This window comes from Mobula hypostoma, chromosome 13 (genome assembly GCF_963921235.1).
Source record: "Mobula hypostoma chromosome 13, sMobHyp1.1, whole genome shotgun sequence".
NCBI lineage: Eukaryota > Metazoa > Chordata > Chondrichthyes > Myliobatiformes > Myliobatidae > Mobula > Mobula hypostoma.
The window spans coordinates 40,455,013-40,527,101 of record NC_086109.1 but is presented as its reverse complement, the minus strand read 5'-3'; positions in this window follow the sequence as shown (position 1 = coordinate 40,527,101).

Sequence of the window (72,089 nt, the reverse complement as noted above, 5' to 3'; positions counted from 1 at the left end):
AAATCCCCCAACTGATGAAGGCTAACACACTACAAGTCTTCTTATCATCTTATCAACATCATATTTTATATCTCTCTCATCACCCAGAGTACTGTTTTTAATTTCCAAGCTTACCCTCTGGTGAAAATATTCCTAGTCTTACTTGAATCACCATCTTCTTACTGATTATTACATTGCAATTTATAGCAAAAATTTTTAGTTTTATTTTACACTGGCTGAATTGCCTTTCACTCTACAAACAAATATCATACATCAACAAATGTTTGCAGGAAATTGAAGGGGGAAATGAGGAATTACATTGTACAATACGATCAAATGAAAAGGAGTAGCTAATCACTAAGTACTAATCATGGTTTTTGCTTTAAGCATGGCTCCAAAATAAGCTGAATCAGTGAAGTCATTAAACTTCACCTAAGTCACAAAATTTGATTTAGGACCTTATTTTAATAAATTGGGTTTTAAGTGCAAATTGTCTTCAGTACATTTTTTTTGCTCATTTCTTTCTACAATTAAAATTAGACTACACAAAACTAAGCACATTGTATGTCAGACTGTGTGTCTCCTTTATGTAAAATTATCACTCTGATGTTGTCTTCAAACATTTACAATGGCATATAACATGAACTAGAAACATGATGTTTTCTCATCCAGTAATACATCAAATTCAATATTAATTTATCCTTCTTACATTTGTTTCCTTTTTTTGTTATTTGTTTCCTTTCTCTTATGTATCATTTACTGGAAGTTCTGACTAGTGACTGAATTAATAGTCCACCTTCATTCAGCTTAATCATATTAGATCAACCTTTCACCTAGTGCTGCAAGCTAGATTATCCCAGAGCTCTAATCTATTTCAACTTCTATTTCTTCTCTGATAATTCTAATATCCCTGTCTAAATAATTCTCAAGAATGGAATTTTATTTTACTAGACTTTGCTTTGGTTTATGACTGTAATAATAACGAACTTAATCTAACAATTTAATCTATAATATAACATTTATCAAGGGGAACAGATTACTGTAAACATGCTAAGAAGTAACACAGATGAATTTCAGAATTTGCCTTGGATTTGTAAATCTTTGGCTGGTCTTTTTTAAATAAATTGATCAATGTTACTGATAGTAAGGCTAAATACAATATAGAATATTAATAGATCCAATGTGATAAAATATTTACAGTATAGTTGTGCAACACGGCCGGCTGGTGGTGTAGTGGCATCAGCGCCGGACTTCGGAGCGAAGGCTCCCGAGTACGAATCCAGCCGGCTCCCCAGGCACGCTCTCCATCTGTGCTGGGTTGAGCGTTGAGCTAGCAATTCGACCTTGTAAGAAAGAAATTGCCTGCTACAGAAACGTCAACAGCAAAAAGTTGATGGCCTATGCTCTCTCGTGAGTCTAAAAGGCAATTTCCTATTTTCCTTGGTGCAACATGGAAAGAGGTCTCTTAGCCCATTAAGTCTGTGTCACCAATCCAACACTAAGCCCAATTTATTTGCCCCACATTTCTAATATTAATAATTAGATTTATTTGTCACACCTGAACCAAAACATACAATGAAATCCATCATTGGTGTCAAATCAAATTAGCAAAGATTGTGCTGGGGAAGTCCACAAGTGTCGCCACACCTCCAGCGTCAACATAATGGGACTACAATTTAATAATCCTAACTGTACGCTTTTGGAATGTAGAAGGAAACTGGAGCATCAGGGGGAAACCCACATATGTTGTACTTCCCAAGCTTTGCTAGCTTCTGACTACCAACTCCCATCTGTAGGAGAACGTCGGAAATATTTTAGCAGTGGATACTTTATTAGGTATAGGAGGTACCTAACAGAGTGTATCTTCATGGTCATCTGCTGCTGTAGCCCATCTTCTTCAAGGTTTCACATGTTGTGTGTTCAGAGATGCTTGTCTGCACACCCCTGTCGTAATGCATTGATATCTAAGTTACTGTCACCCTTCCTTCAGCTTAAAAACAGTCTGGCCATTCTCTGAACTTCTCATTCACAAGGCATTTTCATCTGCAGACCTGCCACTGACTCGATGTTTTTCTCTGTAAACTCCAAAGATTGTTGTGCAGTAAAATCCCAGGAGATCAGCCGTTTCTGAAATACTCAAACCACCCGGTCTGGCACCAACACGCATTCCATACTCAAAGTCACTTAGATCACATTTCTTCCCCATTTTGAGGTTCAGTCTGAGCAACAACTGAATCTCTTGACCATGTCTGCATGCTTTTGTGCATTGAGTTGCTGCCACGTGATTGGATGAACCTGCATTAATAAGCAGGTGTACCTAATAAAGTGGACACTGAGTGTAGTTCTGTCATATTATTATATCAAAACTTTTGTTTTTTCATCTGCTGGACTGAATTAGCAGAACCTCAGTCTTTGCTGTCATCCCAGAGTTGCACTGCCCTCAATAACACACAAGGATGGTATGTGGATGTCTTTGTGTGCAATGAATATATGTGAAGTGATTAAGATCCAACACAAACTTTATTTAAAGAAACCCATAAAATTGTCTACAAAAGTCCCAACATCTATGACTGCAGATGGCAATGTAGCAACATGATACATAATCACAATTTTCTATATATTCCTTTGATATTTCTTCCATCTGTTAGAAGACAGATGTTCTTTTGTTTGATGATAAGGTTGCATGTAAAAGGTGGCGTATGCAAAATAGTCGTAGGTGTCATTTTTGTGAATGTGAGCTGAATTCACAAGAAACAGAACGGCTTCTACTCTATTGATTTCAAGCAACTGTACAAAAAAAATGAGCATCTGCAGTAATGAAATGCTTGTGTATTGAAGCATGATGATTAGCTGCTCCCTTCAGATGCTATCAATTTAAAAACCTGTTGCCAGATTCAACATTTACATCACTCGCTGCATTTATCTATCTTCCCAATTCAAGGTGGATTAAGGAACACGCTCAGAATTTGGTTAGATTTTTCAGATGAAAATCATGTCCCAACTGGATCTATTCAGGCCCCCAGTTTTTAAACTCTGCATTAGATTCAGTCAGTGATTTATTTGCATATAGTGCTCATTTTCAAAGGTCTTTTCAGCTCAAATTTCTTCCAACATTTATCAGCATAATATAAAATACAAAACCATCAGTGAATCCATCCCTGAGTTTTAGAAATCACTCTTCAGAATTTGCTTTAACGAACTTTAAGCACAAAAATTTGGTGAATACTGTTGAAGATATTTTTCAGCACTACCTATGAATGAATTAGAACAGCACATCAGTATCTGTAAAATACCGCCAAATGCTCTGTGGTCATGATAGTCTTCTTGAAGAGAATGTCCTCTCTGTTGACCTTGTGACCTTTCATCGTACAGGTCATGAAAATTACCGCAGCTCTTATTTGCTTAGCATTATCCTTTCAACCAGTCCAAAGTTGACAGCCAGACTAGCCATCATTGGGGCAGGGCTTATATGCTATAACTGGCTACAAAGCAAAGTCGGGCAGCATCACCAATGACAGCACATCCCTTCCTGATTAACTTAATACATTCTGTGCATGTTTCGAGCAGAAGGGGAGTGGAATGACACCACCTCCTCTGAGAGCCTTCAATGCACCTAAACCCAGAGCTTGTACCCTCAGAAAGTATCTGGCCCAACATTGTCCTTAGATTATGTTCATATCACTGTAAGGGTGGGGGGGGGGGAGATATTTGCATGATGTCATGCCAGCAACCTCTCTCTCAACTTCAGCACAACAAAGAGCTGGTATGTCATTGAAGAAACAATGGAGTCCAAAGAAGCACCTGCAGCCGACGCTAATGTCTGGAAATTCTACCCATTTTAAAGTTCCATTGATTATTGCTATAAAACGAATGTGACAATCCCACCTTACAACTAATCTTGTCCAATCCATCTCCTCCACTCAACCACATCAACAGTTGGAGCAGTACAGTAAGAATCCATCACACATTGTGCAGTGAGATGTAGGTGTCATCTACAAGAACAGCAATTAATGTTCATCTCTTACTGCCCTTTGTGAAGATGGTTGTACACAGTCTTCTGGAGCACTGAAGAAATGTCTGGGAAATGGGCTCCCACACTCCCAATGGGTGACTATCAATTTATTTCCACTCATCCATCAACAAGCAACTGAAGATGGTGAGTGCCTCCCTTGAAAATTTGGCAGAATAGTCATTCTGATGATTTTATGAATTTCATATAACTTTTCTCTCTTTGCATAAATCCCTGGAAAGGTTATAAAGCTTTACTCCATCTCTTCCACTTGTGTTGCAAACTTCAGAGAGGGAGAGAAAGGTTGTTCAAATCCTCAGTCTTATTCTTGAGGTAATTTTGGCTGGTGATCTCCAGTTATTGATCTCCACCTGCAGCTGTGGACTGAAGGCTAATGGAAAAAGAAAAATATATATGTTTTTCATGGAATTCCAACCTCCATGTCTCCTTTCTACTAACACTCTTCTCATAAGCCAACTGCACTTCACACCAGCCATAGTGTAGCTTGTTATGGAAAATGGTTGATGGGTATGACATTCTATTTAAATGCCAGAAATGATGACATCTGGGGTCTGCACAACTGTTGCCAAGACCTGCATGATCTTGTTTGTGTAGCATGATTGATGCTCCATGGAACTGGCTGCTTTAACTGTGGAAAAAATCATCTACACAATGGCCTGTGACTCAAGTCCGGAGCTTCATTCCTCCATCCTGTCTGCAGTCATAGACAGGGCATGTGAAAAGCTAAGATATCACGGATTTACTGTCAGCAACACAATGGTTATTTTTGCTATCAGTGCACCCCGGGGTACAACACTCCTATCCAGCTGAACAGAGCTTGAAGATGACTGTGACCTCTGATACAGACACTTAATAGTTCTCCATATCAGGACTTCCTCACTTAGAATATCATGTAACTCAGCAAAAATGCAACTATCTGTGTAATTGAACTCACTAAAGCACGAGTATCCAAAGTGATTTTTGATAAGTGTAAATTATTTACTATGAAAACACAGCATTTGAGACTAGTTGTCCAGGACTTACACCCTAAGCAGTCAAGAAAGTTCACCAAACCTCGACATTCAGAGGAGGCTGAAGAGAGCTGGACTTTGCACATCCATACTCACATCATTCTACAGATGTGCAGTAGAGAGCATCCTAACAGGCTGCATCACTGCCTGGTATGGAAACTGACAGTGGCAGAGAGGAGGGTTCTACAATGGGTAGTCAAAACTGCCCATGCATCACTGGCACCAGCCTACTCCCCATCAAGGACGTATATACAGAGAGGTGCTAGAAGGGGGCTAGTAACAACATGAAAGATCACACACACACACACACACACATACACACACACACACACACACAGATTGTTTGTCCCATTCCAATCAGGGGAAAGACTACACAGCATCCACATCAGGACCACCAGACTCAAGAAAGTTACTTTTCTCAAGCAGTAAGGCTGTTCAACAGCTCCACCCACTAACTCCACTCTGTATTATTTTCCGTCAGTCTCCTTATCTACAGCCTAGCATCATTTTAAGGGCATACAATCAATCTATAGATATAAGCTATCTTATGTTTTTATATTTATTGTTTTTCTTTTGTTACTATTGTGTTCTTTATATCTTGTGTTCTTTTGGTGCTGCATGGGAACCAGAGTAACAATTATTTCATTCTCCTTACACTTGTGTACAGAAAATGGCATTAAACAATCTTGAATCTTGACTATTGATGGGCCAATATAAAATGTCCCATTAGAATCTGTGGGAAGCTGATAGGAATGCAGAGAGCATCAATGAGGGATGAGTGCAGGACTGCAGTAAATAGGTGCTGGGCAGTCAGCATGGGTTCGTGCTTTCCCGGCGTATATGATGAATTAATACTTCTTGGGCTTCCAGCTAGGTTCAGATACTTGGTTTCCAACCCATTCTTCTGAATTTCCCCATGTCACCTCAGTGCTTAACCCATTTTGTGGCTGTCAGGTGGGACAAGAAAGTCTCGAGAAGTAATCCACTCTCTTAAAACAAGAATAAGCAGACAATTGATCTGCTGAGACAGTTATTTATATACTTTGTGGTGGAGGTAGACGTTGTTTGTGCATGTTTGTGAGAAGATATTGGAAGCTGCAAAGAGAAGATGTCCAGAAGAGCTGAACCCAGATCTGATCTTGGAAATCCAAATATGACATTCAGCATTGGTGTTTATTGCCACGAGGGAGTTGCAAAAAGATTCATGGTATTGTTTTAAAGCTGAACAGAACAGCTCTCACTGAATCGTATTTCTCAGCCAACATTAGATTATCTAAACATTATTCATATTGTCATTTAATGAACAATGTTCATGGCAAATTTGGAACCAAGTTTCCTACAATGGCAGTAGTGGCTACATTTCAAAAGTGTTCACTGAGTGAAAATTCCTTTGGATTTTGCTGAGATTCTGCAAAGAGCACAGTGACATAAACCTTTCATTATTTTCATCTGTCAAATCTCTTTTCAACTGGCAGAGCAAGAGAATAACTTCAACGTTTTAAACTAAATGCCAGGTAGGGAGTGCCATAGGTAAGATAGTGTTCCATAAAGGTGAGCAATTGTAATAAAGGCCTGCGCCTGGCTTCAGTTTTAGAATTCATAACACCTGAGTCATGAAAACAAAAATAACATGAGCACAGCTGAGCATATTCACTAAGGTTATTACCACAATAAATTTGCTGAATTCAGATGCCCATCTCCATAGAAGAATGAACATCCTGACACAAGATAAGGCATAGGCATCTCATGTATCAAAAAACACGTCCTATTACAAGGCCAATAGGATATATTTCAGTTCTATACAACAACAGGGAAAGTGAGTTAAATAAGATGCACACGACCAAAAAAAATCTGAACGAATGCAAATTCAAAAACTTTGGTCAAACTTTATTCACCACTTAATCCAATAAGTATTATTTTTTCCAATTATACTTCATACTAACAATGTGAGTAGTTAGTCTTCTTCTGTAGAAGTGTGTAGTTATTTTAGATAGACTAATACAAATTATGTTATTTAAATTAAACTTCAAAATGTAATTGGTTTTCATAATAGCTATGGCAGAGTAATATTTTCTAGCAGCACTTTCATTATAGATTTTCTAATCTATTACAAAATATACATAAAAAACGAAGTGTTGTAAGGTAGAATTTAGAATTGTTCTGGGCTGCATTTGACCTCTAAGAGGAATCCACATTGGATTCTGGATGCACTGGACTGGAATTCAAGGGTTATGTTTCTATTCCTAAGCGAGTTTTGCATTAAGGCATATTCTGATATAAATGGGGGAGGGAAGTGCTTTGAACAAGAAACAAAAGATTAGTTCTGTTGATTCTATATTGTCTTAATCACATAAAGAGACACTCCTCAAAATGTGAAAATTAGCTTTTGCTTTCCTCTTAGTGACACAGTTGGAATGGTCATGCATTTCAAAAGGTATAGTTGCATTTGTAACAACTTCTCTGACGAATGTTTACATTAACCATTTCATAATAGCTTATTTAAACTGCCTCCCTGCAAAGTTGGGCCATCAAATTAAACGTAGACGTCTGCACTTGTCATTCCCTGAAATGTTAACTTTTATAAGTTTTAAGAGCAGGTCCATCCTTCTGCAGTGCTGAAGTATCTTACATCTCAAACAGATCCCTAAGCTCTTTAGTAAAAACAAAACAAGACACGAGAAAAAATTCTATACGTAAAACAAACCCTGGTATATTGACCACAAAAAAGAGAAAATCTGCAGATGCTGGAAATCCAAGCAACACACTCAAGACGCTGGAGGTACTCAGCAGGCCAGGCAGCATCTATGGAAAGGAATACAGCTGTTGTTTCGGGCCAAGATCCTTCATTTTGTGTGTGTTGCCTGGTACACTGAGAATTATACTGATGATTTATTATCAACCTAAGTGAGAAATTGATAAAATAATATATAAATGAACCCTCATTTCTTTGCTTGGCTGCATGTTTTAATGATATCAATTGTGTAAAATCTAATTCTTATTGAGAACAATGGTGTTTCGAAGATAAGCAATGACAGCCATTTAAGAAAATACTTCATAATTTTCAACCAACGAAGAATAAATACTCTGTGGGATAGACAACCAATATTCAAAACAGAGAATGAAAGCAGAGGCAAAATGTAGGTCATTCCCTTGTTACAAATTCCATTTTTATAGATGTCCATAAGTTTGGAAGTACAAAAAAAAGCACACAGTATGGTAACCATACCTCGATAGTGTTGTAAGTGCCAACTCATATAAACATTTACTTATAGTCTTCCAGTGCCCATTTGCAGTGGTACATAATCAGAATACTACGCACTAAATGGCTGATCTTGATGCACATGAAGTGTCAGTGGCTATTACATTGTATAATACACTTCATTGTGCAAGTATCAATAGAAGCAATTGTTTTGCAAATTCCAAAACAACTTTCTTGAGTGGCCTCCTGACTAAACCTGGCAGCCTGTGTTCTTCAGAGACTATGGCATCTGCTTACTACAGGAAGGTTACATTCAAACAGGTTTCGTTTTACAAGACCAGTTCTCCTTCGTATTTAATAATATTTGTAGGAGCTTGTCCATTTGTCTGGGTGTACGTAAACTAGTATTTTTAACCTAGGAGGAGCATTTATATAATAATCAGAAAAATACTGGATGGAGTAACAGATACTTGGAAGACTTCAGATAAGTAGGTGGAGTTAACATAGTTTTATGAAAAAAACAAAAATAACTTACAGGCAAAGCAGCAATTAGGAAGGCAGATGAAATAGTGGCCTTTATTATGAGGGTTTTGGTAAGATCACTCCAAATATACTTGTTTTTTTTAAACTGCATTTGGAAGAAAATGTTTGGCTAGGGAAGTTACACAGAGAAGATTCGTTAGATTGGTTCCTGGTATGGAAGGCTGTCTTGAAGAAAGACTGAGTAGACTGGGATTTTACTTACTCTCTAGACCTTTGGAAAAAACAATTGCAAATTGTTTTTACGACAAAATACACAGTTCTGAAGAGGCTTGATGGAATATATGCTGAGAAGAGGTTTTACCTGGCAGGGGATTTAAAGACCAGGGTGCAAGATCTCAGAATAAGTCTGATATAAAGTTTTTTTTAACCTCTAAGTTAGTTGTTAACCTTTCAAGTACTCTATCCCAGGAAGATCGGGATGGTGGCTCTTTAGCTTCAGTCAAGACTGTGATGGACAGATTTCTATTCTTTGGGGAAATGATGAATTATAGCGATCAGACAGGCAAGTGGAGGTGAAGCCAATTACTGAATAACAAGACAGATCTAAAAACTTATGACCCTTTTCCATATGCTATGTTCTTAGCTGTAATTCTAAGGTTATGTTCCTAGCTGTAATTAGAACATAGAATAGTACAGCACAGTACAGGCCCTTCGGCCCACAATGTTGTGTCGACCCTCAGACCCTGCCTCCCATATAACCCCCCACCTTAAATTCCTCCATATACCTGTCTAGTAGTCTCTTAAATTTCACTAGTGTATCTGCCTCCACCACTGACTCAGGCAGTGCATTCCACGCACCAACCACTCTCTGAGTAAAAAACCTTCCTCTAATCTCCTCCTCGAATTTGCCACCCCTTACCTTAAAGCCATGTCCTCTTGTATTGAGCAGTGGTGCCCTGGGGAAGAGGTACTGGCTATCCACTCTATCTATTCCTCTTATTATCTTGTACACCTCTATCATGTCTCCTCTCATCTTCCTTCTCTCCAAAGAGTAAAGCCCTAGCTCCCTTAATCTCTGATCATAATGCATACTTTCTAAACCGGGCAGCACCCTGGTAAATCTCCTCTGTACCCTTTCCAATACTTCCACATTCTTCCTATAGTGAGGTGACCAGAACTGGACACAGTACTCCAAGTGTGTCCTAACCAGAGTTTTATAGAGCTGCATCATTACATCGCGACTCTTAAACTCTGTCCCTCGACTTATGAAATCTAACACCCCATAAGCTTTCTTAACTACCCTATCCACCTGTAAGGCAACTTTCAGGGATCTGTGGACATATACCCCGAGATCCCTCTGCTCCTCCACACTACCAAGTATCCTGCCATTTACTTTGTACTCTGCCTTAGAGTTTGTCCTTCCAAAGTGTACCTCCTCACACTTCTCCGGGTTGAACTCCATCTGCCACTTCTCTGCCCACTTCTGCATCCTATCAATGTCTCTCTGCAATCTTTGACAATCCTCTACACTATCTACAACACCACTAACCTTTGTGTTGTCTGCAAACTTGCCAACCCACCCTTCTACCCCCACATCCAGGTCGTTAATAAAAATCACAAAGTTCTCAGGTTAAAATATCATGACTAGATCATAATTCAAATTTTGTGCTCAGTATTTATACTGAGGGACTACTAAAGTAATTAGAGCAATAAAGTACTACAGAACATATACAGGCCCTTTGGCCCATCTAGTCCATGCCAGAGTATTACTCTGCCTAGTTCCATTGACCTGCATCCGAACAATAGCCCTCCATACCTATCCAAATTGCTCTTAAATGTTGAAACCAAATGCACATCGACCACTTCTGCTGGCAGCTTGTTCCACACTCTCACCACCCTCTGAGTGAAGAAGTTTCTCCTCATGTTTCCCTTAAACTTTTCACCTTTCACCCTTAGCCAATGACCTCTAGTTCTAGTCTCACTCAATCTCAGTGGAAAAATCCTACTTGCCTCTTATCCCTATATTTTCCCCTCATAATTTATTATACCTCTATCAAATCTCCCCTCACTCTCCTACACTCTAGGGAATAAAGTCCTAACCTAGTCAACCTTTCCCTCGAACTCAGGTCCTCAAGTCCTGGCAACATCCTTATCAAATTTCTCTGTACTCCTTCAGTCTTATTAATATCTTTCCTGTGCACACTATGCTCTAAATTAGGCCTCATCAATGTTTTAAACAACTTCAATATAACATCCTAACTCCTGTACTCAATACATTGATTTAGGAAGGTCAATGTTTTGAAAGCTCTTTTAAGAACTATGGATCTGTATTCACAGATACCTTTGTTCTATCACACTTCTAAGTGCCCTACCGCTCAATGTCTAAGTCCTATCATGGTTTGGCCTCCCAAATGCATAATCTCATACTTGTCTGCATTAAATTGCATCTACAATTTTTCAGCCCATTTTTCCAGCTAGTCCGCAACCCGCTGCAATCTTTGGTAGTCTTCTTCGCTGCCCACTATCCCTCCGATCTTGGTGTTATCCACAAATTTGCTGATCCAGTTTACTACATTGTCATAATCAGAATCAGGTTTAATATCACCAGCATATATCATGAAATATGTTAATTTGCAGCAGCAGTACAATGCAATACATAAGATAGGGGAAAAATGAATTACAGTATGTATATATGATAGTTAAATTAAATATGTAGTGTAAAAGCAGAAATAAAAATCCAGAAATGTCATCTAGATCATTGATATAGATGACAAATAGCAACGGACCCAGCACCGATTCCTGTGGCACACCACTAGTCACAAGCGACTGGACCATTTTGACCAACCTCCCAATTACTCTTTCAAGATAATAGGAAACGACTAAACTGACATGATGCTCATGAAATTTACAGGAAAAAAGTTTAATATCTATTTTGGATAGATACATACATACATACATATATGTATTTAGAGAACAATAATATGCATTACGAGAATAATTAAGGAATCAAGGAAATCTATTAATTGATGATATCCCTCCATTAGATGCTCAACATAACAAAATGCTATATATATGTCCTTTCTGGAGATCTGAGCCAGGACTTACCTGGAGCAATCTAGTGAAATAGTGAAAAATATATGGATTACAAAAGATATCAGTTAAAGCTATCAAGATCTATAATAGCCTCTTCTGAGGAGCAATTCACTTTGAAGTGTGGTGTCCATTATGAAAAAATTCCAGGAACATCACTGAAGATGTGTCCGGAAGCATCAGTAGATGTATGTACACAGCATGATACATACAAGTCAGGAGCATGAGTTGCCTGCTTGATTCCAGTCAGATAGCATTTGTTTATAAAGTACTGAGTTGGCTCTAACTCTGGTTCACTTCAATGTTTGATTTCCTCCCAGTACAGAACATATCACATTTTCACGTATGCTTAAATATTTTGGAAGAACAAGTAAGAAAACAAGTTTTTTCTCAACTATTCTCAACAACTTTAGATAGATTTAAAAACATATCTAGAGGGGAAAGTTATACAGTGTTTTTACTGACCTTCTTATGACACTGCTACATACCTGTTATACACCCAAGCAGAATGAAAATCTTTTTTCCATCGGCCTTGTGAAATGCTTTGCTCTAGAACTACATCAGATTTATTGTTGTAAAGCACATTAGATTTACCCTGCTGATGATCTATTGCTGCAGTGTTAATACTGATCAATTCAGCACCACTTAGAAATAGGAATTGTTTCATGGGTGCACTAATATTAACACTTAGCTTCTTCCTTAACCATGACAATGACCAAATCTATTTAATTTTCCAACAGAGGTAAATAATAAAGAGTGGAACCATAATGCAGAAAAGGTTCTCCAGAATAAGGTATCTTGAACTTCAGATTGGAGTATTGAGTTGATTTATGTTCTATTTTATGAAACACTCAAACATATTTAAAATACAGAAGGCAAATATAATAATTGGAAGCCAATGCTGTTCTATGATAATTATGATTTTTATTCTTTAAGTGATGAGAAAGTTTGAATGGAGATCTCAAAACAGGTCAACATAAAGGAAGGTAAAACTCTCGGATAATATGAATGGTGGTAATTCTACTTATTTGTTGGGTAATTGTGGAGCCAAGGGAAATAAAAAGAATAAAAGAAAATTGTTTTTTAAACTATTCTCATATAATCAGTTATCCTCAATTCAAAAGTTGACAAACAAAAGAGGAATCATAAATTAACTTATGCATTCACTGAGATTCAATTTGGACATCAACAATGACTGATTATGTTTGGCTTAGATAATCTAATATTTAATGTAGAACTCAGATTTCCTGAATTACACATTACTAATGTACAGTCATGTGTGTAAATCAGGGTCTGGTTCAGTTTAGATGATATAAGCTTACAAAGGGAATCATACATATTAAAACTGAAAAGTATTCCAAAAGTAACATGATTTTGGGGTTCATTGGAACTGGAATTGATTTATTATTATCACATGTACCAAGATACTTGAAAAGCTTGTCCTGCATACTGTGCATGCAGATTAATTAATTACATAAAACCATAAGATCATAGGACAAATGAACAAAGTTAGGCCATTTGGCCCATCGAGGCTATTCTGCCATTTCATCATGGCTGATCCATTTCCCTCTCAACCCCATTCTATAAAATCATAAGAACCATTGCACAATATATTGAGGTGGAACAAGGTAAAACAAAAACAGTGCAGAATAAATCATAACATCTAAAAAGTGCAGGTGAACAGTAAGGTGCAAGATCATAACAAGGTAGATTGTGATATTAAAAGTCAATCTTATTGTACTAGGGAACCATATAATTGTCTTATATAGCTGTCGTTGAGCCTGGCTGTGCTTGCTTTCATGCTTTTGGATCTTCTGCCCAATTGAACAAGGTATAAGGTTGGTTCTGGGGTGCACTGAATTGAGTCCAGAACACTCTGCAGTTTCTGGAGTTGGTGAACAGCATAGTTGAACTACTAAACACATAAGATTCTTCAGAAGCTAGCAATCCAGATTAACACACACAAAATGCTGCAAGAATTCAGCAGGTCCAACAGCATTTATAGAAAGGAATAAAAAGTCAATGTTTTGGCCCAAAACCTCTCATCGGGACTGGAAAGAAAATGGGAAGAAGGCAGAATAAGATGGGGAGAGTACAAGCAGGAAGGTGATAGGTGAAGCCAGGTGATAGGGGAAGAAAGAAAGAAGATAGCTGACGGAATATAAAGAAACTTCTATTTAAGATGGAGCAGAAGAATGCATCATGGGAGAAAGGGAAGGAGGAGGGGACCAGATGGAGGTGATAGGCAGGTGACGAAAAGTGAAGGTGGAAGAGGGGAGCCAGAATGGGGAATGAAAAAAGAGAGAAGGGGATGGCAGATAAATTAGCAGGAGTTAAAGAAATTGATGTTCATGCCCATGCCATAAGGTTGTAGGCTATCCAGATGGAATATGAGGTGTTGTTCCTCCAACCTGAGAGTGCCTCATTGTGAGTAGAGAAAGCCAGGGTCTGACATCTCAAATGAAATAGGGATTGGAATCCAGATTAAATGCTTTTTATGGTACATTAATAAAAATTGGTAAAGGTTGACAGGGACATGCCAAATGTCTTTATCCTCTTGAGAAAGTAGAGACGTGGCTGAGCTTTCTTGCCTGTGGTGTCTTTGTGGTTAGACCAGGGCAGTTTGTGGGTGACGTTCACTCTTAGGAACTTGAAGCTGAATTGAACTGAAATAGGAACTTGAATAGAAGATGATTATGGCCAATAACTAGTTTTCAACTCCGGGTTATATATGACTTTGACATTGATGTAACTTGGAATAATTCGTCAATGACTTTTTTAAGAATGATAGGAACCTATAAGCTGTAGCTCATTGCAGCTTCAGTATCAAGTGATTTTTTTGGCTTTAACTTTTGATACGATACTTTTATTGATGAAAAGAAAAAATAACAAAGTTTTTTAACTAGTTGAAATAAGCATTTGTTTTGATTGTCATGTATCATGTAAATGTCTAATTTCTTGTCATTTAAATGACAATCCTCTTTTAGATGTTCTGAAGAAGAATTTTAAAGATTCTTTAATTATTTTAATAAGGATTTAAGGGAACATCCTTATTCAATGTACGTGCTACCATACAGAACATTTATCTCCCAGGGACTTATTTCATATTGAATGTATTAAAGCCAAAGTTTAGTAACCATATTTGTAGCTAACATAAAAGTTAAATCAAATTACTTCAGAAGTGAATTGTATAATTGTATGTGGCCAATAAACCATGTTGGAGGTCTTCAGTGAAGTAATGTAGAGAGAGGAATGATCAAGATAGTGTAAAATAGCATGCCACATATAAAACACTACTGAAGTCAAACAGTTAAAAAATAACTTCTGTCTATGAACCGTATTTGTTTGCTATTAATGCAGCATCCCAATGTATTGTACTAATAAGTAGATATATTGTCAAAAAATTTTAAACAATATCTCAAGTAAGCTATTCTGCTACATCAAATTGACTAACTCAAAGCTTCTGAAGGTTAGTCCTGTAAGATTCTCCACATTAGGTTACAAATAAAAATATTGATAAAGTTATAATATTCTAAAATGAAATGCCTGTGGCAGAAGAGTTCCTGTTCCATTTCCCTCAGCTGTACAACCCATTACTATGTGCAGCATTCTGCAGTGCCTCTAACTCCGATGGGATTATCAGAAGTAGACGTGAACATATTGGCACAGCAAACAGAACTGCCAGTAGATTTCCAGGCTCCGTCCACTAGAAATGACCTCTCATTTGAGATGTACTGTGCAGAAAGCTTGTTAACCATCACATTAAAATCAGATTTACAGTATCATCCATCATTCTCTCAATCAGTCCTTTCATCTGTGCTGACTGCAGTCTGTAGTCATGCCAGTATTAGTCCCCAAGATGGCATTGTCTTTACTGTCAAGGAGTGGGTAAAAGATGATTTAGTTATAGCAGCCATTTTCAGTTCTGTTATTGGATAATGTGATGTAAGTTATCCCTTCTTGAGAGTGGTTCTTTACTCATCCACATTTACATCACGGTTCATACTTTACTTCATATTTATAACATGTTGCCACATAAATCATTGCCCACTTCAACATTTAAAATGCATAATAATTTCCACAGTTTTTATCTTTCTTTCAAACATCTTTAAGCACTATTACCATCATAGCAAACTTTTAGATTTTAATTTACATAACTAACAATTCGCATTGACCATCACTTCCAATACACAATCTACAATAATTATTCACTTGCAGGTTCATAGGATTCACAATCATTTTCTTTTATCAATAATTAATGTCTTATAGTGAACTCAATTTGAACATTTATAATCTAGCCCTCATCACTGTAAAGCTAGATGTAATTCTTCAATCTTATTATTGTATGATTTTGCATGTCACAGTATAGTTTCCAAAATCAGATATCATCATCACATATCTTAAGTTGACTGGTCTATGAAATTCCATTGGGGAACCCATTCCTAAAAGTATTCTGATTACCTTCATACATGTTACTTTACATGAGAGCTAGTGATATAACTAGGGAGTTCATAATAATACAGTATTACTGGAACATAAACATTGATGTGAGCTATTATTGAATAGAAGTAACAGTGATTTATATTTCTAAAACTTTCTTTGAATGGCTCACAGAATGGTAAATACAAAGGCAGTGCTAAACTTGGGAGAGACCTACAGCAGGAGGGTCAAGATGTCAGCGGAAGGGCAACCAAGGAGAGTCAGCTAAAGTGAGTGGTTTGATAACTTGACAGAGGCAAGGTTGCGGTGCCAAGAGAGGAAGAACATGAATGAGAGCATGACTGAAACAGAACCACAGATGATAGGGAATAATGAGAGACAGATCAAAATGGAAGGTGGAGGTCAAGTGAATTTACATTGGCCACGAGGTGATTGCAAATGTAGTGAGGATGAGTTGTGGCAGGTTACAAGGGGAAAGAGAGAAATGCAAAATCTCCACTTTTCCTGGGGGAAACAAAGGTACATGCAGCCCAAAGAACCATGGAGTGGTGATAAATGATGATACCCTGAAGGCCAGAACTGGTGGAGTGAAGAGATCCTGAAGCTGGGAAGGGATGAGACCTGAGAAATTTTGAATACAACCCCAAGAATTTTAAAATCAAGGTTTTGTCAGACAGTATGCATGGTAGGAGATAGGAAGGGAGCTGCACAGATAATGATGAAAAACCAGATCAGTTTTTCTTCCCATTTAAATTAACATACCATGACAGAATACTGGAGGTATAACACTATACATTTGTGCCTAAAAGGTAAGGTGATACCAAGCAATGTGCCTGGTTGCATAAGGCACAAAGATCCAAGTTTGAGAGAAAGCATATTAATAAAACTTGCTAACACAAGTCTACCAGCAGAAACGATTTGAATTATATCCAGAAGTTGCCAAGTTAGCTTATTGTCACTTACACCAATGAGAATGCCACTTTTCAAAGCATTTGGCCTTTACCTATAAACATGTAGACCATATATTCTATATTAGTCTGTAGTCTCTGGTGTTGTACAAGCAAATTAGTACAATACCAACTTCAATACTAATTAGTACAATATTGTGTTGAGTCGGAAAATATTACACGAGCAACTGAAATTTCTCTGGCTTTACAGGAGGGTGACTTTGCACCAAGGTACTTAAGAACAGCATATTGAAGTAAGTCCAACAACTGTTCTTTCCCTGGAACTTGATATTTTATGAGGATCCTTGAAAGATAAAAATAAAAAATGCTTTGTTTAAATATTTATAACTCATTCATCAATTTAAAAGTAGAAAATAAGCAGCAGCTTTTCTTCAGCTTTCTAATATTGCTGTTAAAGCTTTGGGTTCCACATTCCCTGGAACATAAATGAGACTATTTGGCCCATTGATAATAATTCCATCCATCTCATTTCCCATGTACCTTCCTGTAACCTACTATTTCTCATGTGTCCATTAACATCCTCCTGATCCTCTTGCCACTGATCTATCTGCAGCCAATTTATCTACCAAGCTGCATGTCTTTGGGATGTGGAAGAAAATCTGGGGTACCCACAGGAAGCCCATTCTCTATCCTATTTTAATTGTTTGGGTATGGTGCAATCTTCAGTTAGAAGTTTAAATAATTTTAAAATTTTAATTTAAACAAGTCTCTTGTCTGTAAGAGTGTCCTTAATGTGACTTGCCAGGCTGATGATATGGCAACTGATAAATTCCAAATATCTCTTTGAACATGCAAGTTAAAGAAATATGTTTTTTTAGCACAGAGGCTATTAGATTGTTGTGGGTAAATTATTTTCTGGTCAGTAGGGCATATGTCTCTTTGACATTGACCATAAATTCTAAGTCTTTGCAGCTCACTTTAAAGTCTCAACTCTGACTTGGGTGTTGTTAACATTAACTTATGATAGTTATTTGTGATTTTGTGATTTCTAATATTGTTAAGAAACATTGTGACTGTGTGACTGCACTGAATGCAGAGGAAATTTGCATCAATACACCATTTGATTCACCAGCACAATGAATGCTATTGTAGAACCTAAAGCATACAGTAGAACAGTACAGCACAGTACATGTCCTTCGGCTCCCAATGTTTTATTGACCTTTTAACCTACTCCAACATCAGCACAATTGTCCCTCCATATAGCCTTCTTTTTTTCATTCATCCATGTACTTATCTAAGAGTCTCTTAAATGTCCCTCATCTATCTGCCTCTACCATCAACTCTAGCAGTGCATTTCATGCAGACAGCATCCTCTATGTAAAAAAAACTTACCTCTGCCATCTGCCCTAAACTTTTCTCCAATTACCTTAAAATTCTGCCCCCTTGTATTAATCATCGCTGCTCTCAGAAAAATAAAACATGATGGCTGTCCACTCTATCTATGCCTCTTATCATCATTAGGCAAGTCACCTCTCATCCTCATTCCCTCCAAAGTGAAAAGCCCTAGCTCGCTCATCCTTCCCTCATAAGATATGCTCTCCAATCTAGCCAGCATCCTGGTAAATCTCCTCTGCGTCCTCTCTAAAGCTTTCATATATTTCCTGTAGTGCGGCAATCAAAACTGAACACAATACTCCAAGTATGGTCAAACTGGAGTTTTATAATTACCCCAGTCCCCCAGCCAACACACCATAGGCCTTCTCAACATACCATCAACTTGCATGGCAACTTTGAAAGATCTACGGATGTGGACCCCAAGGTCTCTCAGGTTCCTCCACATTGTTAACAATCCTGCCATTAACCTTGTACTCTTTCTTCAAGATTGACCTCCCATGTATCACTTCATACTTCTCTGGATTAATCTTCATCTGTCACTTCTCAGCCCAGCTCTGCATCCTAGCAATGTCCTGTTATAAGTCACACCAACCTTCTGCACTATCCACAGCACCACCAATCTTCATAACTTCTGCAAACTTACTAACCCATTTTCTTATCTAGGTCATTTATGAAAATCACGAAAAGCAGGGGTCACAGGACAAATCTCTGCAGAACACCACTGGTCACTGACCTCCAGACAAACTACACTTCATCTTCTCCCACACTCTGTCTTCCGTGGACAAGCCAATTCTGAATCCATACAACGTAGTTTCTCCAGCTCTCATGCCACCTGACTTTCTGAATCAACTACCGTACCTTGTTGAACTTTAATAAAATCCATATACCGCACATTCAGCACTCGATTTGCTTGATCCTACAAAATCAACTACCATGCCTGCATCATAGCTTTATTTTATTATCAGAATGGAGAGAGAAACATACTTAAAATAACATTTTAAATCAGGGTGCAAACTTAAAAGAGAAATTGATGGTTTCTGGAAGGAATTAATCTATATGTGCTTCAAAGAGGATTTGAGTCTTGAAAATCAATTTAAACTCCAACGAATTGGATTGGATTGGAACTAAACCATTAATTTCAGGATACTACCTGCCCATTTATTTTTATCTTCACCAGACCCTTGTACTAACTCTATGGAAGAGCACAACGTATCAGTTCCTAAATTGTCCAGCCCATCAGCTTTTCACTGCAGTTAGTATTTAAATAATTATATTCAAACCTGAAACCAATATAGCTTTGGCTAGGGCTGTCAAATTTCAGTAAAATATTGTGGCTGGTTAGGGAGACTTGGATAAAGTCTCATCAACTGAGTTAAGGATAAGTCAGAGGAGTGTACATCATATTATATCAGCTGACCATTGTGTAAGCAGAGCAATGTAAACACTTCACTTCAACCAAGTAAGCTTATATCAGGCATTAACAATAGTAATGAATTCTTTCACACCAACATATTGGTGTGAAACAATTTATTTCTTCTCCAGTTCCAGTTGTGTCAAGAGGAAAATACAATATGTTATAATTCATGATTCGATGCAAACCACTTCACCAAAACACAAGTGAAGATTTTTTTTTAACAAGTGTTTTTGGTCAAAAGATAAAATGCATAAAATCAGGTTCCATTCAAAGCTTTATTGATCAAAGTTTCGAAACACAACTCTCTCTCTAATGAAGAAGGTGACAGTGAGAGTAGATGATAGTAAATTATTAGCAATACAAAGGCTGACTGTACCAAATGTATCAGGATTTTTCATGCTAATTCATTTTAGAAAATGATCTCAGGACAAACATCCATAAAATATTTAAATCCTAATTCAATTATAGTTTGTCAAATATAATATTAAGATAGTATGCTTCATCTAGCTTATGTGCTATTAACTTATATTTTTCTGAAGTAATCAGCTTAAAAAAACATACTGAAGAAATGAATGACCTCAACAAACTTAACTCATTATTCTCTTTAATAACATTGTTCAGCTCATACTGTACTTAAATAAAGATTCATACACAATATTTAAAATATATCAAGCATGAAATGAACTTCGTGGTAAAATCTGAATTCATTTAATATTAAGCAACTAAACTTTTAATTGAGTCCAAGACATTCCAAAAATGCTGGAAAAAGTAGGAACTGACCAGCTGTCAATATGAATTCATGAGATCAACCCATGTTACTGTCAACAGCGAGGAATCAAGATGTTTATAGGGAAAATATTGTTCAAACACGAGAGTACTGAGTGCTTATTTCATCTAGTGTTTCAAAGCTAGTTGGATGATGCACTGTTAAACTTTGAAGTGAAACCTCTTACAGTTTTTATTTTACTTCAGTCCCACCATCCTTTCTACTTTTGCATGTGTTTGTCTTTTCTCACGTAACCAGGAATAATTGAGTAAGCAGCTTCTGTTCTGAACATGATCTACCCTCACATTACACCCAAAGCAATTGTAAAGATGCTTTAACTCTTGAAAAAGCTCTCTCAAGTTAACAAAAAGTCAAAAATTCTCTCAAGATTGGTTTAAAGTTGGAGTTGAGGTGGGGTCAACTTCAGGTTTGTCCATGGCATCTTCATATCATTTCTACAGGTCATTCATACTTACCCCTTATTTGGTTCATTTTCCACATTTGTGTAAGGGGAAGGAAAGTGTTGATCAAATAGTTAACTTTTCACTCATTTAATAAATTGACAATACAACAATCATTGGAATTAATGTAATTTATTTATTAAAACACAGTAAGGTTATAGTTTTACAGAATATAGATCTGAATCTAGTTTCAATGCAACCAAACATAGCAGTTAAGATTCTCCAAATTACATTGAACCTCATTTATAAAATGGAGAGCGCTATATTTTATTCAGTGGCAGGCAACTGTTTGATTTTCAAGACTGGGAAAAAAGTAATATAAATGCTGGCTGTGCAAATACATCAAACCTGATCTGCTAAACCTATGTAAAAAGAGACACAAATGATCTACAGCATAGCAGAGTCTGTTATCAGGAATCTACATGTTTAAATAAATACTACAGCACTATTTCATTTCCTCTTTCAAACGTTGTAGCATTGTTTCTCATGTATGTCATTCATCTCAGTTCATTACAAAGGCATCAAACTCTTACCAAATTACATTCAACAGCAGAAGGACGAGGACTGCAGCTTTATATAACACTGGGAAACCTCTGGCTGCAGTGCAGTGCGGGCTGAGGCAGCAGAAGCCTGACATTGATGCATGCAATTGAGAGAAGTACTTTCAATCATCTACTGCAGCTGGGCAGCCTTACCTTAGCCTGTGCTCCTTACGGAGAAGTTCTCATCAGAACGATTTTCAGGACATTCGTGCAGACAGAGTAAGGAAAGGAAACCTGGTTCCTAAAGACTTAAGCCAACTTTACTTTTTTAAAAAATAAGACCTGACTCACAACATAAGAAGAGGAAGCACAGAGAAAAGGAGAGAGAGAGAGAGAAAGAGAGAGAGAGAAGAAGTGCTGAAATGTTTAGGTCAGCATCATAGTAAGAGCACTGCAGTTTCCCAGAAATCCCTCTAGTGATATATTGCTGTATTTCACAGCTCTCACAGCTCATTGGCTGCTGTGTTGTTCGGTAATGTCGAATCTCAGCATTAATTGGGGATGGTCCCTTTAGTGGTGCACTCTCCACCCCTGCATCAAGTATTGCTGGATCAGCACAATGAGGGAAAATCAAATACAACTGAGCCGGCAACAGACTCCAGCACCTGCATACTGTATGAGGAGTCCACCTTTCAGTGGTAGTGTTGTATACGTAAATGGTTCAGCAGGACACACTAACAGAATTGATCAATAGATAATGCAATTTGAGCAGAACCAGCATCCTAATTTGAAAACAGACAACAAGGAAAAGATTCTGTTTCCTGTCGACCTTGCACAGTACAGTATTAATTGTAAAAATGATCGGATAGGCTGCTCTCCTATAAGTTTACATTTACTGACGTAAATTATACTGCGCAGATAAAGAAGGTAAATAGGCATCATTATCAGGCAAGATGCATGGATGAAGTAATGTTTCCTTATTTTAAATCAGTGTGCATTTTTAGACTATAATAGGGGTTTGAAGGTATTCATTTTTATTCAGCATGTAAACCATATTTTACTTGCAATAGGGAAAAGGAAAATAAATTAATTGGTCAACACTTGCTAGGTTATCTTATTAATATGAAAATTAAATCAAATCTCACATGTTACATTGCAAAGCATTAAATTAAGATCCTAAAACGAGAAAATAGGTGAGGAACATGACCGCCTCCTGGTTTTATGTGAAGCAGTCCAGATTGTTTTTGTCAGTAGTCACAGAGATGGACATCCATAAAGTAAAAAGCACTAATATCCTAGGCAAATATGGCTTTCTGTTTATTGAATGCAAAAAAGGCTGTCATCGTGGATCCATCTTTCACTATCAACCAAATGGACCAGACTACCACGTTCCTGGAGGAATCCAGAGATCCCATGGACCATGAAATTGCTATCTAGTTAATTATGAATTAATTAGATCTGCTAAATGTTGCAAATTTAATATATTGGTTCAAATTAAAGTTAAGACCACTCTTCCAGAAAGAAAAAAATGGGATATATAAATTGTTGTATTCAAAATATGAATATGCCCTGATATTTGTAAGTAAAATATTTCTTAAAATCATGTATTTCCAAGTCTGACTAGTAAATCAGCCATTCCGAGAAGTGTCAAGTTATTAAAAAGGAATTCTTAAATCCCTGGAAAGAAATTTAATTCATTGCCAGTATCAATGACCTTTCTTTTGTTGTCATTATTTTTCAAGATATGAGATTTCTGAGTACAATAACACAGCCTGTCAATGAGTGAGTGATCTAAAAGGAAAACAAAAGCAAAATATACAGATGCAAAAAATCTGATGAGCCTTTCATCAGGAGCTGATTGTTCAGGGACAGTGAAAGATGGGTCAAAACAATTAATTCCCATTTTAATAAATGTCATTGTTTAAATATGAACCATTGCTCTCCACTGTGGCCATCTGATCACTTGGTTATTCCAGTATTAGAAGGGTTAATCTGGGCTTCTAAAGTTCATTGAATAATCTCAACTTTCACAGTAACCTAAAAGCAGACGCTGCAGAAGCTGGGATTCTGTGATGAGCAGTCTGGCAGCATTTCCACGTTTTGGAAGAGAGCAGAAGTTTTCACTGACTTCACCTTCCGTCTCTCATTCTCACATGTTCCTGGGTATTTTCAGCATTTGTTGTTCTATGTTTTTCATTCCCTAGATTGTTATAGTGAGCTTTATTTGTGATTTTTAAGTAATATCATTATGTGTTGTTAATTAAAATACATTCTTGGGCTTTAGCACAAAATACAAATCCAGATGAAAAAAACTGAGCTTAGTTCCAAATGAAAGGGTACAGTCCTCAACCTACTTAATCCCACTCATTGTTGCAATGCAAACATAATTTAATATTGACTAGCCTTGGCAGAACTATAACCTCTTCAGGCCCAACAGAATATTTGCAAATAAAGCATATTTAGTTATGAAATTACTTCCCCCACTGATGCAAAACCTTTAAATATGCATATATACTGTAAATATGTTCAATGAAGACATTTTAATCAAATATTTCAAAAATATCTTTCATAAATCAGAGTATTGAGAACAGGAGTTGGGATGTTTTGTTGAAGTTGTGTAAGATGTTGGTGAGACATAATTTGGAGTATTGTATAGAGTTCTGGTCACCTACCTACACAAAAGAGAACAATAAGATTTAAAAACTACAGCGAAAGTTTACAAGGATGTTTCTGGGACTTGAGATCTAAGATATTGTGAAAGTTTGACTAGGTTAGGACTTTATTCTAACCCTTATTCTAGTCCTAAAGTTTCTGGGACTTTAGGACTTTATTCCCAGGAGCAAAAGAGAACGAGTGGAGATTTTATGGAGATATATAAAATTATGAGTGGTAGGCAGCAGATAGGGTAAATGCAAGCAGGCTTCTTCCACTGAGGTTGGGTGAGTCTAGAACTGGAGGTCATGGGTGAAGGGTGAAAGGTGAAAGGTGAAATCATTAAGGGGAACATGAGGGGAAGTTTCTTCACACGTAGTGGTGAGGGTGTGGAACAAGCTGCTTCTGGAAGTAAGGGATGTGGATTCGATTTCAACATGTAAGAGGTGTGTAGTTTGGATAACTACATGGATGGGAAGGATATGGAGGTCTTAGTCCGGGAACAGGTCAATGGGAGTAGGCAGAGTAATAGTTCAGCTTGGGTAGATGGACCAAAGGTTTCTGTGCTGTAATTCTCTATGATCTATAACAAAAATATACCCTACCACAAGCTTAAGGCTCAATCAGATAATTAAAGGCTTTAATTTGATTGGCCTTTCACTACCTTCTAAATACATTACAGTATACATGAAAATACATTTTAAACAATTACATTATGACACAGGTAAAGGATGGTCTTAATTTGTAAGAAGTGAATAATTAATTGATAGTCACCTTTATATTCAATTGTATAATCATTGCAAGACACTTTAAATACTATGGCTGAATGACTAAATTTTTAAAATAAAATCCTTGGAAAAAATTTGAACTGTCACTTTTGCTTCATCATCATTTTCCAATTTTACAATTCAGACAAAGCAATCAAACATGTTACTGTGATTGTCATTTCTGTTGGTGTATGTTTAGTGAAGAAAAGCAAAATTGAATATTGTTTCCTTCTTTTTCCAATACTAGATGTTTTTCTTTGGTAGGACAACTTGCCAAGGTTTATTAAGAACAGTGACTTGAATATGACTGGAGCACTGGATAACCAAGGCAACCTATAGATATAACAACAAAGAGAAATATATAGAAATTATTTAAATACATCATTGTCCAATCATGCACCATTTAGAAAAATTGGATGAAATAATTGTGTGATATTTTGCCAGAGATAGACTAAGGTTGAAGATTTTCCAGGAAGTACATCAATTTCATTTGGCAAAGTCTGTTTCTAAATTTTTGTGTCAACTTTTTCTTAGGCAATGTGTAGGAAGAGAAAGACAATTTAATATCTATTAACAACAACAGTACTGTGGATAGAAATAATAAAGATAGATTTCCTCTTGAAATTTGTCTTCCTTTCCACCAACTCAAACTGCAAGTTAATCTTTAGGGAATCCTGCACAAGGACTCACAAGTCCCATTGCACCTCTAATATTTGAATTTCTCCCCATTTAGAAAATAGTTTACATCTTTATTCCTTCTACCAAAGTGCATGACCATATACTTTTCTACACTATATTTCATCTGCCACCTCTTTGCCCATCCTCCTAATCAGTCCAAGTCCTTTTGCAGATTTCCTGCTTCCTTAACACTACTTGCCCCTCCACCTATTTTTGTATTATCCACAACCTCATGTGTGGCACCTTGTCAAAGGCCTTCTAAAAATCCAAGTAAGCAACATCTACTGACTCTCCTTTGTCTATCCTATTAGTTATTTCCTCAAAGAATTCCAACATTATGTTAGGCAAGATTTCCCCATCAGAAAATTATGCTGACCTTGGCCTATTTTATCATGTGTTTCCAAGTGCCCCTAATACCTCAACCTTAGTAACAGGTTCAAACAACTTCCCAACCACTGAGCCCACAACCAGCCTATAAACTCTTATTTTGGTCTTATGGTCTTCTGCCACCCTTCCTTCTTAAAAAGTGGGGTGACATTTCCTTCCAGTTAAGATTGCGCTGGCGAGTCACAATGATGCTTTACAGGCAGCAAACAAAACCACTAACTATTCTATTAATTACACTTTTTCTGGACAACGATCACTTCAACCCACAGACTGTAACTTCCCTTGAGAGATGTGTTTTTGAACCATCCGTACGACCTAACGTATTCTGAAGGATTCAACGAACCAGACTCTTAAGGATGCAGGTTTGGCCACAGCCATTGCTGGAGCAGGCCTGAGGCCAGATTGAAGCAGTGGGTCCTAGGCCTAAGATCAAAAAAATGAACCGATGTTTGGCTGATTTAAGCACTGAGCCAGATATAAAAAATCAAAGTGCCAAGGCCGAGGGTGAAGGATGAACCGGTGTTGAGCTCACTACTCCATGAGGTTTACTCGCCTCCGTGCTCCACACAAGGCCTTCCCTCAGTGCACAGTGTGGCCTGCACCATCAGGCTTCTGTACCAGCTTTGCTTACCTCAGAGCTGAATATGATTCCATGGCTGTGGACTTACTTTCAGGGTCTCATTGGTTCATGGTCTCTCTGTTATTTGTTGATTTTTTACAAATTTTTTGCACAATTTGTTCTTTTTTTCCCACGCATTGGGTGTTTGACCTCCTATTGTGTGGGTTTTTTTTAAAATAGGCTCTATTCTAAATGTACTTTGAACTTTCAAACTTTGAATTTTACAGTTCTCTGGAACCATTACAGAATCTATTGATTCTTGAAGGATCATTACAAATATCTCCACAATCTCTTCAGCTACCCTGGGTTGTAGACCATCTGGTCCAGATGACTTATCTAACTTCTGACCTTTCAGCTTCCCTTGCACCTTCTCCTTAGTAATAGCAACTAGACTTACATCTGCCCCCGACATACATGAATTTCTGGCATACTGTTAGTGTCTTCCACTGTGAAGAGTGACACCGAATATCTACTAAGTTCATCCCCTATTTCCTTGCCTCCAGCGTAATTTTCCAGTGGTCCAATATCCACTTTCACCTCTCTTTTACTCTTTATATATCAGAAAAAAATCGCTTGTTGTTCTGTATTGTTAGTTGCCTTCATATTTCATCTTAGCTCTCCTTATGGGTTTTTAGTTGTTTTCTATTGATTTTTAAAAGCTTTCCAGTCCTCTAACTTCCCACTAATTTTTGCTATATTGTATGGCCTTTCTGTTGCTGTTATGCTGTCTTTGACTTTCCTTGTCAGTCATGATTGTGTTATCCTCCCTTTAGAATACTTCTTCATCTTTAGGATGTATCAATCCTGCACTTTCTGAATTGCTCCCAGAAACTCCAGCCACTGCTGTTCTGCCGTCATCTCTGTTAGTGTCCCCTTTCGATCAACTTTGGTCAGCTCCTTCCTCATCCTTCTCTAATTCCCTTTACTCCACTATAGTACTGATACATCTGACTTTATCTTCTCCCCCTCAAACTGCAGGCTGAATTCTGTCATATTATGATCACTGCCTCCTAAGGGTTCCTTTCCCTTAAGTTCCCGAATCAAATCTGATTCATTACACAACAAATCTGGAATTCCCTTTCCCCTAATGGGCACAAACACAAGCTGCTCTAAAAAGCCATCTCATGGGCATTCTACAAATTCCCTTTCTTGGGATCCAGCGCCAACCTGAATCTCAGTTGAATTCCCCCATGGCTATCATAACATTGCCCCTCATTGCCTTTTCTATCTCCCATTGTAATTTGTAGCCTGACTACTGTTTGAAGGCCCGTATATAGCTCCCATCAGGGTCTTTTTACCCTTGCATTTCTTAATCCTACCCACAAAGAATCCACCTCTCTTGATTCCATGTCTCCTCTTTCTAAGGATTTGCTTATATTTGATTGCCAATATTTTTTATTCATGTTAATTTAAAAAGTTAGAAATAAACTACCAGTTGAAGGAAACAAAGCACTTATGTAACACACATAAAAGTTGCTGGTGAACGCAGCAGGCCGGGCAGCATCTCTAGGAAGGGGTACAGTTGACGTTTCGGGCCGGGACCCTTCATCAGGACGGAAGGGTTATGTGTGTTGCTTGAAATTCCAGCATCTGCAGATTTCCTCGTGAAAGCACTTATGTCATTTATTTATTTTGTCAAATTTTATATTCCCCACCACCACTAAAATTACCCGTCAGTTAATTGGAAGCACTACTTGGATAATTACATAATGTATGTGAATGAAGCTTTTGACCAGTCCCTTTGCCTGTTTAATTGCCATCACATTTTATAAAGTACAATGCTGTAGGTACAAGAACAAAATGACATAGCACCCTCTACAGGACATCTGAGAAGATTGTGGGCTCAACCATCCTGACCAACGGCAGTAATAATGAAGAGAACCACTGGCCACTCAGAGTCAGGAAGTCTCAAACATCCATGCATGTATGGTCATCTGTGAGAGTCTGACACATCTTAGAACGTCAGGTGCTAGTGCATCCAACTGTCCAGTTCAAAACTGAATACTTCACTGAACCAATAGTGAAGATATGACACATTGTGGAGAGGCCTTGGGTGGACCTTGGATTCTGCTTATGGTTTTAAAAGAAAGGAACGACAATTGTATTCTTTTAAATGATGTCACTAAGCATGTGGAAAAATATCATTGCCTTGTTTATTACTGTTTTATTTTAATGTTTTCACTATTAGTGTTCTGGTGTCTTTTAATTAAATATATTTTCCATTTGTAAATAGCTAATTTTCTAAAAATGGTTGAAGAGTAGTTTAATGTCTTCATCAGATGTGTTTAAGAAATATTTTCACAGCCATTGAAACTGTCAATGGGTGTCCCAGGACATATTATCTGAAGCCTTTTCCTTGGCACCTGCTAGCATCTTTTAAAGGAGAGCGTAGGGAGAAGCATTGTCCCTCTGAACCTGGAGAAAATTCATGTTAGTAAATGCAGGCTATAGACAGCGTGTCCACATCTATGACAATGCAGCCTTTTACCCCTTGCATGATCACTTTGAAGAATTGTGAAAGAAACACTGCAATATTAAAGTGATGCAACTCAGGCTGTTAAGATGAAAGTCAAATCAAGGAGAGGAAAATAACTAAGCATTAGGAAAGAAATAATAGTTTAGGAGAGTGAATACACAGTGACTGCAATAATTAAAATTTATCACCTAACTGTATGGGCGTTTAGCCAGGTATTGACTGGACTTAACTTTCTGGGTACATTTCCCTTTTCCTTCTGTCAAGATATGCCAACTATATGTAGCACCTTGTGTTTAAATGAAGAGCTAAATAGTTAAATCCTGTTTTTGATAAGTTAATGGTGTTGCACATCTTCAATAATCCCTTTATTTATCTAAATATAAATTTACTGCGATACTTGCATGAAAATAGTCATGTTTATTCTTGGCCTCAGCTTCTATGGAATACTTTGTCATTATTTTGTTAATTGATTTGTATTTATCCAAACAAAGATATTGCCTTTACATTCATCTTTTAATCTGACAAGGAGTTTCAAAAAGTGAATAGTTTTTTTCCCCTATAAGAAGCCCTACTGAATATATTATACCTAACTGACTTATTTTCATTCAAGTTTTTAATAGAACAGTTTGCAAGAAAAACACAGAAGGAATACTAGAATTTTATATAGTGTATTTCAGAACATCAGAATTTTACATGACACATCACGGTCAGACAGCATAATTTTTGTGACACTATAAGCAAATATAATTGCCTATTTGCATACAGCATGGACTCCAAAGTAGTAATGTGAAGATAGATGCATATTATGAGTTTTTTGATGATGCTACTTAAAGAATAATTTATGACTAGCTATTTTAGAACATCCCCTGCCCTTCGACAAAACAGTGCTATAGAATCTCATACATTCAACTGAGGAACCAAAGGTTCAATTTCTCACTGGAACATTATAGGATTCCCACAGTACTATGCTGAATTGTCTGCTTAAAATATGCATTCAGGTCTCTGAATCAGGTCTTGAAATACAAACTTCCTACTCAGCGACCAGGCCTTTAATCCTTGAATTGCCAATGACATGTTTGCACTTGACAGATAGAAATATTCACCAAAGGCATACACAACCATGAGCCATCTGTTGGGTTTCTTAATACCTGTCCTGCAAAATGCTGTAATTGTTGGAAATCAAAATAAAACAGCAAACATCTAACAGGTCAGGCATCACCTATGATAAGTATCAGAATCAGGCTTATTATCACCAATATGTGACATGAAATTGGTTAACTTAGCAGCAGCAGTTCAATGAAATACATAATATAGAAGAGAAAGAAATAATAAATAAAATTAAAATAATAATAAATAAATAAATAAATAAATAAATTACAGTATACGTTTATTGAATAGATTTTAAAAGCATGCAAAAAACAGAAATACTGTATATTAAAAAAAGTGAGATAGTGTCCAAGGGTTCAATATTCATTCAGGAATCGAATGACAGAGGGGAAGAAGCTGTTCCTGAATCGCTGAGTGTGTGCCTTCAGGCTTCTGTACCTCCTACCTGATGGTAACAGTGAGAAAAGGGCCTACCCTGGGTGCTGGAGGTCCTTAATAATGGACGCTGCCTTTCTGAGACACCGCTCCCTGAAGATGTCCTGGGTACTTTGTAGGCTAGTACCCAAGATGGAGCTGACTAGATTTACAACCTCCTGCAGCTTCTTTCGGTCCCGTGCAGTAGCCTTCCACCCTCTCATCACCCCATACTAGGCAGTGATGCAGCCTGTCAGAATGCTCTCCATGGTACACCTGTAGAAGTTCTTGAGAGTATTTGTTGACATGCCAAATCTCTTCAAACTCCTAATGAAGTATAGCCACTGTCTTGCCTTCTTTATAACTATAAGAGGGACAGAATTAACATGTCAGGTCTATGACCATTTATATAAATGGAGAACATAGTTAACAAAATAGAATTGGTGCTCATTATTAACTCAATCCAAGTTGTTTTCTGTCTTAAAAATTAAAATTGCAAACTTTTATTTCGTGATCACATGGCAACATTTAACAGAGATTATGGGTACAATGAGATCAATTACACAAATGTTTCAATAATAAAAATTGCAACACATAAATTACCTTTAACACTGGTTCTTTATTGAAAATTGATCTTATCACCACACAAGCACTTCTAAATTGATTACCATGAAGCAACTAGGATTGCTTTAAAGAATTTCACTTTTTTATTATTAATTGAAAATCCTCTTTTTCAAACTGGAACCACACAATAATCAGCCAATACATCTTTCCCTTGAATTATCAATGCAATGGTTATCATTCCATTCTAATCTTTAAACACTGACCAAGCCATTTTAAGATAAAGAAAGAAAGAAATGGACAATTGCAATTTCTTACCTTTTCCAGAAAGGACCACCTTGATAGTGAGGTCAGTAAAGCTTTATCAATTGGTACAAATTGATCTCCTTAGTCATATATTTTGCTTTGCTGACTTCTAAATAGATGTTGTAAAGAGTGAGCCAGGAACTATAGCCTGATGATTGCAGTCTTGCCCCAGTTTCCAAGTTGGGATAATTACCTGGGATAATAATGGTTCCATATACCTGAAGCTCTTATCTCCTTGGTGGTGCATGTTGTGGGTTTGGGAGGTGTTACTGGAGCAAATCACAGATTATTTTATAGTTACTTACACTTCAGCCACTGTACACCAATGGTTATTGTGATAGATGGAATTACAAATTGGCTGCTTGTTTTGACCAGGGTGGTATAATGCAATGCTTTGTTGAAGTTGCATATATTTAGGCAAGTTGAGGTTATTCCATGACTTGTACCTTCTAGATTGTAGAAAGGTTATTGTCTATCACTCACCAAAGATGTTCATATCCTGACCATATCTTGGAACCAAAATATTAATGTTACTTTCATACTTTATACTTTATTGTCGCCAAACAATTGGTACTAGAACTTACAATCATCATAGCAATATTTGAATCTGCACTTCCCACTCCCTGGATTACAAATATTAAATATTAAACATTAAAAATAGTTAAAATTAGTAAATATTAAAAAATTAAATTATAAATCATAAATAGAAAATAGAAAGAAGGGACCTAAAGTAATGCAAAAAAAACTGAGAGGCTGGTCTGGATATTTGGAGGGTATAGCCCAGATCCGGGTCAGGATCCGTTCAGCAGTCTTATCAGAGTTGGAAAGAAGCTGTTGCCAAATCTGGCCGTATGAGTCTAAAAGCTCCTGAGCCTTCTCCCGGATGGAAGAGGGGCGAAAAGTGTGTTGGCTGGGTGGATCGTGTCCTTGATTATCCTGGCAGCACTGCTCTGACAGCGTGCGGTGTAAAGTGAGTCCATGGATGGAAGATTGGTTTGTGTGATGTGCTGCGCCGTGTTCACGATCTTCTGCAGCTTCTTTCAGTCTTGGACAGGACAACTTCCATACCAGGTTGTGATGCACCCTAGAAGAATGCTTTCTACGGTGCATCTATAAAAATTAGTGAAGGTTTTAAGGGACAGGCCAAATTTCTTTAGTTTTCTCAGGAAGTAAAGGCGCTGGTGGGCCTTCTTGGCAGTGGACTCTGCTTGGTTGGACCAAGTCAGATCATTTGTGATATTGACCCCGAGGAACTTAAAGCTTTTGACCTGTTCCACTTGCACACCACCGATGTAAATTGGGTTGTGCGGTTTGCTACTCCTTCTCAAGTCAACAAACAATTCCTTCATCTTGCTGACGTTGAGAGATAGGTTACTGTCTTCGCACCATGCCACCAGGTTCTTAATTTCCTCTCTGTCCTCAAACTCATCATTATCCGAGATATGGCCTACAATTGTTGTGTCATCAGCAAACCTATATATTGAGTTTGATGGAAACCTGGCTACACAATCATGGGTGTACAGTGAGTACAGCAGGGGGCTGAGTACACAGCCTTGTGGGGCACCGGTGCTCAGAGTGATTGTAGAGGAGAGCTTGTCCCCTATTCTTACAGCTTGGGTCCTGCCTGTGAGGAAGTTGAAGATCCATCTGTAGATCTGAGTTCTAAGGTCCAAGTTCTGGAGCTTAGGAATCAGTTTATTTGGAATGATGGTATTAAAGGCAGAGCTTTAGTCAATGAAAAGGAGCCTTACGTATGCGTCTTTATTCTCCAGGTGTTCTAAGGAGGAATGTAGGGCCAGAGAGATGGCATCTGCCATTGACCCGTTGCTCCGGTAGGTGAATTGCAAAGTGTTGAGGTTGACCGGTAGGCTGTGGCTGATGTGTGCCATAACCAATCTCTCGAAGCACTTCATAGCAATTGATGTCAGAGCCACAGGTTGATAGTCAGTCAGGCATGCCACCTTGCTCTTCTTCGGCACTGGGATTATCGTTGCCTTCTTAAAACACGAGGGGATCTTAGACTGAAGCACGGAGCAGTTGAAGATATCAGCAAACACTCCAGCTAGCTCGCTTGCACAGGCTCGGAGAACCCATCCTGGGACGCCATCTGGGCCCGTCGCCTTCCTTGGATTTATCTTCAGGAAGGCCCTTCTAACATCCTCCTCGGTGACGATGAACCTTGATGCCACCAGGTCCGGTTCATCCGGAGGGAGTGGGGCGCTCCTCTTCTACTCGAATCTTGCGTAGAATACATTAAGTTCGTCAGGAAGAGAAGCGCCATAGTTATTGATATTCCCAGCTTTTTCTTTGCGCCCAGAAATCTCATTTAGACCCTGCCATAGTCTACTGGCATCCCTTTGGTTAGCCTGGGCTTCCAACTTGGCTCAATATTGCCTCTTTGTGCCCTTAATGGCTTTCTGGAGTTCACGCCTGGATTCCGTGTAGCTACTCGTATCACCAGACCTAAAAGCCGCAGCTCTCACCTTTAAAAAGGACTTGTCCTCATAATTCATCCAAGGTTTCTGGTTAGCTAATACCCAGATCGTCTTGCGAGACACACAGACCTCCATGCGTTTCCAAATAAAGTCCGTGACAGCTGAGGCATACTCATCGAGGTTAGCTGCTGAGTCCTTGAATACTAACCAGTCCACCGATTCAAAGCGGTCACGGAGGACCTCATCCATTTCCTCCGTCCAACGCGACACTACTTTTGACACTGTGACCTCCCTCTTCAGTTTCTGTTTGTAAGCCGGGAGGAAGAGTACGGCCTGATGGTCCGATTTTCCGAAGTGAGGTCGTGGGACAGAACGATAGGCATCCTTGGCTGCTGTGTAGCAGTGGTCAAGTATATTCGGGCCTCTAGTGGGGCAGGAGACATGTTGGTATAACATGTTGGTATAATGTTGTTGGTATGGATAAGTTTGTGGTCACTGCTGACCTAATGACACAAATGATGAGAAATTCAATAGTGTTAATATTACAAAAGATCAATGATGGAAGGTTCGTAGGTAGTGCTTTCTATTTACTAGTCCATGTGTCGTCTAGGTCTTGTTATATGCAAATATGAAACTTTTCATTTGCTGAAGAATTACAGACAGAAAGGAACATTGTGTAATTGCCAGCAAAGAAATCCAATAGAAGCTTATGCTGGAAGGAAGGTCAAACAACTGTGTGTGGCTAGATGTAGGGAATTTCATACAGTCATGGAACTGTACAGCCCAGAAACAGACTCTTTATCCCACCACATCCATACCAACCACTTCTCTTTACAATCATGCAATTTTATGGAGGACATAACAAATACTTAGAAGATACTTTTAACAATTAGGGTTGGAGACGACAAGGTTATGCAGGAAGCAGTAGATGGACTTTTATGATGGTGAGATAATGAGCTCATCTCATAAATGAGATGCTGAAGGTCTATAAGAGAAGGCTGGGCTGGAAATCCAAGCAGCACACACAAAGTGCTGGAGGAACTCAGCAGGCCAGGCAGCATCTATGGAAAAACGTACAGATGATGTTTTGGGCTGAGAATTTTCGACAGGACTGGGAATTCAGCTAGTTCTGAAGATTTACTCTGAGCCCAAGATGGCTTGATCGTCCTAGAGTTTAACTGGAGGAAACAGGGTCATGCATAAATAGATGTAGAACAAGGATAGGACTCATTCTATGAATAAGTGATGGATAGCAGCAGATGTCACCAATGTACTTTTTGAAAGCTATTCTCATGACTGCAGATTATGTTGCCAAGGGACTGGTAGGGTAGGTGAGGAATAGGACCATAAACTATTGGGGAGTTCAGAAGGAAGATTATAAACAGAAGAGAAGGATCATTTTTCGAGAACAGCAATGTGATTAATGATATAAAGGAAGCTGCAGTGTGAGGTAGGGAGTGGTTAGCTGTGAATATGTTATAAGGCGATCAAGTGGTACGATAAACTGACGAGCAAAGTTGGGAGAAACGTAATCATGGAGCTGTGGCCTGACCAAAGCATAATCAGAAAAATCCAAATGAGCCTGTATAAAATGCAGACTTGGATTTAGGATACTGACATAAGGGAACTGTGAAGAAAAGGGGGCAGAAAATGGACTGATAATCTGTGAAAATGAGAGGATGGAGGGTGAGTTTTTGTTGGTAAAATAAGGGAAATGTAAGGGAGAGAGAGAAATAGGATCGATGGGGAATTTTAGGGCAGAAAGGTAGGTGCTTATTATGCTGACAGAGAACAGTTACTATATTGTGTTTGCTTGTCAGCATTTTCTGACAACATTTTAAAGATGAGATGAAAAGCAATTACCTATCTGTATTAAAGTTGTTCAGCCAAGAAAGTAATTTGCTCACAAACAGGAACATTAAAAAAATATATTCGAAATTCCTCAGTCCTACTTTTAGCCATTAAAACTTCATTTTGCCTCATCCTAAAATTGATTGTGGAAATAATATAAAGAGTGAGAATTTCAATTGTAAAATTCATGAACAGTACCACTTCCCAGTGTAATATTACTTTAGAGGTGATATTGTCAGTTTCGGATTGATGTTTCATGGTGATGAGTTGTAAGTTCTTGTAGCTCTTGTGCAGGCAGCTCTTAAAGAGATTGACTTCCCTACAACCAGCACTCTTCCAGCTTCAGTTGACTACTGCTACTGAATGTTTGAGTGATGTTGAGGAGAAGAGGGGCAGATGCAGTTGGAAAGTCTTCCCACAGTTGAATAAGCTCTTCTCGGGCTTCCAACTGGATACAGGTATTGATTATAACCAACATTTCGATGACAAACTCTGTCATCTTTTTATCAAAGGAACCCGAATAGGCTGTTGAAGAATTCCATTTAGGGGATATGTTCTTGCTGCAAGGGGGCTGCAGGGATCCTCCAAAGATTTAGCTAAGGAGGTCTCTGCAAGGACATGTAGAACAGTTGAGGACAGAAGAAAGAGTTAACAGGTAGAATTGAAAACAAGGAGACTTGGTCAGCACAGAGCTGAAAAGGTAATGTGAAAAAAGGGTCATGCTGACATTTCAACATCTGCTTAGTGTCAGTGTGGGAACATAATTGCAGTAATTTTCCACCTGAGACAGCTTTATAACACTGTGAACATTTCCCCCAACCACCCCTGACAACGAGAAACATATATTTGAGATACTGGACACAAAGGACAGTCCACTAAATTATGCAAGTCTCAACTCTGATGATTGCAGACCAGGTGGCTAAGGTGATTATGGAAGCCAGCAGAAATTTGGAAATATCAAAGATATAAGTACAGAAATGGAAAAAGAATTGACATAATTGACTGTAAAGTCAAAACATGTCTGGAAAGTCTATGTAGAAATATATAAGAAGGTGCTTAATGAGATGATCAATAACAATATCTTCAAGGACTAAAAATTGCAGAAGAAGATTCCAAATCCCTGACTCAAAGAAGAGCTCTGCATATCAAATCTCAGCGAGGTTCATCTAAAGCAGGTAATACAGTATCTGTATAAAATTAATGAGTTTTGGAAGGTAGGAAATTAACTAAGATAACTGTGTAACTTAAAAATTAAATGAAGTTTTTATGATTCTATGTAATGGATCTTGAGTACATTTATTAGGCAAAGTCATTGTCTGATGTGCTATGGTAAGAGTTCTGTACATTTTTATTGAAATGTGCTGCCTTTTGTGATGGTGTTAGATTCGCTGTCCACAAAAAAGCATTTTAAGCCCTATCCAATATAGTATGGGTACCCTCACTACAGAGAGATTTTACTTACCTCGCTATTCTTCAATGTCAAGATTAGTTCCCTGTCTAGACTCTGTGGCGAGGTTTAGCTGCCAATATCCACTGCTTGTGCGGTGGGTCCTCCCTCCCAACCAAGGAGGAAGAAAGTAGTTTAACCACTGTTATTCTATTTTTAATGATACATATTTCAATTCAGACAAATAATTCTTAACACACAGTGAATTTCTAATTTATAAAATACGTCCGAATTACAAAAGATTTACAAACTACGTACATAGGATTTCCGAATACAGGTATTGCAACTTGGACCGTTTGGAAAGTTCATGCAGTTGTGCTAGTAAGCTGAGTTTATCAATAAGCCCCTCAGGCCCTGGAATGTGGATATCCATCACACTTTTTAAAAAAATATTTATGTTTTGGAATCTTGAGACCTCTGGCAAGCATTTATTGTCCACCTTTTAACCTATCATTTGACCCATATTACATACATACTCACAAGGGTTTTATTTTTTATTTATTTAGGGATAAAGTGCAGCCATGACACCCAGTGACCCCTGACAACCCCTATTTAACCCTAGGCTAATCACAGAACAATTTACAATGCCCAGTTAACCTACTCGGTACGTCTTTGTACTGTGGGAGGAAACCAGCTCACCCAGAGAAAACCCACGCATTCCACAGCGAGGACGCACAGAGACTCCTCACTGAGGATGCCAGGACTGAACTCAGATCTCCGTCGCCCTAAGCTGTAATAGCGTCACACGCTCTGCTATGCTACTGTAGCGCCAAGCATATCATGTGACCGCCTCACTAACTTTCCTATTTTGTCTGTCAAGGCAAGGATGCAAGCTGTTGCAGCCAGTTTCTCCATATAGGAATGGGGTCCTCTTGGGTTCACAGGCTGACTGGTGGGAGTTGGGGTAGCTGAGACACACAGCCATTTGTGTTGGACAGGTAGTGGGGACGCACAATATAATGCGAGGTACATTGTCATGCCTGATAGCCTGACATCATGAGGTGACATAAAGGACACCTCCACTCACATCAACAGGAGGTGGGAAGAGCTCTGGAAGTGTTAAACATTTAAGCAACACAGCAACTGGTGGAGCAGGTTCTTGTTTCTGTGGAAACGCAGTCCATGATGAGCTAACAGGAGGTCAGTCTTGTGAATGGGGCATTTCCTTTTTGTGTAGGAACATGTTGAAATCTCACAGGCCACAGTACGGCCAGCAAGGATCAACGGCTCGACTACTGCAGTTGCTGGAAAGGTTCAGAGGCCCTGGGGCCATGAAAATTATCTTTGTCTAAGCAAACCTGCACGCTTTCTTTCCTGCCCAGAGCAATGAGAGTTCCAATGGTACTGCAGAGCTGGGAAGTCCTGTCCTTTCTCAGAATACAAGATGTTCACGTCCCACCATGAGCTCTCAGGGACCACCCCCACTCTCAGCTTTGCCAGTCTGTAACTACTCCCAATGCAATGTAACTTTTGGAAGCTGACTTGGCTTAAGACATTCAGCACTGACTTCTTCGCTCCTGATTATGGAAAAAGAGCAGCCCTCCAGACACCTTGGTAAAAGTCATAGGGCAGCACTGTCAGAAAGTGAAGTCGGCATTGAAAACAAGTACAATTACGAAGCCCAGACACGAAGAAATCTGTAGATGCTGGAAATTCAAGCAACACACACAAAAAATGCTGGTGAACACAAAAGGCAAGGCAGCATCTATAGGAAGAAGTGCAGTCAATGTTTTGGGCCGGGACCCTTCGTCAGGACTAACTGAAAGAAAAGATAGTAAGAGATTTGAAAGTGGGAGGGGGAGGGGGAGATCCGAAATTATGAAGCCCTCGAGTTTGAGACCTACATGCAATTTGACATTCTCAATTTCATCAGTTAGTCATATGTGAAGAGACTTTAATATTAAAATGAGGTTTACTTTCATTTTTAATGTTGAATAATGCACTTCCTTTTTAGCTCAAGAACCCATGAGAAACAAAATGGTATGAAACAATGAGTGCCCATACTCAATAATTAATGGATATTTTGCAGTTGCTTATTGCAAACCAGAATCAGTCCTCGCTATGGGTGTCGGAACAGCAGTTGCTGAGGTATTTGGATTCACCATAATAAAAGGGTAAGATGGAGTCTTGGCTTTCATGGTGCTCAATGGTGGGAGGATATGATATTGTATTAGAGTCATAGAACACTACAGCGCAGAGACAGGCCCTTTGGCCCATCGAGTCTCTGCTGAACTATTATTGTGCCTTGTCCCATTGACATGCACCTGGACCAGTGCTCTCCAATACCCTTCTCATTCACGTGTACCTATCCGAATTTCTCTTAAATGTTGAAATCGAACCTGCATCCACCACTTCTGCTGGCAGCTTGTTAAACACCCCACCCTCTGAGTGAAGAAGTTCCTCCTCAGGTTCCCCTTACGTATTTCCCCTTTCACCCTTAACCTATGACCTCTAGTTCTAGTCTCACCCAACCTCAATGGAAAAAGCCTAGGACAGGAGCAGAAAATTTGGGAAAACATTTAATTGAGGTCGGGGGAAATATGATGCCACTAGCCAGGAATTTGGGAACATAAATTGGGAGCTGATGCTCTCAGGGAAATGCATGGCAGAAATGTGGCAAATATTCAGGGAACATCTGCATGGCATTCTGCATAGGTATGTTCAACTAAGGGAGGGAAAGGATTGTAGGGTGGAAGTACCATGGTGTACAAAGGATGTAGAAAATCTAGTTAAGAAGAAAATAAATCTTACGAAAGATTCAAGAAACTAGATACTGTTAGTGCTCTAGAAAATTACAAGGCTGCCAAGAAGGAGTTCAAGAATGAAATTAGGAGAGCTACAAGATGCCATGAGAAGGCCATGGTGTTAAGGATCCGGCCTGAACACTGGGTCGAAAGGCCTCGACTGGTAGCTCTGGATCATGACAGTCTTTAATTTCTGTTTTCTTTCACCATGTGGGTTCTGGCCCAGTCCCTTTCCATTTTGGACTTCCTCCAATTACCTGCTTCTCTCCTCGTTTGCACCCACCTGTTTCTAATTTTCACTCATTACCCTGTCCGTTTAAACCCCGCCTTGACTAGCATTCTCTGCCAGTCTGTCCCATTTCTGACCTGTGTCGTTCTAGCCTGTCATTGCGAATTCTGCCAACCGATTTTGCCTGATTCTGTGTTTTGGATTTTGCCCGTTCTTGGACCTGATTTTTGCCTGTGCGCTCTGGATTGTCTGCCCTCACCTGACTGCCTTTCCTGGTAAGACCTCTGCCTGCCACTTCAGATTCGTGCCTGCCTTCTGTTTTTGAAAGACTGTTACCTTTGTGCTCCCTAATAAATCCTGGTGAAAAAGTATTCATTGGTCTGCACTTGAGTCCCACCGAAACCCGACAGAACGAACTGGCCAAGATGGACTCAGCGGACCCCAACCAGGTGCATGAGGCCCTGTCCCGACAGGGCGTGTTGTTAGGGAGACATGAAACGCAGTTTGCCTCTATCAACCAGTCGATGGAAGCCTTCTCTGCCACTCTGAACAGCATGGCCTCCCAGCTACAGCAGATTCAGCTGGCGCTGAGCTCCAACCTGCCTTCTCTTGCTGCGCCATCAGCCCCACAGACTCCAACCCAACCAGACCGAGAGCCCCGTTTACCTCCACCTGAACCTTACAATGGTGAACCAGGCACCTGCAGATCCTTCCTGTCTCAATGCTTGCTGATTTTTGAGCTGCAGCCCACTACCTTTCCCACTGATCGATCCCGTATTGCTTATGTTATCACGCTGCTGTCAGGAAGAGCAAGAGAGTGGGGTACGACTGTGTGGGACAGCAGAGCCCTTTTTTGCCACACGTTTAAGGACTTTTGTGAGGAGATGAGAGGAGTCTTTGACTGTTCCCAGCAGGGGCGAGAGGCAGCAAGGGAGATGTTGCGAGTTTGTCAGGGTAACCATTCTGTTTCGGACTACACCATTCAGCTCCGCACACTCGCCATCACTACCAATAGACAATAGACAATAGGTGCAGGAGTAGGCCATTTGGCCCAACGAGCCAGCACCGCCATTCACTGTGATCATGGCTGATCATCCACAATCAGTATCCAGTTCCTGCCTTATCCCCATAACCTTTGATTCTGCTATCTTTAAGAGCTCTATCCATCTCTTTCTTGAAAGCATCCAGAGACTTGGCCTCCACAGCCTTCTGGGGTTGAGCATTCCATATATCCACCACTCTCTGGGTGAAAAAGTTTTCATCAGCTCCATTCTAAATGGCCTACCCCTTATTCTTAAACTGTGGCCTCTGGTTCTGGACTCACCCATCAGCGGGAACATGCTTCCTGCCTCCAACGTGTCCAATCCCTTAATAATCTTATATGTTTCAATAAGATCCCCTCTCAGCCTTCTAAATTCCAGAGTATACAAGCCCAGTCGCTCCAGTCTTTCGACATATGACCAGTCCCGCCATCCCGGGAATTAACCTTGTGAACCTACACTGCACTCCCTCAACAGCAAAAATGTCCTTCCTCAAATTTGGAGACCAAAATTGCACACGTCACTCCAGGTGTGGTCTCATCAGGGCCCTGTACAGCTGCAGAAGGACCTCTTTGCTCTTGTACTCAATTCCCCTTGTTATGAAGGCCAGCATGCCAATAGCTTTTTTCACTGCCTGCTGTACTTTCATGCTTGCTTTCAGTGACTGATGTACAAGAACACCTAGATCTCGTTGTGCTTCCCCTTTTCCTACTTGACTCCATCTAGATAATAATCTGCCTTCCTGTTCTTACCACCAAAGTGGATAACCTCACATTTATCCACATTAAACTGCATCTGCCATGCATCTGCACACTCACCCAGCCTGTCCAAGTCACCCTGCATTCTCATAACATCCTCCTCACATTTCACACCGCCAGCCAGCTTTGTGTCATCAGCAAATTTGCTAATGTGACTTTTAATTCCCTCATCTAAATCATTAATATATATTGTAAAGAGCTGCAGTCCCAGCACTGAACCCTGCGGTACCCTACTGGACACTGCCTGCCATTCTGAAAGGGACCCGTTAATTGCTACTCTTTGTTTTCTGTCAGCCATCCAATTTTCAATCCATGTCAGTACTCTGCTCCCAATACCATATGCCCTAATTTTGCCCACTAATCTCCTATGTGGGACTTTATCAAAGGCTTTCTGAAAGTCCAGGTACACTACATCCACTGGCTCTCCCTTGTCCATTTTCACAGTTAAATCCTCAGAAAATTCCAGAAGATTAGTCAAGCACAATTTCCCCTTCGTAAATCCATGCTGGCTCAGACCAGTCCTGCTACTACTATCCAGATATGTCGTAAGTTCATCTTTTATAATTGACTCCAGCATCTTTTCTGCCACTGACGTCAGGCTAACTGGTCTATAATTCCCTGTTTTCTCTCTTCCTCCCTTCTTGAAGAGAGGGACAACATTAGCCACCCTCCAATCCACAGGAACTGATCCTGAATCTATAGAACATTAGAAAATGATTACCAATGCTTCCACGATTCCTAAAGCCACCTCCTTAAGTACCCTGGGATGCAGACCATCAGGTCCTGGGGACTTATCAGCCTTCAGACCCAACAGCCTATCCAACACCATTTCCTGCCTAATATAAATTTCCTTCAGTTCATCCATTACCCGAGGTCCTTTGGCCACTATTATATCTGGGAGATTGTTTGTATCTTCCCTAGTTAAGACAGATCCAAAGTACCTGTTCAACTCGTCTGCCATTTACTTGTTCCCCATAATAAATTCACTCACTTCTGCCTTCAAGGGCCCAATTTTGGTCTTAACTATTTTTTTTCCTTTTCACATACCTAAAGAAGCTTTGACTATCCTCCTTTATATTCTTGGCTAGTTTACCTTCGTACCTCATTTTCTCTCCGCGTATTGCCTTTTTAGTTACCTTCTGTTGCTCTTTAGAAGTTTCCCAATCCTCCGGCTTCCCACTCATCTTTGCTATGTTATACTTCTCTTTTATTTTTATACTGTCCATTACTTCCCTTGTCAGCCATGGCCTCCTCTTACTCCCCTTAGGATCTTTCTTACTCTTTGGAATGAACTGATCCTGCACCTTCCGCATTATTCCCAGAAACACTTGCCATTGCTGGTCCACTGTCATCCCTGCTAGGGTATTGTTCCATTGAACTTTGGCCAGCTCCTCCCTCATAGCACCATAGTTCCATTTGTTCAACTGTAATACTGACACTTCCGAGGTTCCCTCCTCCCTCTCAAATCGTAGATTAAAACATATCATATTATGGTCAATGCCTCCTAATGGCTCCTTTACCTCGAGGTCCCTGATCGAATCCAGTTCATTGCACAACACTAAATCTAGAATTGCGTTCTCTCTGGTAGGCTCCAGTACAAGCTGTTCTAAGAATCCATCTCGGAGGTACTCCACAAACTCCCTTTCTTGGGGTCCAGTACCAACTTGATTCCTCCAGTCTACCTGCATGTTGAAGTCCCCCATAACAACTGTAGCATTACCTTTGAGACATGCCAATTTTAACTCTTGATTCAACTTACACCCTACATCCAGACAACTGGAATTCAGCGGCCCAATCTGACGTGTTCCTCTATGGGCTTAGCAAAGCGGTTAAGGATGAACTAGCTACCCACAACCTGCCAGCTGGCTTCCAGGAGCTGGTCAATTTGGCCATTAAGATTGACAGCCACATAAAACAGCATGAGCAGGAGCATGATGTCCAGGGGTCACGAAGAACCACCAGGAGGCATCTGACCTCTTCCCAGCCAGCACCCAGATCTCCTTCCCCGAGTCCTCAGTCACCCCCATCCAGCCCAATGGAGCTCATGCAGATTGATCGTACCCGTCTGTCTCCTTCGGAAAGAAGGAGGAGAGTCAGTACCAACGCCTGTCTGTATTGTGGTCAGACTGGTCACTATGTATCTACCTGTCCCGTAAAAAGCCAACGCTCGTTCGTAAAGAGGGGACTACGGGTGAGCAGTACTTCCTTTCCCTGGTTCCCAGTCACTCGAACCCTGCTACCTGCTTTTATACTGGCTGAAGGGAGAAGACGTGTCATTTCAGTTTTTATCGACTCTGGGGCTGAGGGAAACTTTATCAGTTCCAGTTTCGCAGCCAATCTCGGGATGCCACTCTCCCGTCTGAAGCAACCCCTGGAGGCCAGCGGTGTAACCGGAGTGACACTTACCATGATTACCCACTCTACAGTTCCGGTGAGTCTCTTTGTTTCTGGCAATCACCAGGAGAGCATTGCTTTCCATGTAATAGATTCCCCCAAAGCTGATGTTGTGTTAGGCCACCCATGGCTAGCTCAGCACGGTCCACACATTGATTGGTCTAACAACAGAGAGTTAAGCTGGAGTCCTTTCTGCCTGAATCATTGTCTGCGTGTTGCTCATGCTCCTCAAAGTCCAGTTCCTCTGCCTACAGAAGAGTTTCCCGATCTGTCCTCTGTACCCCCTGAATATCTGGACCTTAAGCTGGAATTCAGCAAGACTCAGGCCACCACCTTACCCCCACATCGCCCCTATGACTGCACTATAGGTCTCCTTCTGGGAACCTCGCCACCTAGGGGCCGTCTGTATTCCCTGTCTCCACCTGAAAGGGAAGCGATGGACGAGTATATGCAGGAGGCCTTGGCTGCAGGAATTATCTGTCCCTCTTCCTCCCCAGCAGGTGCAGGGTTCTTCTTTGTGACCAAGAAGAACAGGTCCCTGCATCCTTGCGTGGACTATAGAGGTCTCAATGAGGTCACCATTAAGAACCGCTATCCTTTTCCTCTTATGTCATCTGCATTTGAATTGCTCTAGGGTGCTTCTATCTTCTCCAAGCTCGACCTCCACAACGCTTACCATCTGGTCCGCATAAGAGAGGGGGATGAGTGGAAGACCACGTTCAATACGCCATCTGGGCACTACGAATATCTGGTAATGCCTTTCGGACTTTCTAATGGTCCTGCTGTGTTCCAGTCCTTGGTGAATGACGTCCTCAGAGACATGTTGAATCAATTTGTATTTGTGTACTTAGATGGCATTCTGATATTTTCTAGGTCCCTCTCTGAACACATCCAGCACGTCCGTCAGGTGCTCCAATGACTCCTGGAGAATCAGTTATTTGTGAAGACGGAAAAGTGTGAATTTCACCGGAGTTTAACTTCGTTTCTGGGATATGTGATCAACGCTGGAGGAATCCAGATGGACCCTCAGAAGATCAAAGCGGTAGAGGAGTGGCCACAACTCGCCTCTCGACGAGATGTCCGATGCTTTCTTGGGTTTGCCAAATTCTATCGCCGATTCATTCGAAATTTCAGCATCCTGGCTGCCCCGCTGACTGCTCTAACCTCCTCCAAGTCGAAGTTCGCCTGGAATCCAACGGCTGAGAAAACCTTTTCTGACTTAAAGACTCGTTTCACCACAGCACCTATCCTCCTTCAGCCCGATCCTACAAGGCAGTTTATTGTAGAGACTGACGCCTCTGATGTAGGAGTAGGGGCTATACTGTCACAGCGTTCAGCAGAGGACGACAAGCTACACCCGTGCGCCTTTTTTTCCCACAGATTTTCGCCTGCAGAACGCAACTATGACATCGGCAGTCAAGAGTTATTGGCCGTTAAACTTGCTTTTGAGGAATGTCGGCATTGGCTTGAGGGAATGACTACTCCTTTTCTAGTCTGGACGGATCACAAGAACCTGGAATATATCCGTTCAGTCAAACGCCTCAACTCCTGCCAGGCTCCGTGGTCCCTGTTTTTTGCTCGTTTTAGATTCACCCTGGCCTACCGTCCTGGCTCTAAGAACAGCAAGCCTGACGCGCTCTCCAGGCAGTTTCCAAGAACTGATGAGGCGCCCGAGGTTACGACCATTCTCCCCAAGCAATGTCTGGTCACTGCAGTACAGTGGGAGATTGAATCTGTGGTCCAGTCTGCCCAGCAGGGTGAGTCTGTTCCTAATGGCTTCCCTGCTAATCTATTGTATGTTCCCCAGTCTGTCCGCTCCCAGGTTCTCCAGTGGGGACACACCTCCAGACTGGCATCTCACCCTGGCATCAGACGCCTGACGGTTTTCATCAGTCGAAGATTTTGGTGGCCATCCCTGAGGAAGGATGTTGAGAGCTTCACTTCTGGCTGCCCAGTCTGTGCACAGAACAAGACCTCCAGCCAGCCACCAACTGGTCTCCTGCAACTCCTGCCTGTTCCTAGAAGGCCCTGGTCACACATTGCACTGGACTTTGTCACCGGACTCCCTCCGTCCGACGGTAACACTACCGTTCTTACCATAGTGGATCGTTTTCCCAAATCGGTCCACTTAGTTCCCCTTCCCAAGCTGCCCTCTGCCAAGGAGACTGCCAACCTGGTGACTCAGCATGTTTTCCATATTCACGGTCTCCCCGTTGAAGTGGTATCTGATAGAGGTTCGCAAATTACCTCCCACTTTTGGAGGGCCTTTTGCAAACTACTCGGGATTAGGATTAACCTTTCATCTGGGTTTCATCAACAGAGTAATGGCCAAACCGAGCAGTCTAATCAGCAGGTGGAGGTGATGCTCCATTGTGTGATGCCTCAGGAATCTTCCTCTTGGAGTCAGCAACTTTCCTGGGTCGAGTACGCCATTAATTCTTTGCCTTCTGCTTCATCAGGTTTATCACCATTCCAGTGCTATCTTGGCTATCAACCCCGCTTATTCGCGTCTCAGGAGGAGGAAGTGGGCGTTCCCTCAGCCGAAGTGTTTGTCCAGAGATGTTCACGGACCTGGAGACGAGCCCGAAAGGCGCGGCTTCAATCTACAGCCAGAATGAAGCAGCAAGCAGACCGTCACCGTATCGAGGCCCCCCGTTACCGCCAGGGTCAGAAGGTGTGGTTATCTTCACGTGACATCCCCTTGAAGGTGGACTCCTGCAAGCTGGCGCCACGCTACACTGGACCTTTCCCCGTCACCAAGGTGATTAGTCCTTCGGCGGCACGTCTAAACCTACCCCCCTACCCTGTGCAGAATCCATCCTACATTCCATGTTTCAAGGATTAAGCCCTTTGTCTGAAGCCCCCTCTGTCCCACCCGCAAGCCCCCTCCCCCTCCCCGTCTCATCGATGGCTCAGAGACCTGCACTGTGCGCCAATTACTGGACGTTCGACGCAGAGGTCGTGGACTGCAATACCTCGTTGACTGGGAGGGCTATGGCCCCGGAGAGAGGTGTTGGGTTCCTGCTCGAGATATCCTGGATCCCTCTGTCATTAAGGACTTTCATAGGAGCCATCCCGTACCAGCAAGAAGGGCGTCTGGAGACACCCGTAGCGGTGGGGGAAGGGGTGTTACTGTTAAGGATCCGGCCTGAACACTGGGTTGAAGGGCCTCTGCTGGTAGCTCTGGATCACGACAGTCTTTAATTTCTGTTTTCTTTCACCTGACCATGTGGGTTCTGGCCCAGTCCCTTTCCTTTTTGGACTTCCTCCAATTACCTGCTTGTCTCCTCATTTGCACCCACCTATGTCTAATTTTCACTCATTACCCTGTCCATTAAAACCCTGCCTTGACTAGCACTCTCTGCCAGTTTGTCCTAGTTCTGACCTGTGTCGTTCTAGCCTGTCATTGCGAATTCTGCCTACCGATTTTGCCTGATTCTGTGTTTTGTATTTTGCCTGTTCTTGGACCTGATTTTTGCCTGTGCGCTCTGGATTGTCTGCCGTCGCCTGACTGCCTTTCCTGGTAAGACCTCTGCCTGCCATTTCAGATTCGTGCCTGCCTTCTGTTTTTGAAAAACTGTTGTCTTTGTGCTCCCTAATAAATCCTGGTGAAAAAGTATTCATTGGTCTGCACTTGAGTCCCACCAAAACCCGACACTTGGTGAGCAGGATTAAGGAAAACCCCAAGGCATTCTACAAGTATGTGAAGGGCAAAAGGATGAGCCGTGTGAGAATAGGATCAGAATCAGAACCAGAATCAGGTTTATTCTCAATTGTTAACTTAACAGCAGCAATTCAATGCAATACAAAATATAGAAGAAGAAGAAAAAGAATAATAAAATAATAAAAACAATAAATAAATAAATTACAATATATGTATATTGAATAAATTAAAAATTGTGCAAAAATCAGAAATAATATATATTTAAAAAATGAGGTCGTGTTCATGGGTTCAATATCCATTCAGGACCAATCAGGAGTAGGAGTGGAAACGTGCATGGAATCAGAAGAGGTAGCAGAGGTACTTAATGAATACTATGCTTCAGTATTCACCAGTGAAAAGGACCTTGGCAATAGTGGGAATGACTTACAGTGGACTGGAACGATTGAGTGTATAGACATTAAGAAAGAGGATGTGCTGGAGCTGTTGAAAGATACTAAGTTAGATAAGTTGCTGGGAACAGATGAGATATACCCCAGGCTACTGTGGGAAACAAGGGAGGTAATTGCTGAGATTCTGGCAATGATCTTTACATCATCAGTAGGGTCGGGAGAAGTACCAGAGGATTGGAAGGTTGCAAATATTGTTCCCTTGTTCAAGAAAGGGAGTAGAGATAACCCAAGAAATCATAGACCAGTGAGTCTTACTTCAGTGGTGGGCAAGTTGTTGGAGAAGATCTTGAGAGGCAGAATTTATGAGCATTTGGAGAAACATAATCTGATTAGGGATATAGTCAGCATGGGTTGTCAAGGGCAGGTCATGCCTTACAAAACTGATTGAATTCTTTGAGAATGTAACAAAACACATTGATGAAGGTAGAGCAGTGGATGTAGTGTATATGGATTTCAGTAAGGCGTTTGATAAGTTTCACCATGTGAGGCTCATTTAGAAAGTAATGAGACATGGGATCCAAGTAGACGTTGTGGATCTAGAATTGACTTGACCACAAAAGGCAAAGAATAGTTGTGGATGGTTCGTATTCTTCATGGAGGTCGGTGATCAGTAGTGCTCTGCTGGGATCTGTTCTGGGACTACTCCTCCTTGTGATTTTTATAAATGACCTGGATGAGGGAATAGAAGGGTGGGTTAGTAAGTTTGCTGATGGTTGTCAAAGGTTACAGCAGGACATCGATAGGATGCAGATCTGGGCTGAGAAGTGGCAGTTGAGTTCAAACCAGATAAGTGTGAAATGGTTCATTTCAGTAGGTCAAATTTGAAGACAAAATATAATAATGGTAAGACTCTTGGTAGTGTGGAGGATCAGCGAGATCTTGGGGTCCATGTCCATAGGACACTCAAAGCTGCTGTGCAGGTTGACAGAGTTGTTAAGAAGGTGTATGGTGTGTTGGCCTTTATAGACTGTGGTATTGAGTTCAAGAGCCGTGAGGTAATGTTACAGCTATATAAGACCTTAGTTAGACCCCACTTGGAGTACTGTGTACAGTTCTGGTCAGCTCTGGTACAGGAAGGACATGGATCCTATAGAGATAGAGAGTGCAGAGGAGATTTACAAGGATGTTCCCCAGATTGGAGAGCATGCATTGTAAGTTGAGTGAACTTGGCCTTTTCTCCTTGGAGCGACGAAGGATGAGAGTTATCCTGACAGAGGTGTATAAGATGATGAGAGACATTAAACCTATGGATAGCCAGAGGCTTTTTCCCAGTGTTCAAATGGCTAATACATGGGAGTATAGTTTTAAGGTACTTGGAAGTAGATACAAGGGGGATGTCAAAGCTAAGTTTTTCATACAGAGAATGGTGGGTGCGTGGAATGGGCTGCCAGCGAAGATGGTAGAGATGGATACAAAAGGGTCTTTTAAGAGACTCTTAGATAGATATATCCGTTAATCTCATGAGACCATAGATTTGCGCCTTGGAAGGTTTCCAGGATGCAGGGCTGGGCAAGGTTGTATGGAAGACCAGCAGTTGCCCATACTGCAAGTCTCCCCTTTCCACGCCATCGATGTTGCCCAAGTGAAGGGCATTAGGACCCATACAGCTTGGCACTGGTGTCGTTGCAGAGCAATGTGTGGTTAAGTGCCTTGCTCAAGGACACAACACGCTGCCTCAGCCAAGGCTCGAAGTAGCAACTTTCAAATCACTAGACAAACGCCTTAACCACTTGGCCACATGCCATCTACCATCTACCATCTACACATGGAGATAGATACATGGAGCTTAGAAAAATAGAGGACTATGCAATAGGGAAATTCTAGACAGTTCCTGGAGTAGGTTACATGGTCGGCACAACATTGTGGGCCAAAGGGCCTGTAACGTGCTGTAGATATTCTGTGTTTTTTTGTACTTAGTCTACCTTTATCCTTAATAAGTTGGTATACAGTACCTGTATCAATTCATTCTCCTATACTCAAGGGAATAAAATCCTAATCTATTCAACCTTTCCCTATACCTCAGGTCCTCAAGTCCCAGCCACATCCTTTTATATTTACCCTGCACTCTTGCAATCTTATTGATAACTTTCCTGTAAGGTAGGGGATCACATCTGGATGCAGTACACCATATCAGGCCTCACAAATGTTTTATACAACTTCAACATAAATTTATAACTCTTGTACTCAATATATTGATGTATGAAAGCCAATGTGCCAAAAGGTTTCTTTACAGCCCTGTCTATCTGTGACAACACTTTCAAAGAATTGTGGATCTGTATTCCCAGATCCCTCTGTTTACTGCACTTTTAAGCACCCCACTGCTCACTGTGTAAATCTTACCCTGGTTTGTCCTCCCAAAGTGCAACACCTCATACTTGTCTACATTAAATTCTATCTGTCATTTTTCAGCCCATTTTTCCAGCTGGTCCAGATCCTACTGCAAGCTTTGGTAGCCTTCCCTGCTGTTCACTACACTCACAGTCCTGGTTTCATCCACAAATTTGTTGATCCAATTGACTACATCATTGATGTAGATGACAAACAACAATAGATGCTGTGTCGATCCATGTGGATCCCACTAGTCACTGGCCTCCATTCAAAGTGACAATCATCTACTACTATTTTCTGGTTTCTCCCACGAAGCCAGTGCCTAATCTAATTTACTACCTCACCTTGAATGCAAAATGACTGAACCTTCTTAACCAACCTCCTTGCAGGACCTTGTCAAAGGCCTTGCTGAAGTCCATATAGACATCATCCACTGCCTTTCCTTCATCACCTTTCCTGGTAACTTCTTCAAAATACTCTATTGTTTAAATAAGACCTAACACCCACAGAGCCATGTTGACTATCATTAATCAATCCCTGTCTACCTAAATGTTTATATATACAGTCACTTAGAATACCTTCCAATAACTTACCCACTACTGATGTGAGTCTCACCATTCTATTATTCCCTGACCTATTCTTACAGCCTTTCTTAAATTCTGGAACGACATTAGTGATAGCTAATCCAATCCATTTGCACCTCAACCATAGTTAAGGATATTTAAAAACCTCTGCTAGGGCTCCTGAAATCTCTGCACTAACCTCCCACAAGGTCTGAGGGAACACCTTGTCAGGCCCTGGGGAGTTATTTGCCCTAATTGGCCTCAAGAGTGCAATATCTCCTCCTCCATAATTAACATACAGTCCATGACCTCTTTGCAGTTCTGCCTCATTCTATAGATTCTACATCCATCTCCTGAGTAAATACAGAAGCAAAAAATCCATTTAAGATTTCCCTCATCTCCTTTAGCTCCATGCAAAAATGACAACTCTGATCTTCAAAAGGACCTACTTTGTCCCTTGCAAATGTTTTCCTGTTAGTATATCCATAGAGGCTCTTGGGATTCTCCTTCATCTTGCCTGCTAGAGCAACCTCATGTCTTCTTTTTGCTCTCCTGATTTCCTCCTGAAGCATTCTCTCATTTACCTCTTTTTTTCCCTTGCTGCCTATCCCTACTATGCACCTTCTTAACCAGAGCCTCTAGATCTCTCGAAAACCAAGGTTCCTTAAACTTGTTAGCCTTACTTTTCATTCTGACAGGAAAATACAAAACTCTGTACTCTCATAATTTGTTTTGAAGGCCTCCAACTTACCAAGCAGACCTTTGCCAGAAAGCAACTTGTCCCAATCCACATTTGCTGAATCCTTTCTGATACCATCAAACTTGTCCTTTCTCCAATTTAGAATCTCAACCTGGGGACCAGACCTATCTTTCTCCACAATTATCTTGAAACTAATGGCAATATGATCACTTGATCCAAAGAATTCCCCTGCCCACAATTCTGCAATCTGCCCTATCTCCCTGATAGAAGATCCAGTTTCACACTCTCTCTAGTTGGGACCTCTATATATTGATTAAGGAAACTTTACTGAACACATTTGACAAATGATATCCCATCCATATCTTTTACTACAGTGGTCCCCAACCTCCGGGCTGCAGACCGATACAATGCCACGAAGAATGTAATGGTACAGCGGTAGTCAAAACGCACCCAGCACATCTTTAAGAAAAAAGCTGAAATAAACAAGCTAATTAATTAGGTGCCACCCAGATTCCTCCTCAATCTTCTAAATTCCAGCAAGTATAAGCCTAGTCAATCCAGACTTCCATCATATGAAAGTCCTGCCATCCCAGGAATCAATCTGGTGAACCTTCTTTGTACTCCCTCTATGGCAAGAATGTCTTTCCTCAAACTAGGGGCCAAAACTGCACACAATACTCCAGGTGTGGTCTCACCAAGGCCTTGTACAACTGCAGTAGAACCTCCCTGCTCCTGTACTCAAATCGTCTTGCTATGAATGCCAGCATATCATTCGCCTTTTTCACCACCTGCTGTACCTGCATGCCCACTTTCAATGACTGGTGTATAATGACACCCAGGTCTCGTTGCACCTCCCCTTTTCCTAATCGGCCACCATTCAGATAATAATCTGTTTTCCTGTTTTTGCCACCAAAGTGGATAACCTCACATTTATCCACATTAAATTGCATCTGCCATGAATTTGCCCACTCACCTAACCTATCCAAGTCACCCTGCATCCTCTTAGCATCCCCCTCACAGCTAACACTGCCACCCAGCTTTGTGTCTTCCGCAAACTTGGAGATGCTGCATTTAATTCACTCATCTAAGTCATTAATATATATTGTAAACAACTGGGGTCCCAGCACTGAGCCTTACGGTACCCTACCATTCTGAAAAGGTCCCATTTATTCCCACTCTTTGCTTCCTGTCTGCCAACCTATTCTCTATCCACATCAAAACCATACCCCCCAATACCGTGTGCTTTAAGTTTGCACACTAATCTCCTATGTGGGACCTCATCAAAAGCCTTTTGAAAATCCAAATATACCACATCCACTGGTTCTCCCCTATCCACTCTACTAGTTACATCCTCAAAAAATTCTGAGATTCGTCAGACATGATTTTCCTTTCACAAATCTATGCTGACTTTGTCCGATGATTTCACAGCTTTCCAAATGCGCTGTTATCGCATCTTTGATGACTAACTCTAGCATTTTCCCCACCACCGATGTCAGGCTAAACAGTCTGTAATTCCCCGGTTTCTCTCTCCTTTTTTAAAAAGTGGGGTTACATTAGCCACCCTCCAATCCTCAGGAACTAATCCAGAATCTAAAGAGTTTTGAAAAATTATCACTCATGCATCCACTATTTCTTGGCTACTTCCTTAAGCACTCTGAGATGCAGACCATCTGGCCCTGGGGACTTATCTGCCTTTAATCCCTTCAATTTACCTAACACCACTTCCCTACTAACATGTATTTCCCTCAGTTCCTCCATCTCACTAGACCCTCGGTCCCCTACTATTTCTGGAAGATTATTTATGTCCTCCTTAGTGAAGACAGAACCAAAGTAGTTATTCAATTGGTCTGCCATGTCCTTGTTCCCCATGATCAATTCACCTGTTTCTGACTGTAAGGGACTTACATTTGTCTTAACCAATCTTTTTCTTTTCACACATCCATAAAAGCTTTTACAGTCAGTTTTTATGTTCCCTGCCAGCTTTCTCTCATAATCTTTTTTCCCCTTTCCTAATTAAGCCCTTTGCCCTCCCCTGCTGGACTCTGAATTTCTCCCAGTCCTCAGGTGTGCCGCTTTTTCTGGCTAATTCGTATATTTCTTCTTTGGAATTGATACTATCCCTAAATTCCCTTGTCAGCCACGGGCGCACTACCTTCCCTGGTTTATTCTTTTGCCAATCTGGGATGAACAATTGTTGTAGTTCATCCATGCAATCTTCAAATGCTTGCCATTGCATATCCACCGTCAACCCTTTAAGTATCATTTGCCAGTCTATCTTAGCTAATCCACGTCTCATACCTTCAAAGTTACCCTTCTTTAAGTTCAGAACCTTTGTTTCTGAATTAACTATGTCACTCTCCATCTTAATAAAGAATTCCACCATATTATGGTCACTCTTACCCAAGGGGCCTCGCACGACAAGATTGCTAACTAACCCTCCCTCATTGCTCAATACCCAGTCTAAAATGGCCTGCTCTCTAGTTGGTTCCTCGACATGTTGGTTCAGAAAACCATCCTGCATACATTCCAAGAAATCCTCTTCCTCAGCACCCTTACCAATTTGCTTTACCCAATCTATATGTAGATTGAAGTTACCCATTATAACTACTGTTCCTTTATTGCATGCATTTCTAATTTTCTGTTTAATGCCATTCCCAACCTCACTACTGTTAGTTGGCCTGCACACAACTCCCACCAGTGTTTTCTGCCCCTTAGTGTTATGCAGCTCTACCTATATGGATTCCACATCCTCCAGGCTAATGTCCTTCCTTGCTATTGCGTTAATCTCCTCTCTAACCAGCAATGCTACCCCACCTCCTTTTCTTTCATATCTATCCCTCCCGAATATTGAATATCCCTGAATGTTGGGCTCCCATCCTTGGTCACCCTGGAGCCATGTCTCTGTGATCCCAACTATATCATATTCATTAATAACTATCTACACATTCAATTCATCCACCTTGTTACGAATGCTCCTTGCATTACGCACAAAGACTTCAGGTTTGTTTTTACAACACTCTTAGCCCCTATACAATTATGTTGTTACCTACTATCACAGTCTTATGTTTCTTGCAACTGTCTGCAATCTCTCTACAAATGTGCTCCTCTAAATCCCATTGACTATTGGGTGGTCTATAATATAATCCTGTTAACATGGTCATCTATTTTTATTGCCTCAGAAGACGTGCTCTCTAGGTTGTCCTGACTGAGCACAGCTGTGACATTTTCCCTGACTAGTAACACCACCCCTTGCCCTTTAATCTCATCTCTATCATGCCTAAAACAATGAAACCCTAGAATATTGAGCTGCCAGTCCTACCCAAGTCTCACTAATAGTTGCAATGTCATAGAATAAAGAATATTGTCAGCAAATGAAGAACATTAATGGTATGAATGGTGATACAAGTCTACATGCACTGACCCTGACCTTTGATCTGTCTGTGATGCAAAATGAGACTTAGTAAAGTATAATCATGCATCGTTCGCACATTTTTAATTCACTGTAGCCATGCTAATCTTGCTTCAGTCCTCGTTACTACATAAGTAAGAGATATCTGAAGACAGATATTACCATTTATTCATAGAGAGAGAAAATCCATGTCACAGCATCTGACATCCCAATTACAGTACCATTTTCTATTGTAAAAATATAATGGTCAGGAAACAAAATGTCAGTGAAAGGTGTGCCTCCACACGAACAGACCTGTATTGAGTGCAGCCTTGAGGAGCATAAAGCACTGTTTTCATTTCCTTTGCCCGTCTTGTAGCAGTCTCATAGGTGCAATAAATTGCTATTGTGACTAAAAAGGAAAATTGGTATTTAACTGAGACTTATGAACTTGGTCCTAGAATGAACTGATCCCCTGCAAGTATTCACGGTATGTAACTTAAGTTCAAGGGGATCCACATTTGTCCACCATGCTTCAGTCTGCCATTAATTCCAACAGAATTGACAGTAAGGTTACTATGCAATGTACTGGCTACCACTTTACTGTTTAAATTGATCTTGGCCACACTTCTCTTTTTAAAAATCACAGTTGATTGAAATACAAAGTTGCTTAATGGAAGAAGCTGATTGCCATGAAAAGATTGATCATGCCTGTGGACCAATTTCAATGGACTAAGCTCGAGGTGAGCCTAGCCTCATGAATTAGGCTGAGTAACTGCACAGGGAACTGTGGAGGCAAGGGTTAATCATGAAGCAAAGAAGCTTATCTTGGTAACCTTTTTATGGGGGTGGGAGTGGGGGCAGTTGTTCACTGGGCATCTGACAAAGTGATTTACATCCACAAACAGAGGCCGCAAGAGGCAGGGTGAACTTTGTTCACGTATCTTTCTGTTCCTTGTTTTTGAGTAGGGGTGTCAGAAGGAAAAGAAAGAATGGATCAACTGTGTCAAGTTTCTGAGGCATTGTTAAAGGCTCGGGAGTGGCTGTTGTAGCACTTGCACAAGTTCAGACTGAAACTGGCAGACAGCACTGAGAAGGGAAATGCAGTGCAATACATGCAGAGAAATCTCAGTGCTATTAAGAAGTCTCATCCAGATAGAGCCTTCTGTGCTGCCTTCGTTCCCATTTCCCACAAGAGCAACTTCTGCACCTGCATTCCCTGCTGCATTGTCTCCTCCCTCTCATTCCCTTCTTCCCTCTGCGGCTCTTCCTACTTCACCTCCGGTAGGATGCCCTCAGGCATGGCTCACCTCAGTTTGACAGGTTCCGCTGTAGGCAGCAGATAACCGTTAAAACAAAAGGTTCTGCAGATGCTGGAAATCCAGAGCATCACACTTAAGATGCTGCAGGAAGTCAGCAGGTTACGCAGCATCAATGGAAATGAATAAACAGTCGATATTTTGGGCCAAGACTCTTTTTCTTTTTTTTTGGAATTTATTTTTTATTGAAGTTCATCATCAAACAAAAGTTTCCATAAGATGTATTTCAGATACTGTACATATATATCATATAGTCATATTTGTCAAAAATCTCCACATAATATTTATCTGAGGTATACACTTATACAGTAGAAAGCAGAGGAAAGAAAGAACAATCAGAAGAAGAAAACTATGTACAAAGTAGGGAGAGATCTTTTTTTACAACATATTTACAACATCGACTTTTGAGAATAAAATCAGGCTTATGAGGTGTTACGTAGTTAAACCATTTTTTCCAGTATGAATAAAATTGTTCCAACTTATGATTAACAGATGCTGTTACCTTCTCCATCTTGTAAATGTCCATTGTAATTTCCATCCATACACTTAAAGTTGAACTCTCCTGTGATAACCATTTCCTGGTAAGGGTCTTTTTACCAGCCAACAGCAGTACATTTATTAAATATTTATCTCTTTTCAACCATTCTTGAGGTATATACCCAAAATATATGGTCTTACTCTCTAAGGGTATTTCACATTTAAAGATGTCTTGTAGGGCATTATGTACCCCACTCCAATAGTCTATGATAACAGGGCATTCCTGGAAAATATGATAATGGTTTGCATTTTGATTTCCACAATTTCTCCAGCAAACAGGGAGGTCACTATCATAATGAGACTTCTGAGAGGGTGTAATAAAATATCTTATCAAGTTTTTCCACCTGAACTCCCTCCATTTTTGTGAATTGGTACATTCCATTGATACCTCCATATTATTGTCCAGTCTTCCTCAGATATTATTATCCCTCCTTCCTTCTCCCATTTTGTTTTAATGTATGAAGTCAAATGTGTTTTAAGATTTGACAAACCCTTATACACGCTTGAAATGATTCTACTACCGTTGTCTGAATTATATGCTTTTCTAAATAGCTCTATCAGACATGTACTTGCCTTGGTTACATTTTAACTGTCCTATTAAATACTGTCACATCTGTAAATACTGGTAAAAGTCTTGTTTTTCTAATAAGTGTTTCTCTTTGAGCATTTCAAAACTGAACAGTGTTCCTTCTTTCATTATATTGCAAATAGCTGTTATTCCTTTAGCTGTCCATTCCTTAAATCTAGCATCCAGTTTATTCGGCGTAAAATCTGAGTCATATGCACACCATTTGAGAATTGCAATGTCTCTCTCCAGTTTATATTCTTTTATAATAGTTTTCCATATCTTAAGAGTCCATTTCACCCACGGGTTGTCAATATTATTTATGTAACTTTGTAGGTTGTTATCAGCCATAATTGCCTTTATGGGGATGGAAAGTATCCTCTCCTCAATGTTTTTCCATTGAGCGTCATATGATAGGTTGCACCAGCATATCACAGCTCTCAATTGTGCTGCAAAATAATAATCTCTAAGAGAAGGTAGGCCCCATCCCCCCTTTTCCTTGGCTAATTGCAAAGTTTTGAGATGAACCCAAGGCCTTTTCCCTTGCTATATATATCTTGATAGCATCTTGCTCCATTCATTGAATTGATTTTGGTTAATCTCTACTGGTAGGGTCCGAAAGAGGTATAGTCGTCTGGGCAGTATATTCATTTTAATAGGTTCAGTCCTTGAACTGAGACTAAGAAAAGGAACTAGGTTCCATCTTGTTATATCTTCCTTAATTTTTATATATAGGCTGATAATTACATTCTGATAATTTTGCCAAACCTTTTGGCATAATGATGCCCTAATATTTGACAGACTCTGTTTACCATGCCCAAGGATATCTACTTTCAATTTGTCTTGGTGGGTTATAGTTATATGAAAGTAGTTGAGTTTTATCGATGTTGATCTTTTATCCTGATAATTGGCCATATTGTTCAAAAGACTGCATCAATTTAGGTAAAGAGTCTGTTGGTTGCCCTGGATAGATCAAAATGCCATCCGCATAACAGACCAATTTATGCTCTGTCCCTTTAATAGTAATTCCCTTGATATCTTCATTTTGTCTGATGTATTGAGCTAATGGTTCCAGATATAACGCGAAGAGTAGCGGTGACCATGCACAACCCTTTCTCATGCCTCTTTCTAGGGTAAAACTGTTAGATAAATATCCATTGATTTTAATCCTGGCAGTAGGATTGTCGTATAGTGCCTGTATAGTTTTAATAATTGTGTCATGTAGACCAAATCCATGTAAAACTCTGTATAGAAAATTCCAATTAACCGAATCAAATGCCTTTTCAGCATCCAGGCTTATCACTATTGCTTCAATTTCATTTTTTTTTATGTGATCCATAATGTGAAGTGTCCTTCGTATATTGTCTTGTGTTTGGTGTTGTATAAAACCTGTCTGATCATTATGTATCAGTGTGGGTAGAAACTCTTCTAATCATTTGGCTATGATGGAGGTAAATATTCTATAATCCATATTAAGAACAAATATTGGTCTCGACGCACATTCCATTTTATCCTTGCCTTCTTTCGGTATAGCTGAGATTATCGCCTCCTTCCTGCTGGGTGCCATTTGCGCCTTTCTTAGAGCCCAGTTCAGTGTAGGGAGTACAACAGGAATTAAATCACTTCTAAACTCTTCATACCACTCTGCTGTATATCCATCTGGACCTGGTGACTTGCTTAATTTAAGCCTACTAATTGCAGCTTTTAGTTTAGCTTCAGTTATGTCAGCAGTCATCGTTCTATTTTGTTGTTTGCTTGAAGTGGGTAATTCTAAAGAATTCAGGAAGGTGTCAATTTGGGCTATGCTTCCCCCTTGAAATTTGGAATATAGAGTTTTGTAAAATATTTCAAAAGCTTCTTGAATTTCATGTACCTTATTTTTTAACACTTTTGTTCTTTGATCCCTAATTCTATGAATTGTATTTTCTGCTATCTTTTATTTCAGTTTCCAAGCCAGTATTTTCATTGATTTAGATCCACTTTCATAGCGTCTGTTTCAGAAACATTATATTTTTTCTAATTTCTTGTGTAGCCAAACTATTAATTTCAATCAACATACATCAAAGTTGCTGGTGAACGCAGCAGGCCAAGCAGCATCTATAGGAAGAGGTGCAGTCGACGTTTCAGGCCGAGACCCTTCGTCAGGACGAACTGAAGGAAGAGTGAGTAAGGGATTTGAAAGCTGGAGGGGGAGGGGGAGATGCAAAATGATAGGAGAAGACAGGAGGGGGAGGGATAGAGCCGAGAACTGGACAGGTGATAGGCAAAAGGGGATACGAGAGGATCATGGGACAGGAGGTCCGGGAAGAAAGACGGGGGGGGGGTGACCCAGAGGATGGACAAGAGGTATATTCAGAGGGACAGAGGGAGAAAAAGGAGAGTGAGAGAAAGAATGTGTGCATAAAAATGAGTAACAGATGGGGTACGAGGGGGAGGTGGGGCCTAGGCGGAAGTTAGAGAAGTCGATGTTCATGCCATCAGGTTGGAGGCTACCCAAACGGAATATAAGGTGTTGTTCCTCCAACCTGAGTGTGGCTTCATCTTTACAGTAGAGGAGGCCGTGGATAGACATGTCAGAATGGGAATGGGATGTGGAATTAAAATGTGTGGCCACTGGGAGATCCTGCTTTCTCTGGCGGACAGAGCGTAGATGTTCAGCAAAGTGGTCTCCCAGTCTGCGTCGGGTCTCACCAATATATAAAAGGCCACATCGGGAGCACCGGACGCAGTATATCACCCTAGTCGACTCACAGGTGAAGTGATGCCTCACCTGGAAGGACTGTTTGGGGCCCTGAATGGTGGTAAGGGAGGAAGTGTAAGGGCATGTGTAGCACTTGTTCCGCTTACACGGATAAGTGCCAGGAGGGAGATCAGTGGGGAGGGATGGCGGGGACGAATGGACAAGGGAGTTGTGTAGGGAGCGATCCAGTGTATCCTGTGCCAAACTCAGTTTGTGTTTTTTTTTCTAGTTCCTTCAGCTTATTTTGTAATTCCTCTAATGTTTTATTCCTTTTTTTTTCTTATGTGAAGATATCGCTACAATTTTCCCTCTTAAGACAGCCTTCAGAGTATCCCATAGAATGGGGGGGGGGTGAAACTTCTCCATTATCATTGAATTCTAAGTCAAGTCCAATTTCTTTTTTAATTTGTTCCTTAAAATAGGGATCACTGAGTAGACTTGAATTTAGTTTCCAAATAGTATTCTTTGGTTGTAGGTCAAAATCAACAGATAAATATATAGGTGCATGGTCACTTACATCTATTGACCCAATTCCACAGGTGATTAGTTTGTCTTTATCTTTTCCAAATGTTATGAAATAGTCTATTCTTATATATACGGAATGGGGGGCAGAATAATGAGTGTTATCCCTTCTGTCGGGGAAAAAGATCCCTCCATATATCAATTAGACCAACATCCTCAAAAGGAGTGTTAACTTTCTTATGTAAGGACTTTGTTTCTTACAAGAGTCTAACTTTGGTTGTAATTGTAAATTTAAGTCTCCCCCACATATCAAGAGACCTTCTGTTTCTGTTACCATAATATTAGTAATTTTCTGTAAGAAACTAATATCACTTCCTGGGGTTGCATATATATTCAATAAAGTAACTGGATTTCCGTCTGTATTCCCCCTTATCAGAATATATCTGCCCTCCTTCTCTCCCATTTCAAATACTTTTTCAAAATTTAGCTTGCTTGAGATGAGAATAGCAACTCCTCTTTTATGTCCTGATTTATATGAGGAGAAAACAAAATTAGTGAAGCCCATTCCCTTTAATTTTCCATGCTCATTATCCCTTAAGTGAGTTTTCTGTAAATATACTACATGGGCTTGTTCTTTTTTCATTTTTGATAGAATTTTACTTTGTTTGATTGGATTTAACAGCCCATTGACATTTAAAAAATGAATTTTACTTTATCCTTAGCCATGTGTATTTATCTATTAGTATATCATCGAAATTTGCAGAATATTACTTAAACAATCTACTCCCTGAACATATAAGAACCAAGAAACGCAAATAAATTTTTTTAAAAAAAGGTATCGAAGGTGTGATTCCAAGGCTGGGGTCTCTAGATGACCCTGGGTTGAGCTAGGCGAAATGTCTAGCCGTGGGGGATAGTCCCTCCTACCTGTGAGTTGAGGGCCCCTGTGCAGTACATTTACACTTTATAGTCGCCAAACAATTGATACTAGAAAGTACAATCATCACAGCGATATTTGATTCTGCGCTTCCCTCTCCCTGGATTACAAATATTAAAAATATTAAAAACAGTGAAAATTAGTAAATATTAAAAATTTAAATTATAAATCATAAATAGAAAATAGAAAAATAGAAAGTAAGGTAGTGCAAAAAAACTGAGAGGCAGGTCCAGATATTTGTAGGATACGGCCCAGATCCGTGTCAGGATCCGTTCAGCGGTCTTAACACAGTTGGAAAGAAGCTGTTCCCAAATCTGGCCGTACGAATCTTCAAGTTTCTGAGCCTTCTCCCAGAGGGAAGAGGGACGAAAAGTGTGTTGGCTGGGTGGGTCGTGTCCTTGATTACCCTGGCAGCACTGCTCCGACAGCGTGCGGTGTAAAGTGAGTCCAAGGATGGAAGATTGGTTTGTGTGATGTGCTGCGCCATGTTCACGATCTTCTGCAGCTTCTTTCGGTCTTGGACAGGACAACTTCCATACCAGGTTGTGATGCACCCTAGAAGAATGCTTTCTACAGTGCATCTATAAAAATTAGTAAGGGTTTTAGGGGACAGGCCAAATTTCTTTAGTTTTCTCAGGAAGTAAAGTTGCTAGAGGGCCTTCTTGGCAGTGGACTCTGCTTGGTTGGACCAGGTCAGGTCATTTGTGATATTGACCCCGAGGAACTTAAAGCTTTTGACCTGTTCCACTTGCACACCACCAATGTAAATTGGATCGTGCGGTCCGCTACACCTTCTGAAATCAACAACCAATTCCTTTGTCTTGCTGACGTTGAGGGATAGGTTATTGTCTTCACACCATGCCACCAGGTTCTTAATTTCCTCTCTGTACTCAAACTCATCATTACCCAAGATACGGCCTACAATTGCTGTGTCATCAGCAAACTTATATATTGAGTTTGATGGAAACTTGGCTACACAATCATGGGTGTACAGTGAGTACAGCAGGGGGCTGAGTACACAGCCTTGTGGGGCACCAGTGCTCAGAGTGATTGTAGAGGAGAGCTTGTCCCCTATTTTTACTGCCTGGTTCCTGTCTGTGAGGAAGTTGAAGATCCAGCTGCAGATCTGAGTGCTAAGGCCCAGGTTCCAGAGCTTAGGAATCAGTTTATTTGGAATGATGGTATTAAAGTCAGAGCTGTAGTCAATGAAAAGGAGCCTTACGTATGTGTCTTTATTCTCCAGGTGTTCCACGGAGGAATGTAGGGCCAGAGAGATGGCATCTGCCGTTGACCTGTTGCTCCGGTAGGTGAATTGCAAAGTGTTGAGGTTGACCGGTAGGTTGTGGCTGATGTGTGCCATAACCAATCTCTCGAAGCACTTCATAGCAATTGATGTCAGAGCCACAGGTCGATAGTCATTCAGGCATGCCACCTTGCTCTTCTTCGGCACTGGGATTATCGTTGCCTTCTTAAAACACGAGTGGATCTTAGACTGAAGCAAGGAGCAGTTGAAGATATCAGCAAACACTCCAGCTAGCTCGCTTGCACAGGCCCAGAGAACCCATCCTGGGACGCCATCTGGGCCTGTCGCCTTCCTTGGATTTACCTTCAGGAAGGCCCTCTAGCGTCCTCCTCGGCGATGATGAATTTCGATGCCACCAGGTCCGGTTCATCCGGAGGGAGCGGGACGCTCCTCTTCTGTCAAATCTTGCATAGAAAACGTTAAGTTCGTCAGGAAGAGAAGTGCCATAGTTATTGATATTCCCAGCCTTTTCTTTGTGCCCAGTGATCTCATTTAGACCCTGCCATAGTCTACAGGCATCCCTCTGGTTAGCCTGGGCTTCCAACTTGGCTCGATATTGCCTCTTGGCGCCCTTAATGGCTTTCCGGAGTTCACGCCTGGATTCCGTGTAGCGATTGGTATCCCTGGACCTAAAAGCCGCAGCTCTAGCCTTTAAAAGGGACTTGACCTCATAATTCATCCAAGGTTTCCGGTTAGGGAATACCCGGATCGTCTTGCGAGACACACAGTCCACCGTGCCTTTCCAAATAAAGTCCATGACAGCTGAGGCATACTTATCGAGGTTAGCTGCCGAGTCCTTGAATACTAACCAGTCCACAAATTCAAAGTGGTCACAGAGGACCTCATCCATTTCCTCCGTTCAACGCGACACTACTTTTGACACCGTGACCTCCCGCTTCAGTTTCTGTTTGTAAGCCGGGAGGACGAGTGCGGCCTGATGGTCCGATTTTCCGAAGTGAGGTCGTGGGACGGAACAGTAGGCATCCTTGACTGCTATGTAGCAGTGGTCCTCTATTTGGGCCTCTAGTGGGGCAGGAGACATGTTGGTATAACTTTGGCAGCGCCTTTCTGAGGTTGGCCTGGTTAAAGTCCCCAGCTGTAATGAGCAAAGCCTCTGCATACCTGGTCTCAAGTTCACTGATGTTGGCATACAGTATGTTCAGAGCACACTCCACGTCCGCCTGGGGGGAAATGTAGACCGCTGTCAGTATGACCGAGATGAATTCCCGTGGCAGATAGTAGGGACGACACTTCACCAATTACCCTGGCAGCACTGCTCCGACAGCGTGCGGTGTAAAGTGAGTCCAAGGATGGAAGATTGGTTTGTGTGATGTGCTGCGCCATGTTCACGATCTTCTGCAGCTTCTTTCGGTCTTGGACAGGACAACTTCCATACCAGGTTGTGATGCACCCTAGAAGAATGCTTTCTACAGTGCATCTATAAAAATTAGTAAGGGTTTTAGGGGACAGGCCAAATTTCTTTAGTTTTCTCAGGAAGTAAAGTTGCTAGAGGGCCTTCTTGGCAGTGGACTCTGCTTGGTTGGACCAGGTCAGGTCATTTGTGATATTGACCCCGAGGAACTTAAAGCTTTTGACCTGTTCCACTTGCACACCACCAATGTAAATTGGATCGTGCGGTCCGCTACACCTTCTGAAATCAACAACCAATTCCTTTGTCTTGCTGACGTTGAGGGATAGGTTATTGTCTTCACACCATGCCACCAGGTTCTTAATTTCCTCTCTGTACTCAAACTCATCATTACCCAAGATACGGCCTACAATTGCTGTGTCATCAGCAAACTTATATATTGAGTTTGATGGAAACTTGGCTACACAATCATGGGTGTACAGTGAGTACAGCAGGGGGCTGAGTACACAGCCTTGTGGGGCACCAGTGCTCAGAGTGATTGTAGAGGAGAGCTTGTCCCCTATTTTTACTGCCTGGTTCCTGTCTGTGAGGAAGTTGAAGATCCAGCTGCAGATCTGAGTGCTAAGGCCCAGGTTCCAGAGCTTAGGAATCAGTTTATTTGGAATGATGGTATTAAAGTCAGAGCTGTAGTCAATGAAAAGGAGCCTTACGTATGTGTCTTTATTCTCCAGGTGTTCCACGGAGGAATGTAGGGCCAGAGAGATGGCATCTGCCGTTGACCTGTTGCTCCGGTAGGTGAATTGCAAAGTGTTGAGGTTGACCGGTAGGTTGTGGCTGATGTGTGCCATAACCAATCTCTCGAAGCACTTCATAGCAATTGATGTCAGAGCCACAGGTCGATAGTCATTCAGGCATGCCACCTTGCTCTTCTTCGGCACTGGGATTATCGTTGCCTTCTTAAAACACGAGTGGATCTTAGACTGAAGCAAGGAGCAGTTGAAGATATCAGCAAACACTCCAGCTAGCTCGCTTGCACAGGCCCAGAGAACCCATCCTGGGACGCCATCTGGGCCTGTCGCCTTCCTTGGATTTACCTTCAGGAAGGCCCTCTAGCGTCCTCCTCGGCGATGATGAATTTCGATGCCACCAGGTCCGGTTCATCCGGAGGGAGCGGGACGCTCCTCTTCTGTCAAATCTTGCATAGAAAACGTTAAGTTCGTCAGGAAGAGAAGTGCCATAGTTATTGATATTCCCAGCCTTTTCTTTGTGCCCAGTGATCTCATTTAGACCCTGCCATAGTCTACAGGCATCCCTCTGGTTAGCCTGGGCTTCCAACTTGGCTCGATATTGCCTCTTGGCGCCCTTAATGGCTTTCCGGAGTTCACGCCTGGATTCCGTGTAGCGATTGGTATCCCTGGACCTAAAAGCCGCAGCTCTAGCCTTTAAAAGGGACTTGACCTCATAATTCATCCAAGGTTTCCGGTTAGGGAATACCCGGATCGTCTTGCGAGACACACAGTCCACCGTGCCTTTCCAAATAAAGTCCATGACAGCTGAGGCATACTTATCGAGGTTAGCTGCCGAGTCCTTGAATACTAACCAGTCCACAAATTCAAAGTGGTCACAGAGGACCTCATCCGTTTCCTCCGTTCAACGCGACACTACTTTTGACACCGTGACCTCCCGCTTCAGTTTCTGTTTGTAAGCCGGGAGGACGAGTGCGGCCTGATGGTCCGATTTTCCGAAGTGAGGTCGTGGGACGGAACAGTAGGCATCCTTGACTGCTATGTAGCAGTGGTCCTCTATTTGGGCCTCTAGTGGGGCAGGAGACATGTTGGTATAACTTTGGCAGCGCCTTTCTGAGGTTGGCCTGGTTAAAGTCCCCAGCTGTAATGAGCAAAGCCTCTGCATACCTGGTCTCAAGTTCACTGATGTTGGCATACAGTATGTTCAGAGCACACTCCACGTCCGCCTGGGGGGAAATGTAGACCGCTGTCAGTATGACCGAGATGAATTCCCGTGGCAGATAGTAGGGACGACACTTCACCAACAGGTGTTCCAGGTCCGGGCTGCAGGAGCTTGTCAGTTCCACTGTATCCGAACACCATGCAGTGTTGATCAGTAGGCAGACACCACCTCCCCTTGTCTTGCCCGAAGACGCCGTGTGGTCCATCCGATGGATTGAAAATCTCTCCGGTTGGATGGCACAGTTGGGGGTGGCAGGGGAGAGCCAGGTCTCGGTGAAACAGAATACACAGCAGTTCTGCATCTCCCTGCAGTAGGTGAGTCTCCCTTTAAGATCATCCATCTTGTTCTCTATGGCTTGCACATTAGCTAGTAGAATGGTGGGCATAGGGACCCTGAAGCCCCTCAGCTTCAATCTCCGGGTCGGGCCGAGTAACGGGGGAGGTTCTGCTGCCACCTCCAGCTGCCGGGGGCCCGGGCTGTCAATTGGGTTGGGCCCCGAAGCTGACACTTAATCTCGGATGGCCAGGCTCCTGGCTGAAACAAGTCCTTTAGCTGAGTCACGGTTGCAGAGGCCTCTGCTCCAGCTGAGCCTCGGGCTCGATTTCCGAGGTCAGCAGCGGAGGCCTCACTTCTGGCAGCTGTGGATGGCCACCAACGCGGCTTTACAGTGGTCGCTCCGGGGAGGCGTCTGGGGCACCTTGAGGTCTCCGCTGTCACTTCTGTGTGGTCGTCTGCTCCAGAGAGTTGCTGGTTGGAATGGGCCGTGTCTCCAAGCGCTGTGGCACGGTAGCAGACCGCGGGTCTCCGGGAACGTGGTGGGCCTCACTGGTTGGGTCCTGGTGTGGTCCAGGGTTTAAGAAGCAGTTCTGGTGTGGTGGTCTCCAGCTGGGTCAGTAGCTTCGCCAGGGTGTTGTTGATCTTGATCTCGCTAGATTGGAGGTTTAGAAGGGCTTCTCAGGTATAGGATAGTTGAGAGGGCAGTTTGCTCGGGAGAGCACACGGAAAGTCGCCAGTTACCAGCGCCATCTTTAACAGAACTAAGTAAAAAAACTCTATGTCCATTACACAGAAATGATTTCCCTGTGTATTCCTCCTATATAGATATAGATATATTCATTTTCTCATTTAGGTGGGGAAAATGGAGTGAATGAATGAATAATGTAAATTGAGTAATATATAATCCACGTTATAATACGTATTTCTTGAGGTAGGTATATCACCATCTATTTTTGCTTCTATTTAGTTATCAGCACTTTTAAAGTTAGCCAAACATGGCTCTACTGGAGGAGGTGAGGGCTGTCTTCGGAGAACTCACAGTCTCTTTCTAATATCCTTCTCTCGTCCTCCTCCCGTCCCCTGCTTTCTCGGTTCTCTTACTATTTCCCAAGCAGATCGGGATAACTGCTCAGCCAGACTTTTCCTCAGTCTGACCACACTAATGGGCAGTCCTCTGTTGTTCATGTCTGTAGTCGCCTCTTCCACTGTCTGATATAGCTGTATCTCTCCTTCGTAAAACACCCTCAGTTTAGCAGGGTACGGGGTTTGGAATTTAATCTTTTCTTGCTTTAGTATTCGTTTCGCTTGGGTATATTCCTTCCGTTTCTGTAGGACCGCCAGGGGGTAAACATGATCGAAATATATTAACTTCCCATTCCAAAATACCTCTTCTTACCCCAGGTCCTTCGTAGGATCTCCGCCTTGTTCTTGAATCGAAGGAATCTAATTACCATTGAGCGTGGTTTACTTTCTCTGTCTCCGGGAGGCCTTGGAACGAGCACACAATGTGTCCTCTCAATTTCAATCTCCATAGTCGGGGGAATCTCCAGCACTTCCCACAGCAGCTTGTCTACAAAGTCTATCATCGACAATCCCTCCAGTCCTTCGGGAACATTATAAATCCTGATATTTTTCTGTCGCGATCTTCCCTCCTGGTCAAGCAATTTACTTTCCTGTTGATTTAATATTTTTATTGTCTTACTCGGTATCTGTTCCACGTTTTGCACGCGATCTTCCACCTTCTCAATTCGAGTCTCTGTCACCACTATTTTCTGATTGACGTTGGCGATCTTTGACTTTATATCATTGAGTTGCTGTTTTATATCTTTTTGGACTTCCCTTATCTCTTCCAAAATCCTTATCATATTTGCCGCTTCGCCTGCACGAGGCCCTGCGTCAGCCTTGCCGCCATACTCACGTGTAGGAGAGCCGCGCGCTGTATCTCTCTCTTCCATAGGCTCCACAGTGATGCTTTTTTTTATCTCCATTCTTTTTCCCCATTCTTGCCCCCCCCCTTATCAATTCAGATATTTTCAAAAGATCTTATATTTGATGGATTAATGGGGCAAAATATGCGTTTTTCCAGAGGAGCGGTTGATTTAAGCTGCCATTCTGGACGCTGATGTCACTGGAACCCCATTGGGCCAAGACCCTTTTTCAAGACTGATAACCATGAAGTTGGAGACCCTGTCCAAAGAGAAGTGGAGAGTGCGCCTGCGAAGGTGTCAACAGCAAAACTTCTAGCAGGTTCAACTGTGCTCTTTCCTCTAATTTTGTTCAAACAGACAACAAAGGTACACTACAACTACTGTATTGCTCCATTTTAATACGGAATAAAAACTTCCGATTATTTTTAATGTAAGATTTCAACATAATGGCTTTCCCTGCACAATAGCTTCCCTTTGTGAACAACATGCTGTGATATTCCTGCCAGCAAACTGAGCACAACCACCAGAGGGAGCCTCAGCAGGCTGCCCAAAGCTCCACCACTGTCAGTATCTACATGTATCGCTCGACCAACTCCACTCGCAACTCCTCTCAGACAGGAAAGAACCTTTACATGTTTCGATAGTGCTGCATGTGTTATATATTCAAACAGTTCTCAGTGCTTTTCAAGTTATTCTTGGTAGCACGTTCTCAGTGTTAGGCCTTCACACCTGTTTTAACTTTCCCCTCCAACTTAACAGGTTTGATTTCCAAACCCAACCCCAAGGTAATAGTCATGCCCCTTTATCACTGAGAATCATTTTTTTCTTTTCCTTCCAACATTAAAGTAAAACCTACCCTACCTTGCGACATAATGCTAAAACCTTACCTACCAACAATTCCCCCCCCTCTGTAAAATAAGTTTAGTCAAATTTATTTTTCAACTAAGCTTTAGCCACTTGCTACCATGTTTCAAATGGCCCTTTTTCTTTCCTTAGATGTTAAATTAATTTCAATTAATTGCATGTTAAAGACTATTCAAGTTTTTCATAAAGTAATAATTTTAAACATTTTCCTCAGTTCTTTCAGGCAATAGATTATACCATTCATTGACATTTCGTCATGATTTCCATTTTTAACTCAGATGCATTAGAAATCATGATATTAATATTTTGAGTGAGATTGAGCAAATAGTTTTTTATTTTTCATTTATCATTTATTCTATTCGTTATCTTTCATTATTTTAGAAGGTTTTTGATAAGTGGTACATTAACACTGGAGGATATAAGGTAAAAGAACAATTTATCAACCAAGCAACTACACAAAACATTTGAATTGGGCGGGGGAGGGGGGAAACGCTCAATAACACAGTAATGCCTAAAAACCGAGCAGGGTTTCTCCTAAGCTTCAATGACACACTGTTATGATTTATAACTCCAAAACATAAAAACTAATTTAAAGGAAAAGACAGTGAATCCGAAATGGAAGTCTACCTTAATTTTTAAATTTAAGCGAGGTGCTCACGTATGATATGGTGCCATCATCTCATCTACCGTTTACGTACTTATACAGATAACCATAATGAATTATATAAACACCAAAGAATAGTTAATCAAACAATGTATTTACAATATTACTCAAATATTACTGACATTAAATGCATAACACTCCTTTCTGCATAGGTATAAACTCCAACTCAATGTAGAATGCATCTCAACTTATAGAAATATACTATATATACAATATACTTTATAGACATCTTCAGCATAATCAATTTTAAATTGTCCCATTTATGCATAAAGATTTGAATGCTGTGGAGGATTTCATACTCTTGTGGGATAACATCTTTCTTGACAAGAGAGGTCGTTCGGCTTGGCAAGTGAGAATTGAGGCTGTGAGAACAATCTCAGGTTCTGGGGCCTCCTCCATGGTGGTTGTAGGAATTGACTCTGAGACTGCAGGAAGTGGTTCTCATAAATTTGGACACCTTTCTTCTCCTTTTCTCAGCTATTCTCTCTGGATCTACAATACTTCAATCCTTGCTTCTCTCCTGGTCCTGACTTCCATCTCTCTTTTTATCCCACTCTCAATCTCTTTTTTGCACACATTCTTCTGCCCTATCACTACTCTCCATTTCAACTTTCTGACTTTCTTTTTCATGCCTTCCTTACCCTTTCTAGTTTGTGCATCTTGACCTTCGGAAGGTACATTTAGTTCACTGGAGTATTCTCTTGTTAATCCTTCTACTGCCCTCTTTACGATCTGATCTCTCCTCTTGCTTTCCTCATCCAAAATATCGTCTGTCGAATCCTTTGTTTTCACATCTGCATTGACTCCTTTCTTTCTGGCCTTCCATTCATCTAGCTGGTTCTTGATCTTTACATCTTCTTTTGCAAGCAGTTTTTGTCTCCCGCTTGAAGTTGATCCAATAGTTCAAAGTTCAAAGTAAATTTTATTATCAAAGTACATATATATCACCATATACAACCCTAAGAATCATTTCCTTATGGGCATACTCGATAAGTCTATAGATTGATAATCAATGAAAGACCACTCAACTAGGTTGATCAACCAGAATGCAGAAGACAGCAAACTATACAAATACAAAAAGAAGGAATAAATAAGCAAGCAAGCAAGCAATAAATGCTTGAGGGGTAATAACTGTTCCTGAACTGGTGGTGTGAGTCCTGAGGCTCCCTTTCCTTACCATTGGTTCTCTTACAATCCTGATCATGATCTCACTCACGGTCCCAATCCTACTAACTCTCTTATTCCTGCTCTTTTTCTTTCACTCATTCCTTCTCTCTTTCATGCCTTTCTCTTTCTCGCACCCATTCTTCCTCCTTATCTCTGCTCTCCATTTCAACCTTGAACTCTTTTACCACTTAAAAGATCCACATTGCACAAGTAACTGCCTGATATCAGAGGCTTTCTCAGTTATGTTATCTATCAAAACTGTTGTAGTTGGACCACTGCTTTCATTACTTCCATGATTCCTCTGAACAGCAGGTCGAATATGCTTTCCAACCAGAGACACAGAGGTTGGCATCAACACCTTTTTGCCCTCTGTTGG